The sequence below is a fragment of the Gopherus flavomarginatus genome, chromosome 11 (genome assembly GCF_025201925.1).
Source record: "Gopherus flavomarginatus isolate rGopFla2 chromosome 11, rGopFla2.mat.asm, whole genome shotgun sequence".
Lineage (NCBI taxonomy): Eukaryota > Metazoa > Chordata > Testudines > Testudinidae > Gopherus > Gopherus flavomarginatus.
This window is the reverse complement of record NC_066627.1, coordinates 36,171,597-36,227,618: the sequence shown is the minus strand read 5'-3', so window position 1 is coordinate 36,227,618 and position 56,022 is coordinate 36,171,597. Positions and strand designations below refer to the sequence as shown.

Sequence of the window (56,022 nt, the reverse complement as noted above, 5' to 3'; positions counted from 1 at the left end):
AAAACATTAAAGTGTATTACCGGCCTGCAAAGCCTTAAATTAGAGTGTATAAATGAAGACTCGGCACACCACTTCTGAAAGATTGTCGACCCCTGAACTAAGCCCTCACCTGACCCACCTCATTTTCTATAGTTTTTCACAACAACACTTATTCTAAACTTGATGTACACTTCCAGGACTTAACTAATACAACAAGACTGGATTTCAAGACATTTTAAAGTAAACAAGGAAGAAAGGGAGAATTGCACAATACCTGATATTGACCGCCCACCCATATCAACCCTAGGTAAAACTAGACCTAACATTTGAGCTCAGAACTAGCAGGGTCATACACCATAGCAGCCCTAATCCAATACACCACATATTTCACATCTGCATGGGGGAGATGGGCAGCACGTGAGGTGAGGGCCACCATGTACATCTGGAATGTATTGACAGAACAATCAGGCCTGGCACAGAGGTGGACTATTTGGTCTTTTCTATTTGTGATTTCTACCAGCATGGCACAAACTGCAGCTATGCCGCACTACTTCAGTTGTATTTAACACTCAAACACTAGCAGAGTGAACCCCACAAAAACAGCAGTAAATCAAAATAAATCATGAATAGTATGAAGCAGAATTACATCACATATCCTGCAGCACTGGAAGAAGACACATTACTGCAGTTTTCTGGTTATAACTTTTATTTCAAAATAAATAAATGTCCTATTCAATTTACAACTCCATGAAGTTTATATTGCTCAGGCAAATATGTCTGTTTGGATTCTGTACACCCCTTATAAATACCACACATTTACTAAAAAATTCATTGCAATAAGAACCATTTCTCAAAGGCAGGAATCTGATAAAGACTGAAACAGAGACCCCAGTTACAATCATAAGGCAATGTTCAAAAGATATTGGTCCCCAGATTCTCAGAATTGTGGGTTTTATTTGCACATAAGTAGTCCATGATTCTGCATGCAAATAAAGTAATTTAAAACATCTATACAGTGTTAACAAGTGCTTATAAGCTTTCTTCACCATTCCTGCATTTCTTCACTATCAACTTGAGCACACATTTGAGTAAAAAGCTGGGAATACAATTGTCACAGCTGGATTTTAAAGTGTGTTTTAGATATGAAACATATTTACTGTGACATTCACTGATATTCAGGATTTGGAGAAAATGACCATCAATATAACTTTTGTTTGGATGCAACACCGATTACTTAAAGCTGTACTAAAAAGTGCTGGAGAAACTTGTTTGCACTGCCCAGATTCCATTTGTCCTTCAGAGTATATACAACATTGGAGGTGTTCATATTACACTGCAAAGCTGGCGGGAGGGAGAAGGGGGGAAGCAAGGTTGACAGAAAAGCCTGTGAAATTTTACAGAGTGTTGCTCAACAGCTGAAAGATCAATTTTTACCTGTCGCACAGCACAAGTGGCTATTGTTGCAAAAATACGATCAAAAGCAAAACTTCTGGGTCATGCAATAAAATTATATGAAGGGAAGCGGTAGGTATTTCCCCTGTTCCATTAGTGTCAGAGTTTAAATACAATAATTATGGTGTGAACCTTGCCCCATCCCAACTCCTCTGGATCTCTCAGGAGCGTTATAGAGCCAAATAATTAAAAACTGTGTATTTAATTTGTGTAGATCCTCAACCAGATGAACAAGACTTTAGATACGAGTTTCCATTTATTCTAAAGGGCTTCAAAACTTCCTATCAGGGTAGTTAAACACTGGAATAAATTACCTAGGGAGGTTGTGGAATCTCCGTCATACGAGATTTGTAAGAGCAGTTTAGTTAAACACTTGTCAGGGATAATTGGTCCTGCCTTGAGTACAGGGGACTGGATTAGAAGACCTCTTGAGGTCTCTTCTAGTCCTATGATTCTATGCGTACTCCAATAGAAGAATGTCTCAATTTCCATTAAACTAGAAAGTAAATTCTTAAATGTGATAAGCTACTCATTTCAAAGCCAGGGCTGTACAGTTATAGCCTCATTCATGTGGCTACACAGTGCAGCACGAACCCTGATACAGCAGTGCTATTCCACATATACTATCTTAAATCATTGCAGCCTTTCAAGATCCATTTTTAAAAAAAACACAGTCCAGATACATTTTGTGGGCTATTTAATACCCAGATGTGCACAAGTGCATGGAAAGACGGTATAGTGGAACCCCTAAAATTTGTACAAGATTCTCTAGAAATAGATACATAACAGAACGGAACCAAATGCCACCTTGCATTTATTGGTAATATATTACACAATAGGTGAAGAGGGTGTAGGATCATGCTTCAGTTTTGAGCATCTCTTGGTGAGCATAACTGTACATTTTTCATAAACACTAGCTGCTGAGCACAGATAAAACAGGCAGCCTGTGATTCCAATCCAGTAAAAGTTATTTATCTGTAGGTTTCATTCAGCTCAATCTAGTATATTGCTTTACCAAGCACTACAGAGGCTAAGGTTGGCAGGGATTGCGAAAGTATTTGTATGCCCAGGTTTCCTTCTGTGTTTATGCTTTACAGAAAAGCTCCAACTACAAAATCTCAGAGTAGTGCAAATAACCTTCCTTTGCCATCTTCCTCCCCACTCCCATTTGAGTTTCAAGACTAACCGTTTCCTCACTTTCCTCAGTTGTCCGCCCTGTCCATCACTGATCTCTGTGAGCTTAACTTCTACTAAAAACTGTTAAACAGAAGCAACAAGGGCAGCCTCACCTCCAAGAAAGCTTACTAGCAGTGTGCTTTGCTCATCTTCAAAGAAACACTACAGCTAAAATAGTGCAACTCATGCTAGCCATTTCCTTTAGCAGTTCGAGTGGAAGCTCTGAGCAATGGGAAATGTTTGACACTGAAATACAGCCAAGCCAAAATGTTCATCCTGCCTCTTTAAATAAAATGCATGACAGTGATACAAAGTAAATTGTTGTTCATTCGAGTTGGAACTCTGACAATCCCTTCATCTCCAAGGTAATGGAGACACCAAATCTACCCAGAAATTTTATATTATTTTACAGGCTTTTGCCTGTGCAGTATTTCCCAATACTGCACAGCCACCTAGTCCCTTCCAACTATAATTCAAGATGTTGCTATTGATCTTCCCAGCCCGATTGGTCCTGTCTACTTCAGACAATGACCTACTATGATGACAGGAGCTGTAGAACTGCTGGGAGAGATTATAAAAGTTGATACTTTCTGCTGGTCTCTTGCTAATGCTGCCTGGATCAGAATGTCTAGCGCCTGGTGGCAGGGTGCTGTTAGTGGACAGCTGTTTTGCTCTGGAATCTGCTTTCTATAGTGATCACATTCAATGGAGTTATGCCACTGTAACTGACAGGAAAATCTGGCCATAGGTTGACATGGGATTGACAGGGGGCTGGACAGGGGATATCACTGTCAACAGTTTAGGATTTTTCGTAAAAGCTGTATGTTTTTGTGTCTTTGGTATGGTGAAGAGGGGGCTTTTTACAGCAGTGGCAGTCTCAATGTCTTCATGTTGCTAGAACAAAATTTCTGGAGGTACATGGAGGAGAAGCAAATCCTAGCTTTTGGCTCAAACTCTTCTGCTGGTGCTACAGAATCCTTTATCTATGGGCCACGAAACAGGCTGTTCAGAGAGACACGCCCAATTGTAAAGAAGAGCTGTTAGCTGAGAATTGTCAGCCTGCTTGTGTCAACTTGGCAAGAATGATACTCCCTACATTCAGACACCTGCCCTCATGTACCACCCTTTTAGCAAACACGTTTATAACCCTGACATTATTCCAAGACCTATTGTGATAGGAGGACTCAGACTAAATTGGATTGAGCACTAGAAGCAGTCAGGAGTAAAGTCAGCAAGTGGCACAAGAACTGACTGGACAAACTCACATGTGGATGCTTGGAGAAAGCGAGCAAACACTGGATTTGAGGCAGATCTTAACAGTGCTCTCAAAAGGTGAGAGGACGTTCTCTTAATCATTGTACCTTGACAGTCTCCATTTAAACGTGATTTCTCCTCCCTTTTCAAATGAAAGCTACTCAGAGTTGAGATTCCAGCCGAAGGATGGGGTTGCAGTTGTGGTATCAGACTGGGAATTGGATTCAATTCACTACTCTGCCACAGCCACTGCGTGGCACCCTGTGCAAGCCACTGATTGCTCTATAATTTGGTTCAACTCCGTGAAAAGGGAGTAATAATATAGGCCTTCCTCACACAAGTGTTGTAAAGTTAAATCCATTCTTGTTTGAGCTGCCCACAGTAGAGCGATCAATGCCACAGAAAAGCCAACACATTTATAAATGAACCTACAAATCAGTCATCACCATAAAGTGTCAGAACTGAATGGTTCTTCCCTGCCTTGTCTTGTATCCAGGGAAAAACTCAGTTGCTGCAAGTAGCAAGACTAAAATGTGATGTTCAGAATGGTTCACACAAAGCCAGCCTCAGTGTCTCTGAAGCTCTCAAATATTACCTGAAGTGGCACCTCAGTTCCATAGTCCTGCAAATGTACAAAGAGCTGGGCAGTGGTAGGTCATGGCTCACAAACAGGTCTCAGAAACGATTACAATCCTAAAGGCACAAATTAAGTAAAAACAGAATAAGCTAATGAAACTGAGGCACACAAAGGCTAACTGGCTTGCCTGAGAGTTACACAGTGATTCTGCAGCAAAGCTAGACTAGAACCCAGGAGTCCTGACTCCCCAGTGATTTGCCTTAGCCACAAACCCATCTTTTCCTCTCATATGTAAGTCTTTGACAGATCCATTAAATAGGATCTCTTTGTTAAAGCTTTTGCACAGATGCTTTTTACATTTAAATAAAGTAAATATGCCTTGAAATTAGGAGTTTCAGGCTGCTTCGTTAATTTAGAAACTATCACTTCATTGCATCCATTTAATGTGTCTTAAATTATTTGCAGCAAATGTTTCCTCACCTAGGGCTTGTCTACATCAGAAAGTTGCAGCGCTGGTGAGGGAGTTACAGCGCTGCAACTTTGAAGGTGTACACATCTGCAGGGCACCACCAGCGCTGCAACTCCCTGTTTGCAGCGCTGGCCGTACTCCCGTTTTGTCTCGGGTGTAGAGGATCCAGCGCTGGTGATCCAGCGCTGGTAATCCAATGTAGACACTTACCAGCGCTTTTCTTGACCTCCGTGGAAGGAGGAAGCCTCTGGTAATCAAGCTGGTCTCCTTTCCCGGTTTGCTCTCTCGTTCCCGGAGCCCCGAGCAAGCAGGTCTCCTTCCCTGCGGTTTGCTGGGTGGCTCCGGGAACGAGAGAGCAAACCGCGGCGAAGCGGGTCTCCTTTCCCGGTTTGCTCTCTCGTTCCCAGAGCCCAGAGCAAGCAGGTCTCCTTCCCTGCGGTTTGCTGGGTGGCTCCGGGAACGAGAGAGCAAACCGCGGCGAAGCGGGTCTCCTTTCCCGGTTTGCTCTCTCGTTCCCGGAGCCCAGAGCAAGCAGGTCTCCTTCCCTGCGGTTTGCTGGGTGGCTCCGGGAACGAGAGAGCAAACCGCGGCGAAGCGGGTCTCCTTTCCCGGTTTGCTCTCTCGTTCCCGGAGCCCAGAGCAAGCAGGTCTCCTTCCCTGCGGTTTGCTGGGTGGCTCCGGGAACGAGAGAGCAAACCGCGGCGAAGCGGGTCTCCTTTCCCGGTTTGCTCTCTCGTTCCCGGAGCCCAGAGCAAGCAGGTCTCCTTCCCTGCGGTTTGCTGGGTGGCTCCGGGAACGCGAGAGCAAACCGCGGCGAAGCGGGTCTCCTTTCCCGGTTTGCTCTCTCGTTCCCGGAGCCCAGAGCAAGCAGATCTCCTTCCCTGCGGTTTGCTGGGTGGCTCCGGGAACGAGAGAGCAAACCGCGGCGAAGCGGGTCTCCTTTCCCGGTTTGCTCTCTCGTTCCCAGAGCCCAGAGCAAGCAGGTCTCCTTCCCTGCGGTTTGCTGGGTGGCTCCGGGAACGCGAGAGCAAACCGCGGCGAAGCGGGTCTCCTTTCCCGGTTTGCTCTCGCGTTCCCGGAACCCCCCTTGAAGCCGCCCAACAGCGCTGCAGTGTGGCCACATCTAACACCACTTGCAGCGCTGGTTGCTGTAAGTGTGGCCACTCTGCAGCGCTGGCCCTATACAGCTGTACTAATACAGCTGTAACAACCAGCGCTGCAAAACTTTAGATGTAGACATGGCCTTAGATCTAACTGTATTTTCAAAAATTACCAGCAGAGGGCAGGAAATGACCAATTTATCATGATGAAATCTAACTTCCGCAGAAGACTGATACCTTGGCATAGAATTTCATTCATTTGATAGATTGCCTCGTCTTTCAGTGAAGTAACTAGCTAACTGAGAACAGTGGCTCTGATCTTTGGCTGTTTAATGTTGCAGCATCATTACAAAGTGGCTCTAAACCCAACCTAAGAACCATAGGGCAATCAGGGGACTCTCCAGTAGTGCAAGAAGCAACACAGCACCTCATGCGCCACCCCTTCTCTCCATAGCTAACCTGTGGAATGTCTACAGAACAAGAGGTATGGCCAAGACTTCCCTGCACCTTGGCAGTCCCTTGGGGCTCTTGGCAGCCAGCGTATCTTAAAGCTGCCTTCAGGGTGCTCTAAGTTATGTCTGGCACAAAGGGAGCACAGAGTGACTTAAAACTACCTTTGCAGCTCTCCTGCTCCATCTGGAGGTGCATGGTGCACTACACAGCCATAGCTAAGAATTGGTACCATTGTGTTCTACACCAAACAATTCTTAGGAATAGGTAAATCAGGACAACAGCTGCTATTTGTTATTAGAAAGCTGAAATCATTGACATTTCAATGATACAAAAATATCTTCAAGAACTGACAATTAACCTCAATTATTTAGTTACCATAGTGCACCAAAAACAACAGGAACTGCTGCCTAACACTCAACCCATTGTTTGAACGGGGAAAGCTGGGTCTCACCAGTCTTTTTTTTTTTTAAAAAACACAATTTCTACCATTCTCCTGTAAGCCAAAAGCATATGAATCTGGCAAACAGATCCTCATATATTCAGCAACCTCAAAAGGTTCCTAGCCTCTACGGCTTAAACTATTCTTTGTGAGCAAGTGTGACATCCCATAAAAAACCATACAAATGGGCGCTTACTCTGGATGGGCACCTGAGGAAATAGCTGTATTATAAAGTGGAATTTACATTTTTCTCACTCTCTCTCACACATACCTATCTTATAGTACTGCAGCTAGGGTTTTCACATCCTAAAAAATGTTTTCAAGCATATACCCCTAACTCTGGACTAGTTAGAAAGATCTAATGTTAGAGTTTCCTTCAGTCTGGTTAGCATGATTCGTTACAGATCTGTTCTCCTCCCAAACACCAAGCAAGATGCGATTCTTCAGTACTCAACACTGGAAACAATCTGAGTTCATTCCCCTTCATGCTCACATTACACAGCACGTTCAAGTTCTATAAAGCATGAAGCCAAATTCTGTTCACGTACAAGGGTAAGAAATAAAGTGCATTTCATGGCTGATAACCACAGAGAGGTTACTTGATTTGTTACCCCGCAAAAAGTGTTCTTTCCTAGTGAGATTAATTAGTTTTCAAGTGAAAATGCACAAGCGAGTCTGAAATTAAAGTGAGGAGGGCTGGACTATACGATCAACCTTTTAATGGCAGCATCACGCAAATCACACATTGTGCTCTCACGAATGGGGGAGACATTCTCTAATAGTTCTGCTTCTGCATGGGGCATAGCGTGAGGAGGCCCACATATTCAGTAATGCTCTGCTTCAAAGCTAAATCAATCAGATATCAATGTCCAACTTTAGCATGTTAAATTTACAGCTGTTGGAAAGCTGCCAGCATCAAGTGCGGCCACTAGACTTGTTTCAAAGTGGGTACGTAGAAAAGGGAACCAAAAAACTCTAATCCACTTCCCTATTCACCTTAATCTGTATTGATTTAGGGGATGCAGTAACTGCTAACGGTGGCTCGAAAGTACAGATGCTCACCAGAGAGATTAGCTAGAAACTGCTGCGCTTTTTTTTTCTTAAACATCAGGACTAGCTTCCAAACACACATACACACACACAAAAAACTAGTAAGTCAATCCATATTTAGGATTTTGAGCAGTTGTGCTTTTGGAATACATTCCTGAAGTGTCCTTTATTTGTCCAAAAAAAAACACAACAGATCCATGATTGAAAACGCTCAGTAAAGTGGTTTTTTTTTTTTTTTTTAAAGCATGTGCAAATGACCAACTAGGCAAAAAAAATTTGTATTTACTATAGCTGAAACACAGTAAGTGTGCACCATGAAAACCTATGTGGAAAAGCCTGCTACTAGTGCCTCTAGAATTTAAAAACCTCCCTACACTCCTCATGGGTGTTAGGGACATTTCATGAATTTAGGCAAAGCAAAAACATTTGCTTCCTGAGATTCAAAGCTTATAGTGCCAGCTAGGAGCACCCTTTTTATTATAATTTTTGTTAAAAAAGTGTAACCATTTATAAGTTTCAGGAGTGAGTGTGGTGGGGGGATAAGTAAAAAAAAAAAAATCTATGGATTTCAAATCCAGTTCTATGCTTTTTCCTTAAAACACACTTTAAGCAGTGGCAAGTACTGTGGATTAAGTCATTTCAACATTAAAAAACCAACAGCAATGGCAGACACACTGAGTATTTAAAAGGATCTGGTGCTTTATGTCCATGCACAATATCTGCTTCCTGTCTGGGGGCTCACTATGCATTCTGGATCCATAATATGCAAATTACAGTTTTGTTCCAGACAAAGATTCAATTATTTTATTGGCAAAAATTCACAGTATAAACCATCATGACTCCCCAAGACATGAATGAGTATTAAAGTATACAATAAAGTGCAACTCATTCTGTTTTGTGGAGCCGTATTACGGAACCTGAACTGTAACATGAATTTACAGCTTACATCAGAGTGGAAGACACTCTTCTTCAAGGTTATTTCAATGCAGTTTTGCATGGGCTGAGTGAAACTTACAAGTGCTGAGATATTCAGAATTAAAAGGTACGGCTCTATCCTCAGCCCAAATACTGCTTTTGTGTTATTGTAAGGGGGTCCTGCAGCGACTGGTCTTATGAAGTACAGTGTATCTGGTTCTGTGAAACCTAAGTACAACAGCACATGGTGGGACCTGCAGTGGGAAGTCTTCATTCTTAATACCCTGGGCTTTTGTACAGTCAGAATCTTTTGTTACTTAAATCTAGTTATTGGTGCTCTATGATAAACCCGTTACAGTCCTCCTCCTCTAGCCTGCTATAGCAGCTCTTGTTCATCATCTTCAGACCCTGAGGGTCCTTGTCGCACCTCTTCATACCATTTGTTGGTGAGGCTTTTCATCTGTATGCGTCCATGATGTAGGTCCTAAGGCAAAAGGAAATCAAAATTGCTGTTTAGATACAGCACTGTGTGAGTGAGAGTGACAATTTACTGTATCTTCATTATATACCCTTCATTCCCATCGCTTCGGTCCCTAAGCATAGACACAATTATGCTCACAGTGGAAAATAAACATCAATGTACAATCTGTCAGGGGTTATTTTCAGCAACGATTATTTCTGATGACAGATTTTTTTCCCCTGCGTTCTCCCGAGGCCCACAGAGCTGAGCTGTCAGCAGTAATGTTTTCTGGGTGGCCTGGCTCCAAATCGCCTTTCTTTGTATGTGCGTCAGGTTGAAGCAGGATGCTTGTAGTCAGTTTTAGTGGCTCATCCTATCTTCCGAGGCCTTGGACGCTGCTCTGTTCTCCAAGCAGCCCATATTCTGGCTCCCTGGCACATGTGGACTCTAGCTCTGGTTTCCCAATCCACCTGCCTGGTTCCATGGAACAGTGCAGGGAGCATGCACTGGAATCTAATTAATCTAATTAATTTTCTCTTGCAGGGAAAGGCGCCAGAGCAAGAAGTAGCTTGAAAGCAGGTTTTATCTGGGCCCAGAGACAAAACAAAACATGCCTGGTGCAGCAAAATGGTGAATTCCACAACAAAAAATGCTGATTTTCACAGCATGTTGGGAAAATGCCCAATCTGTGGCTGCAGAATCCCAGAGTCTATGGGGCTCTGAGTGAGAAGAGTAGAGCAGTTCACACCTCTCAGTCATAATTTGTAGAGAGCCTGAAGCAGAGGCATCAGATTGCTTTCAAGTCACAGTTTCTCTTTACAAGGAGAAGGAGTAGAAACATTTTAAGTGAGAGCTGCAATTCCAGTGCACAACTCTGTGACAAGGGGTGAATTCTACAGCAAATTCCACAGCTGCAATATACACAGGGCCCTGGGTATAACCAGTACTGCAACTGCTTGTGCCATAGGGTTTTTAAAAAGCATGCATGTGTGGGGGCAACATTTTACACTAACATTCTAGCTTTGCCAGGTCTGATGCTTCCATTTTTAGGCACAAACGTCTACTAAGCCTAGGTTTAGTAACCAAACTGTTGATATCGGGATCTTAGTCTGTAACATTAAAGAAAAGTTTAATAAAAGCTCACACTTCTGTACATTTATTACAAACGTTGGAAGCCGTGAAAAGTGTTAACTTAAATCAAATTAGCATTTTACAAGCCAGTCAACTCTCTATAAACAAGTAAGACTGGTCACCTCACTATGCCCAGCTCGAAAGTTGCAAGTCTGTATCACAAACCCTTGGTTGCCTTTGAATGGAATTCCACAAAATGCTATGCCAACACTCACAACAGAATAACAAAACAAGTAGAACCCACCTCCTGTGTGAGCCGTCTTGTGAAGAATGGATTCAAATACCTGGCATCAAGCCACATAAAGCCTTTGAGATCCTGGCGCTTTATGTAGTGGGCTTCATACTCTTCTTCTGTGAGTTCTGATAAATGTTCAGATTCAATGGTATTACCCTACAAAGATCAGACATATTGGAACAACCGTATAAATCTGATCACTGCACCTTTTGCTTTTGTTTTGAACTTGCTCTTTTAAACAACTTTCACCTGATAGAGGTGCCAGTGGCTTCCCTCAGCAACATGGGACTCACGATGTACTAGCTATTGTCAATTTGTATAGGACTTCGTCCATCCTGAACCTTGCCTGTGTTTCCATGGGGGTTACTTTATTTTGTGCTGATCTATTTGTAATTAGATTGGGTTATAGTCATTATTTAGATCCCTAAATTTTGAATAGAGTTACTCACGTAAATGTTGGTCTAGTAAAGTGACAAGGTTTTACCCTTTAGCGTATTTTCATAAGAATGGCCACACTGGGTCAGACCAATGGTCCATCTAACGCAGTATTCTGTCTTCTGACAGTGGCAAGTGCTAGATACTTCACAGGGAATGACCAGAACAGGGCAACTGTAGAGTGATTCATCTCCTGTTGTCCAGTTTCAGCTTCTGGCAGTCAGAGGTTTAAGAACACAGAGTATGGGGCTGCAACTCTTGCCATCTTGGCTAATATCCATTGATGAACCAATCCTCCATGAACTTATCTAATTCTTTTTTATATTATATTTTGGCCTTCACAACATAACTTGGTAACAAGTTCCACAGGTTGACTGTGCATTGTGTGAAGTTCATCCTTAAGTTTTTTTGTTTTTAAAACAGCTGCCTATTAATGTAATTGGCTCCTGTGTTATGTGAAGGGGTAAATAATACTTCCTTATTCACTTTCTTCACACCACTCATGATCTTACAGACCTTTATTGTATTTCCCTTTAGTCGTCTCTTTTCCAAGTTGAACAGTCCCAGACTTTTTAATCTCTCTTCAGATAGAAGCAGTTTCATATCCCTAAGCATTTTTGCTGCCCCTCTGTGTACCTTTTCCAGTTCTAATATATCTTTTTTGAGATGGCTGACCAGAACTGCATATAGTATTCAAGATGTGGACATACCATGGACTTATATAGTGACATTATGATATTTTCTATCTTATCTATTCCTATAATAGTGACCTAAAGAGCTCTGTGTGGCTCGAAAGCTTCTCTCTCTCGCCCACAGAAGTTGGTCCAATAAAAGATATTACCTCACCCACCTTCTCTCTAATATTTTGGGACTGACATGGCTAGAATTACTAGAACCCTTTGTCGTTTTTTGCAGTCAGCTTTGGACTTAACTATCTTGACCACAAGTTGAAAACCAACGATAAAGAGAATCCCCAAAACCAGGGGGTTCCCAAACTTGGTTCATGACTTGTTCAGGGAAAGCCCCCGGCGGGCCACGAGACGCTTTGTTTACCTGAGCGTCTGCAGGTATGGCTGCTCGCAGCTCTCAGTGGCTGTGGTTCGCTGTTCCCGAGCAATGGGAGCTGCGGGAAGTGGCGTGGGCCAAGCCACCACTTCCCACAGCTCCCATTGGTCAGGAATGGCAAACCGCGGCCACTGGGAGCTGCAGACGACCATACCTGCGGATGCTCAGGTAAACAAAGCATCTTGCGGCCCACCAGGGGCTTAACCTAAACAAGCCACGAACTAAGTTTGGGAACCCCTGCCCTAAACAAATCCTCCCTTAAAGGATGTCTCTGTCTGAACTGTGTGCCCCTCCACACTGTCTTAGCTCTTAATTTAAAAACTCCTTTCTTTGCTTTCATCTCTTTTTCCAACAGAAAGTACCATTGTATATTTATTATACATTGATCTTTTTTGAAAATTAAAGAAAAGTATCAATGATCACTCTTAAAAAAAATCAGAATAAAAGGAACAAACCATCTTTTCAGTCTTGCTGAGGTTAATATCCTTCTTGCTCCTTCTTCGCGCTTTAGAATCCTCAATATCAATCAGTCTGATAAGGGGCATGGTTCCTCCACCCAACAATAAAATTGTGAACAACACAATAATGATAGTTGTGGTCCCAATGAGCTGCCGCTTTTCTATTGGCTCCAAGCCCAAATGGAGGCTCAGGGCATATGGAATTGCCCCACGTAAACCTGATCAGAGAGGATTATAAACCAAGAATAAAAACTACATCAACAGCAAGATTTGCCCTCTGCATCCTTATAAATGAACAAGGTGTTCAACCTACTGGAATTCTCTTCTTCTAAACCTATTTCATGTTTTAAGGCTTCTAGGTTCTTATGCTGTGCCCATCACCTCGCATTTGATTGCCTATCTGAATTTCTAAACAAATCAGATCTCTCTACAGCTTTTGAATGCAAATCTGTCAAGCTATTAGCTCCCTAAGATCAGGCTGTTTTAAAGGCAGTCTTTGTACACTGGACTCTTTACTGCCTAGCTCACCTGCATAGGGAAAACACAGCATTGCGGCTGCATGTGGATTTGAGGACACGAATGCCCATTTAGCGTTTGCTCCATAGACAGAGGCACAATATTATGCAGAGCAGCACCTACTATAATACACTACTTTGTAAACTCCAAGCTTAGACTTACCACTAAACCACATGATGAACATCATTTTGGGGGTGATTTTATGATCACGAAAGAAGTTGAGCAGGTAAGATAGAGGAAAAATATTCACTGCTCTGCCAAACAGAACAAGCACCTGTTAACAGCAACAAATTAAATAATAAGTTAAAGGCTATTTAATGCATTACATCCATTCCCTATAGAGCAGTATAAATTGTGACCAGTTTGTGAATAGTCACGGGAATGTATTACTCTCCTCATAACTAGCTATACTGGTAATCCAACTTGAAGCAATTGCTCTGCATAGGTCAATGTGGAGTTTACATTTTCAAACACCGAGTCACTGGAACTAAATCTTGTTATAGAGAGACTATAGGAATAATTGAAAAAGTTACCAGATGCTGTTTTACAAATGACAAGGTGACAAGTGAATTGAAAGCCAAGAGGGCATTCCAAAAAACCCAAAGATTCATTTGAGTGCAGGCTGAGTGCCTCTGATAGCCCCCTAAAAGCAGTCCAGCTCCTTTAATCATCTGTGGAGCAGCTGAAAGACAAGCAGAAATTTCTCCTGCCTCCCCATAGGCCAGTGCCTCAGAGAAATGAGCAGAAAGCCAAACAGCTGGTTATAATTCAGTCCCTCAGCACTTCCCAGGTATCATTGTAAAAGAACATACCCAATATATGCAATAGAATTATGAGAACTGAGGCTCATTTTCTTCTACAGAATGAATGTCAACAAATATAAAGGAAAATTCCACTTAGTAAGGTGGAGTTCTTGGTAATGCTGCTCATGAAAGACCACCGCAACAAACAGGTCTTGACAAGATAAATATCCTTGAGCTAGAACGTGTGGGAGTTCCTAGGGCTGTGCCATTTTTCTGCATGGCAACCAGCCATAACTACTGCCTTTGCCTTTAGGCTGTGAAGGCAGTCTTCAACAAGAATGAAATGCCACTCTGCTTGTGAGAAGAGGTAGTTAAATGTAATACATTGAGAGCAGCCTCTCAGCTTCCACAGATGAGACCAACACCTAAACGTCTCTCATGGCAGAACAAGGGCACTTCTGAAGTATACACTCAAATGTGGCAGCGTCTGGTGCTACTCTCTGGGCCAGCCCCACCATGGATTAATATTTTGTTCTTTTCCCTCTGTGAAAGGGGGGCATGTTATGGATTTGTAAACTGGTATTATGATAATAGTAACAGGCACTGATAACATGACAACAGTGTGAGGCATAATCTAAAGTATCATTTATACCAAACTCATCTTTTACTTTGTAATTCAAATCTGTAAAAAATTCAGGAACTTAAAATGTTACATAGAGAAGTAGTGCTTCCCTCACAATCTTTACATCCTTTGGGACTTCTGAAAAGATGCTATTTTAATAAATCTGACTGAAAGTCAAACTCAAGCAGAGATTCTTCAGGTCTTTTCAAATAATCTCATACACACAAGCTGCACTAGCTACACCAGAATTCCTTAAAATATGCTCTGAGATATCCACGCCAAAGTCATGTGGACAATCAGAAGAAATAGTTCATTTCAATTCACTGCTGGGGATTTCGGATGCATGATGTAAAATACATAAATAGCCTGAGAATATTTTATGAAAAGATAAATATAGGAGGTTTTGTAAAAACAATTCTTGAGCCCTATAGACCATGAAAAATACTGCAATGTATTTTTTTTTAAAACAAATACTGTAAAAGGTTTTAAAAACTCTCAGATGAAAGTAAATACTTACTATGCACCAGATGACAAAGGACATTTCAAACTTGTGAGGAAAACTAAAAATGGACAGACCAAGAAATGCAAAAACACAGGTTTCTGAAAAAGAGAGATCAAACTTAGTTATTCAAATAAAACTATGCTGGTCAATAAAAGCTGGTATCTAAAACCTTTCCTACTCCTTTAATAGGCTATTACATACATTATATATATGCACACACACACACTCCCTGCTTCTTTGACTCAGGCCAGATTTAAAATAGACATATCTACCATAATGCGAGGACCAGATTCTGCCACCCTTATTCTCACTGAGCAGCACCTTACTCCATGAGTAGTCTGATTTCAGGAGTAAATACTAATCAGTGTGAAGAAGGCTAGCAGAATTTTACCCTAAATTACTGAAAAATGTCTTCACTGGTATGCTTGCCTGCTTGAAGATTTTGGGCCTGTTTCAAAGCCCATCAAAGTCAATGAGAAGATGCCCATTGATCCTAGTGAACTTTTTTAGATCAGGCCCTATATAAAAATGAGTATCTCACGGAACTTTCAAACATTCTGAGTCAAACATTTTATTATAAAGTTACATGCATAAATATTTAAATCTTACTAAATTACAGCACTTCTTAATGCTTTGTATGATAAATTAAAATACTGCATTGTACAAGCAAATATATTATTCTAACAACACCTGAAAGTTATTTTTACAAATGTCTCCAATAGTGGCATTAACAATTACTAAGGCATTTTCATAATGTTACTTTAATTTCTGAAGCACAAAGCCAATATGCTATTTAGAACATTCAATGTGTTTTAAAATTATTAGACTTTGCATTATATGATTACTGCATTTTCAGCTGATCTAGTCCTAGCAAAGCAGGCTCTTTCTTAGGAAGAGAGACAGAGACATTAAGTGCTATTCCTCTTGCACAAGGTATGGTATCATGCAGGTGCCCTGAAACATAAGTTTATATTGTGATGCACAATCTTCTCCCTTTCTTCCTTACAAGTTTAGCCAACAGGAAGAAAAGGAAAGGCTACCAATTGCATTGCTCCGGGCAGTTTGAATGGAGATACCTATTAATCTTTGCCAATGTCTGAAACACTATTATTTTTTCAAATAGCTTCTTTATATCCAAAACCATTTAAAAAATAGGGACCTGTTCAAGTCTCCTTCAACTGAAACTAGGCCAGAGGGGGAAAGGATGCAAGAAAATCTATTTGGTTCTCAATTGTGTGTCAAGTCTTAGCTAGAGCTTGGACTGAAGGATGTGGGAGGGAGAAGATTTACTGTATAGCTTACCCAAAATGTCAGTAAAGGTGACTTTAGACTACGTGGCAGCCTTCATAGTAGTAAGTGTGTTGGTAGAGACATGTAGTCCTGATATACGACTGGCTAGAGGATCACTCAACCTTCCCTCCTGGCCCTAACAGAATCTTCCTTTCATACAAAACAAATACTAATCTAATGGATATTAGGCTTAAGCTAAAGGCAGTACCTACCACACATGAAAGCAACGGCTCTCAGTGTCTGTTGCATCAGGATCTGTGTAACTGGGGAAAGGTTATGGTGTGTGTAGTGAGACATCACAATGCCAGAGAACAGGATTGCCATGATACCTGTGGATACAGTGCAACTGTCAAACAGCAGAATAATATTTAGCATTTGTATGGAACTTTACAAACAATTAATCCTCACAACACCATCACAAGGTAGGATTATCCAATTTTAAAGTTCGGAAAGCTGAGGAAGGGGGTGTCTACTCTAGGGGAAATTTTCCCATCATTGCTCACACTGGTTCAGCTCCATAGTCATGGGAACATTGGGAGCTCCAATGTAGATGGATTGTTGGCTGCTGTTGAAATGTAATTCACCAAAATAAGCTTGCACAGGTGTATTCAAGGGCAGGATCTGGAACTCCATGTCTAGTTTAAAGAATAAACACTTGTTCTTTCAGGTTCTCTTATCAGGATGTCCGTGAGGTGTGTAATACGCTGAACCCAAACCATGTTTTTCTGCTTTTAATTTCCCTGGCAAACAGCAAAGATAGGCAAGACCAAAAGGGAAAAATTCAAATCTATGGGGCAAGGAAATTGTATCATTTAATTATCCAAGAAAAGTTTGTCTCCCTGCTCTACACACTGCTCACTCTCAATCTGAGACTGGGGGGAATTTTATCATTGGTAGAGAGAGATGGCACAATCCTTAAGGCCCATGATGGAGCCAGGGCAAAGCTGCTGTGCAAGGTGGGCCCAGGCAGTCCCAGAACAATGCAGAGGGGGCCTCTAACCCAGACATTTTAGCACGGAAGGTAGCAGTGGCAGAGAGCTAAGAGAGGACATTGGGTTTACAGTTATAAAGATCCAGTGGCCCTAACACCATATGCAAGTGGCAGGGTGAGCCAGCCGTTGATATTCCACCCCATGAGCTGGATCAGCAGCTTAGAAAGTGGGGTAGTATGGTGCAGTCCTGCACCCTAGCTTTAAGCTGGGAGAGGATTACTTTACTCCATTTCCCATCCAGTCCTTGGGCTATATGTTTTACTTTCTCTGAGCACTCAAGAAGCAATAAGAAAGCATTATGTGCAGGGTTCAGTTGTTCATGAAGAGCTGAACATTTTAAAAAAGGCTTTAAAAGTTTCAAAAGCAACCCGAGGGTTTTGTTCCTGCGAAAGAGTGAATCCAAGATGGTGGCTGTGATTTTTGCAGTTCTGTGGAAACACATTACATTACTCACTTGTGAAGTTACTATGCTGTCACCTGTAAGGAATCTGTGGATTAAGTAAGCACAAGGCACAGCATGTTCCTCAAGAGGAAATCAACTGCAGTGAAGATTACGGAAAGGACTAAATGACATTTGGGAATAATGATAAACTTACCTGAGGGTTATAACACAATGCCCTGTTTAGTCAAAAACAAAGAAAGTTTGAAAAGCTAACAGTATTTGACTACAGCTACATGCCCAAACAGGAGTGGCCCTGATGAACTGGAATGGAAGGAAAAGAACAAGTATCTGAAGTGTACTCAAAAGAATCCTCTGTTTGGAATGCAGAGATGACTTTTGTAGTTACAGAACATGACCAAGGCTATTCAGAGTTTCTACTCTTCTGACAAATCATTTCTGGAAGTAGTCTGAACAAATAAGGGAGTTTGTTGTTACAATGTATTACGTACTTAAAAAAGAAGTGAAGAACTTTCTAATGTCAGCAATTAAGAAGTCATATTTGTAAACATTCTCTGCCATATACAATAATTAATGACTAATTTACAGTATTTTACTATGATTTTTATATTACTATGCAATACGTACCAGAAATAAAAAGGTTTCATGTTTTGAAATGTTTATGTAACATGCTCAGTATTTTAGCACAGCTTGTTTACAGGGCAAAGCCTATTTTCACAGCAACACCAAATACTTTAACACATTAAACCACTAGGTCAGGTTTCAAAACAGTTTACATTTCCATTTGTATGCCTTAGTAACATGACTGTATGCACAGAGTAATTGTGCATGCAAATATGCAGAATGAGTCATTTGAAACTACAGTATTAATATTAGTGTCAGTGGGTCTCTCTCACACATTGGAATACTGGGGGAAGAGAACAGAATACAAGAAACTGAAAAACCTATACATCCAGATTGCAAACTTTTTACAATTCAATAACTAATTTTTCACATATTCATTTTGCTGCTTACCTGAGAGTGAGATACCTTCTGCAAGTCCATAAGGAAGATAAGCAAAGATAATCATCATTCCAAACTCCAGGGAGGGTGTTTTCCTTAAATCAATGTGCTTTAGTACGTACATATCAGATCATTAAGGAAAAAGTAAGAAAAGAAATCCACAGAAAAATTCTAATCTATTCCATACAGGTTCACCATTCACCACGTTTCATACCTTTGTTTCATGAATAGTTAATATTAAGCCTGTAAAACGTCCTGTGGATTGATTAATCATTTCTGGGATGGGAGGGTTTGAAGTGAAATTAAAGTTGGTGAAAGCTGTTAGACAGACAGCCCTAGAGACTGAAGGCCAATGTTCTTTGAAAGAGTACATAAAATATGGACAGTACCATGCCAACATGTTTAAACCTGGATCTGGAAGCACCACTTTTGTATGCACATTCACTTGTTGACCCCTCCACTCAGACTAGCAGAAATTTCCAATCCTGATGTGTATTCCTGTTCCTTTAGAACTGAACTGAGACCACCACATTTATTGCAGAGAAGTCACAGAACAGTCTTCAAACAATGTCTTTCTATCAATATGGGATGGGTTAGAAGCTGGGACTCAGAACTAAAATGACCCACACATTTTCTCTCATTTCTACTTTTGACAGAAATAAAATCCTCCTTTGTCCTTGCTTAGACATTTATGAAAATGTGAGCTGACCTCTGATTGCACCTGAATTTGTTCTAGAAAGATTTACTAGGAGTGAAATCCTTGCTCTATTCAAATCAATGACACAGCTTCCACTGGTTTCAGTGTAGCAGCCGTGTTAGTTTGTACCTGCAAAAAGAACAGGAGTACTTGTGGCACCTTAGAGACTAACAAATTTATTTGAGCATAAGCTTTCGTGGGCTACAGCCCACTTCCTCAGATGCATAGAATGGAACATATAGTAAGAAGATATATATACATACAGAGAACATGAAAAGGTGGAAGTAGCCATACTAACTGTAAGAGGCTAATTAATTAAGATGAGCTATTATCAGCAGGAGAAAAAAAACTTTTGTAGTGATAATCAAGATGGCCCATTTTAGACAGCTGACGAGAAGGTGTGAGGACTGACTTCAATGAAGCCAGGATTCCACCCTGGCCTAGACTGCTTTTGAACCAGCTGTAATGCAGTTATTTCTCACTTAACATCAAAGATTGGAAAAAATTAAAAGCAAAATGATTCTTTACTGTGAAAAGTGCAAAGTTTAATTAAGTTAGAACCAAACCTGGACCCCACTCTCACTCCCACATCTCAGCTGTCCAGGCTGTGAGCTGGGCTTCTCTTGGGAAGAAGAAAGCAGAGGAGAATCAGAGCTGTTCCATAGTTGGTGTTGTAGCCTCAGGGCTACAGCAGAACCCAAAGCAAGTGAATTCCCAACTCAGGAGGAGATTTAATCAGTGGCTCAGCATACACTACCTGTGAACCAGTGTAATCTATGAGTTCAGATTCACTGTAGCAGACCTCTACTACCTGTATGAGTCCTTCCCCACTCCATTTCATGCAGTGGAAATGCAACATGGTTGAAGAGGAGGGGAGCAAGATTTCACCTTATATGTTTAGTAGGGCAAACATGCTCTATATGTCATCAGTTGTATATTCAGCTAGACTTTGAGTTAGTTCCAAATGGACATGATTTATCAGCAATAATATCTCCATCAACATGTTCATGCACTTGATGAATCATGCTCTTGTCTCACTTTCAAAATAGTCCACATTCATCTTTGTTTGAATTCAGAAGACATCTGTGACACGGAAGTTCAGGTTCCTCCAGGCTAATGAACAGGCAAGTTTCAATCATATCTATCTGCCGGCAACTATTATAAATTTTCTTTGCTTCACAGAAATATTTTGCTCTAGCTAATATTTTCAGGCTCAAATAATAAAATATCAGAGCAGTTAAACTGCTTTTCTGTTTGGCCTTTTTCAGTTAGATACTGAATGAAAAATAGCTGCATCAGGAAAATGTCAGTCTCTCTCTTTTGCTGAGATGTTTTGAATTAATCAAAAGTGCATGGAACAGTTCTAATGAACAAAGATAGCAAATGTGCCCATGTTTAAACAAACACTCTGGTCCTCTCATTTACAAAACAAAGTACTTGACAATATGGCAGGTTAAACAAATAACTGTAGCATAAGGCTAGCACAAAAAATATGAAACAGGTTTCTATTTTAAACATTGAAGCAAGCTTTCAAAAGCAACAAAGGTGTCTAGTTTAAACAAACATCCTTCCTTATCTTAGGGGAGAAGCTCTCGGGTTGTTTAGCAACCAATTCAAGCTGGTGTAGAAAGCCACAGATAAAATTCAGCATATAAACCCAAACTGAGCTGTATCCGTATTCAGTTAGCTGAATATGACATGTAAGGCTGGAAGATTTCATGGTCTGACTTTAAAATTTCTTTGGGATAAATATTTTTCTTATTTTTTAAAAATTAATTTACCATTTTTACATGTGAAAACCAGGACATATGCTATTAAAATGGATCAATGTTGAAAACAGAATATTGTGAATTTAGAAAACTAGCAAATTTATAACACTCTATTTACATATAATCTAAAATAGTATGCAATAATTTAGACATTAATTATATTCATCTAAGCATACAAAGCTTTTATGTAAGGTTTTAAAATAGGCCCATTAGCACTAATATTATAAACAAAATAAGAGAGGGAAAATATGCCCACAAAAAGACCTTATATAAAAATCATCCCTCTAAGGAACATTACAGAATGACTGGATGAAAATCATTGTTAGAACAGTAGACTTCACCAATTTATGCATGTGCATCACATTACCCCCAAAAAAGGATATTAATGCAGAAATAAGGCCAGTAAGAGTGCCAAGTGCTGCAGAGCCAAAGAACATCTTCAGAAAGTAATCCAGTGCCTGGAGAAAGGTTTGCCATCCACTTACATTTGACATATTTTCTCTTGTCAAACCTTCTGCTGTGCTGGGAACAATTTAAAAAAAGAAAAAAACATTAGCAACAAACAGTTATGAAGACTTGATCTGAAAAAGCCAAATGTCTTTAGAAAAAAATTCAAGCAACCTACAGTTCCATACTTTTAGTAGGGAAAAGAAAATGCATTTTTCAATGGTAAAAACTCAAGGAATAAAAAGACAAAAATCCTATGATCCTTATGTGGGAGAGTAAACAAACAAACAGAAAGTCCCATCCCCATGTGGATGAAAGAGGCTGCAGGTTCACTGAAGAAGGGCAAAAGAAGTGATTTAGGGGAGAGGCTGGGAGGAAAGGGGAAAGCTCTTTGGATCCCATGGAATATGAAACTGCTACAGCTTGAGGCAATATGGAAAGAAAGAGCCCAATTGTGTTAGAGCTCGCAGACCCCACGACCTTACTGAAAAATACCTATGATAGATAGTGGTTAAAGTACATTTCTTCCCTGAAAATGGCTATGTAAATATAACACCTTTCTACTCAGGAGATCTGCTGTTCCTATGTATTCTTAGTGATATCTACTGACTTCAATAAAAACAATTAAATTGGGGAACATTTTACTCCTGTCAGCCCTGCAGAACCAACATAGCTAAGAGTGAACTGGATTCTCTTCTGGCTAATGTACTGTCAATAGAATTCTTAACTTAATTCCCTTTGCAGGGCCATCAGTGCAACCCCACTGGCTTGCAGTCAGGATTCCATAAGCCAATGCCCAGGAGTCAAAGAGAAGCAATGACAGAAGAATTTGACTAGCAAAATCTTTCTAAATAAGACAGAAAGAACAACGCTTGCTTTTCAGATCCCAAGACTGGAGTGAAGAAGAAAAAAAATTAACATGTAAACTGAGCAAATCTGATCTGGAATCAATGAAATACAACTGAAATAGAGCTCAACAAAGTCACCTTATAGGGTAATTTTTCAGAGTAGAGCTGCACTTTAAGGATATGAGATCGACAAGCTAATGTGATTACTATTATAATATTAGAATAGAAGCAGAATGACAATACTTAGTTCCCCTGTTATAACATCTGGATACATAGGCAAGCAACACAACAATATGAGATGAAAAATATGTATTTTCTGCCAATACAGTTTTTTTGTTAAGAATGAGGAGTTTTGTAAGTCTAAAAGGGAATCTGTAACAAAATTAATTATGTCCATCTACAAGGGAGTGTTACAGTATAGTACAAATTCAAATGCACTTACTTTGTCAGGACAATAGAGACTGCATCATTGAGAATACTTTCTCCAAAAACCAACATGTTAAGCACAGGATCTACGTTAAGGGCATTGAAGATGGCAATAGTAGCCACTGGGTCCACAGCAGATATTAATGAGCCAAATGCAAAACTGCAAGAATAAATAAAATCCAAAAAAGAAAACATGCCAGTATAAATGTACAGCATATCTGATAATACTGACCAGCAAAAAAGCATGGAAAATACCAGTGGATTTTCTAGGGAACAGTATAGGTATATTTTGCAGAAAGTTGTATCTTCCCATTAAGGAGCACTTGACTAGCAATATTTAAAACAAAAAGTAAGAGAATTTTTTTTGTCTCTTTTTGGAAGAAAGGATCATTTGTTGAATAAAGCAAAACTTGTTAATAGACCATGAATTCATGGGGATCTTGTGTACTCAGTTTTCCACCAACCCTGATAACTCAGGCTGACTTATGGAGGTCCACGTTGCGAAGAAGTAGGAGCAAATTGCCTCCCCAGACTTTCGGAAATAAGTAAAAATGTCCCACTAAAAGCAAGCAAGGGAAACTGTATACCTTTGCAAAAACAGATTTTCAATGTGTATCAATCCAAACTACCAAATCAGATATGTACAATGATACAGAGTGATGAGACTGTACAGAATCCCATTAACAATGTAAAACCTGCCCTAGACAGTTATTTGAAAAATTGACTGTGGTCACACTTGTATCTACTGTCATGCCATTGAAGTTACTGACATTGAAAGAGGCTTTATCAACTAGGTGATACCTAGTTTTCTTTCACAGTTAGAATATTTTACATTTCAGATTTTACATACACTGTCAGACTTTTTATTTTATTTTTTTAATGTAGGCTTCCTTACATCAGTTTGTTGGGTTTTAGTTGTGCAAACATAGTGGGGAACTTAATTATTTTGTCAGAAAAAACCCTGACATAGGAACTGTCTTTTACATACTTACTCGTAGACTAGGGGACTAATAGAAAAGACTGAGTGAGACCAAAACAAGGAGCTGGTTTAGCCATGCTGTCAGTTGCTACTGACAATACTCCTGCTATGTAGCACAAAAGGGCAACATTTAAAAAAAGATGCTAAAGCTTCCTTAGATCTTATACTAAAAGGTAGAGATCACAAAATCAAGAGCTGTCAGCTGTGCAAAGCCAGATGCTGGAGCCAGTAAGGAAGACATTTGCAGTTCATGCATACTTTTTCTTGTCATGTTTCCTGGTTCTGACTAAGCCAACAGAGTTGTGGACTTCAATATAAATCTTCTGTGCTTGTGTACATGGTAAAAGACAAACCAAAACAAAAACCCAAAAGAGTAAATGCAAGTTCTCCATCCAGTTACACTGGATTTATACTAGTGTAACCAACAGCAGAAATCTGACCTCCTGTGCAGTTTGGTGGGGTTTCTAGAAAACTATGTTGAGCCTTTGCCACCCAAGTGCTCTGAAAAGTCTATGGTATTAATTCTCACAAGTTCATTCCTTGTTTAAGGAGAAGCTCTGAGTAAGGAAGCCAGACTGCTTTATATTAAATAATATAATATATTTAATATATAATAAAATAATATATTTTAATTATGTCAGGTTATCAAACAAACATCACAATTTACACATTTTAATTTTGAAGTCTGGGGAAAAAGAATTTGCAAGGAAAAAAATACTGTGAAAATATTTTTGTGCCCAGCTGTTCATTATTGCGTTTCCACTGCTCCACTTACTCTGATCAGATAAAGCTATTGATTAGTAAGTCTTAATATACTTCATTAGAAAAAAGGCATTACAAGAATTTAAAATGTTAAATCTGATTAATGATTTTACAAGTGATATTAAATCTAAGCGATCCAGAACACAATCAGAACACCTGGGCAAGTACTGTTCATCACATCTATTGCAGTATTTTGGAGAATGCCTCTTGGAAGATACTAGGCAATTTTACCAAGAACTTACCTGTCTGTCATGTTCAGTTTATAAATTACCTCAGCCTAAAAGGACAGGTCAAAAAAAATGACAATTAGCTGTGTAAAGATTTTTCATTTTATTATTTTTACAACATATACATAATTTCATAAGAAGCTCTGCTTCAAACTTCACTTTAATCCTGACGTACAGGTGTGCATCATACAGCAAAATTATGATAAAAATGTCATCATAAATTAATTATTAACACCTAAGAAGTGCTTTATAGACTGTAAATTCTAACTAGAACTCACAGGACATCAGTGAGGTAGGGAATTATTGTTAGCCCCACTGTAGAGTTAAGGAAATAAGAGATAGGAGAAAGATTAAATGAATTTGCCCAAGCTATACTACGAGTCAGCGTCAGAACTAAGATTAGAACTCATAGAGGTGCCTTACTCTCGGTCCTATGAGCACTTCTTTAGTTTAGCGCATGGTGCATTTCTGAAAAAGCAATTAATTCTGATTCTCCTGTTTAATGCACTTTTCCATCTTGATCCACCTTTTGTGCACCTCAGTTGCATGACTTCAGGAGCTAACTAGGAAATTACACAAGTCGATAGACCTTCCCCCGCTTTTTGTAATGTAATGTGTGAGATACATGCTAATGTAAAGCTTATCATCAGTTCCTGTTTTATATAATCTTTACCACTGACTATTGACCCTTCTTTGAAAGAATGGGCTTTTGAAGGACCATCCTACTACATGCAGGAGTTTCAAAGACATTTTTCTTACCTGACCCAGAAAATAAATTCCTCCACCTACAATGAAAGCTGAAATTGCTGTGCCAAACACAGAAAACAGAGTGATGGAACCTATGTTCTGAAAGAAGTTACCCTGAAACACAAAAGCAAGACAGAGTGAGGTAGTGAAAATGAACTGTAAAACTAAAAATCCTCAAAACAATCTAAGAAGTTAAAAGCAGATTTCTACACATTTGTCTTGCAATTGCTGGGTTATCTGTGCTTAGCATTTGGTTGGACTGGGTTCAATGTACCCATATTCCCATATCTATAGGAAGCAGGCAGGGGAAAGACATTTACAAAAGACTTGCTTTGACAGTGTGCACACACGTATCAAAGCACAGCTGGGAGGTCTTTGTTTATTTCTATCAGTCTTGACCTTTACAAACAGTGTTTCACCCTTAACTCAGAATCTCCTTGCTTGTTTTGTTATTTTGTTCTGCATCCTTCAAATTAAATACATATTCTCCTACTATAAATCTGGAAATCCTTTATGTGCAATACTTTTTTAAAAATGAATACATTTTGATGTTTGTACTTTACAAGTATGATTAAAGTGAAATGTTATTTCATTGCAAATACTTACTTTACTCCCAGTAATTAAAATAGATTACACTAATCTCTCTCCTGGTCTTCTTTATGCAGGATCCAATTCTCATTTAGCTCAGTATGGTTATTAAGATTCTCCACACAGTGATACTAGAAGCCTTGGCTGATATTAATCATGGAATTAAAAGTTCGCTCAGATTTAAGCTGTTATTAAAGAGCTCAGCAGCTAAAAGTACCTCTCAATATGTTGTAACAAGAAAACCCATCTGTTTTTCTAATAACATGAAGAATATATTGTAATACATTTACTTCCTATTTAGGGCCAGTCGTTTTGATTTTAAACTCTTTGGGGCAAGGAATGTGTCTTCCAGTTTGTCACTAAAATACAACAGGGCCTTCTTGACTTCAGCCAAGCCCAAAGCAAAGGCTTAAAGCGTGGACACTACAGCCAAGTTCTAACAAAGAGAAAACTCTCTAGAGCTATGTCTGTCTACACTACACAGCTTTAGCAACATGGCTGTGTGGCTACAGCTGTGCCGCTAAAAGTCGCACAGTGTAGCTGCTGTTTGTCGGCTCTCCTGCTGACAAAAAACTTCCACCTCCAACAAGTGGCATTTGTGTTGTTGACAGGAAAGCGCTGTTCACACTGGCACTTGTCACAGCAAAACTTTTGTCTTTCGGAGAGTGCAGGGGTTAACACCTCTGAAAGACAAAAGTTTTGTCATTCAATTGCCAGTGTAGACATAGTCTAGGTTTCTTTTTAGATCCTTCTTCCTTGATTTGTCTGCTTCAGATTAGAAACTTCTTGGAGAATGGAACATGAGTCATGCTTTTGTAGTACTTAGTACATTGCCAATGCTCAGTTAATATTAGCAGAAACTACTTGCCCTGCATTCTGGGTCCAAGAGGCCAAGTTCCACTCTCAATTCCATGAGTGTAAGTATGGTGGAATTCAATGCAATTATTCCAGAGTTGCGTCACAGTAACTGAGCCAGAATTTGGTCCAAAGGCGAGATCAAGTTGTAAAATGATTATCTAGCAGTATCTCACCTTGTGTAATGAATATCCAGATTCAAATATAATAGGTGGAAGCAAGAGAAGAAAAAACATATTTGGACGAAACATTTCTTCCTCCTGCAAAACAAAAAATGCAAAGGGATTTCAAAGACTGCACAATAACTGACATAATACTAAATCTAGTCCCTTCAAGTTTCTACCTAAATGGAAACATTTTTAAGAAGCAAAAATACTTGGAAATACAAATTATATTTAACCTGTCTCATTTCCCACCACTAAATAAAAGAGGATTACAGGATGGTAAACAACTTTAGGATTGCCTTTTAAATAAACTTTTTTACCTGATGATTGAGACAGGACGTGTTATTTATCATGAACCACTGTTCCTAAATGTACTGTATGGAAAACAGACTGCTTGCAAAAAAGAAAAAATGTTTCTATATTATGGAAGCATTACCATTTTTATTGCAGGCTTTCAAAGCCTGAAAAGAAATTGGGGGAAAATTCTAAAAGAACACACCTTTCACCTTCAGGTCCCTGATCTGAATCTTGTCCAGGACAGTAATTGCCAAATACTGTTGCCATTAGACAGCTGATCAGGGGACCATGTGAAAACAGCTCATAGTCTCAGTACAGTTCCTGGTGGGCAGATGTGTATTTAAATACTTTGCATTTCTAAAGTGAAGCCCTCATAGTGCTTTACAAAAGGTGAGTAAACTTTATTATCCCTTTCTTTACAGATAGAGAAAACAATGAAGAAAGAGGTCAAGGTCATATAGGGCCTGATCCGAAGTCCACAGCAGTCAATGAAAAAACTCATTTATTTCCATGAGCTTTAAATGAGGCTCACAGGATGCCAATGAAAAAAAATTAAAGGGCTGGAGTCTCATTTGCAAATATCAGAGGGGTAGCCGTGTTAGTCTGGATCTGTAAAAGCAGCAAAGAATCCTGTGGCACCTTATAGACTAACAGATGTTTTGGAGCATGAACTTTTGTGGGTGAATACCCACTTCCTCAGATGCATGTAATGGAAATTTCCAGGGGCAGGTATATATATGCTAGCAAGCAAGCTAGAGATAACGAGGTCAGTTCAATCAGGGAGGATGAGGCCCTGTTCTAGCAGTTGAGGTGTGAAAACCAAGAGAGGAGAAACTGGTTCTGTAATTGGCAAGCCATTCACAGTCTTCGTTCAATCCTGAGCTGATGGTGTCAAATTTGCAGATGAACTGAAGCTCAGCAGTTTCTCTTTGAAGTCTGGTCCTGAAGTTTTTTTGCTGCAGGATGGCCACCTTAAGGTCTGCTATAGTGTGGCCAGGGAGGTTGAAGTGCTCTCCTACAGATTTTTGTATATTGCCATTCCTAATGTCTGATTTGTGTCCATTTATCCTTTTCCGTAGAGACTGTCCAGTTTGGCCGATGTACATAGCAGAGGGGCATTGCTGGCATATGATGGCGTATATTACATTGGTGGATGTGCAGGTGAATGAACCGGTGATGGTGTGGCTGATCTGGTTAGGTCCTGTGATGGTGTCGCTGGTGTAGATATGTGGGCAGAGTTGGCATCGAGGTTTGTTGCATGGATTGGTTCCTGAGCTAGAGTTATTATGGTGCGGTGTGCAGTTACTGGTGAGAATATGTTTCAGGTTGGCAGGTTGTCTGTGGGCAAGGACTGGCCTGCCACCCAAGGCCTGTGAAAGTGTGGGATCATTGTCCAGGATGGGTTGTAGATCCTTGATGATGCGTTGGAGGGGTTTTAGCTGGGGGCTGTATGTGATGGCCAGTGGAGTCCTGTTGGTTTCTTTCTTGGGTTTGTCTTGCAGTAGGAGGCTTCTGGGTACACGTCTGGCTCTGTTGATCTGTAGGTTTTGGCTGCTGAGCTCTGTGCCTTTATACTTACACATAACTATTTCAAATTTGATGACAATATATATCTCCAGATCAGTGGCACTGCTATAGGCACCCGCATGGCCCCACGATATGCCAATATCTTTATGGCCAACCTGGAACAACGCTTCCTCAGCTCTCGTCCACTCACGCCCCTTCTCTGCCTACGCTACATTGATGACATCTTCATCATCTGGACCCATGGGAAGGAGACTCTGGAAAAATTCCACCACGATTTCAACAGCTTCCACCCCACCATCAACCTCAGCCTGGACCAATCTACACGGGAGGTCCACTTTCTTGACACCACGGTGCAAATAAGTGATGGTCACATTAACACCACCCTATATCGAAATCCTACCGACCGCTATGCCTACCTTCATGCCTCCAGCTTCCATCCCGGGCACATCACACGATCCATTGTCTACAGCCAAGCACTGAGGTACAACCACATCTGCTCTAACCCCTCAGACAGAGACCAACACCTACAAAATCTCCACCAAGCATTCTCAAAACTACAATACCCGTACGAGAAAATAAGGAAACAGATCAACAGAGCCAGACGTGTACCCAGAAGCCTCCTACTGCAAGACAAACCCAAGAAAGAAACCAACAGGACTCCACTGGCCATCACATACAGCCCCCAGCTAAAACCCCTCCAACGCATCATCAAGGATCTACAACCCATCCTGGACAATGATCCCACACTTTCACAGGCCTTGGGTGGCAGGCCAGTCCTTGCCCAAAGACAACCTGCCAACCTGAAACATATTCTCACCAGTAACTGCACACCGCACCATAATAACTCTAGCTCAGGAACCAATCCATGCAACAAACCTCGATGCCAACTCTGCCCACATATCTACACCAGCGACACCATCACAGGACCTAACCAGATCAGCCACACCATCACCGGTTCATTCACCTGCACATCCACCAATGTAATATACGCCATCATATGCCAGCAATGCCCCTCTGCTATGTACATCGGCCAAACTGGACAGTCTCTACGGAAAAGGATAAATGGACACAAATCAGACATTAGGAATGGCAATATACAAAAATCTGTAGGAGAGCACTTTAACCTCCCTGGCCACACTATAGCAGACCTTAAGGTGGCCATCCTGCAGCAAAAAAACTTCAGGACCAGACTTCAAAGAGAAACTGCTGAGCTTCAGTTCATCTGCAAATTTGACACCATCAGCTCAGGATTGAACAAAGACTGTGAATGGCTTGCCAATTACAGAACCAGTTTCTCCTTTCTTGGTTTTCACACCTCAACTGCTAGAACAGGGCCTCACTCTCCCTGATTGAACTGACCTCGTTATCGCTAGCTTGCTTGCTAGCATATATATACCTGCCCCTGGAAATTTCCATTACATGCATCTGAGGAAGTGGGTATTCACCCATGAAAGCTCATGCTCCAAAACGTCTGTTAGTCTATAAGGTGCCACAGGATTCTTTGCTTCATTTGCAAATGTAATTTATGTCCAGGTTAATGCCCTTTTACACTGTCACAGTGATGTAAATGAGCCTTAGGCTATTTCTATACTGCAAGCTAGGGGTGTGATTCCCCTGCCCACGTGCACAAAGTATCATTGCGCTAGGCATGGCTATAAATAGCAGCGTATCCACAGTAGAACTGGTAACAGTAGCACAGGCATGGCTGAGCACGCCACGTTCATACTCATCACAAGTAAGTACTCAGCACAGGTCATCAATGCCTCCACTGCCGTTACCAGTGCTACAGCAGCTCCACAGGTATTTATACTCACACTAGCTTGATGAGAACTAACACGAGGGTGTGTACACAAGCAAAACAATCAGATCCCTAGCTTGCTATGTTGACATAGCTTTAATGTAAATGAGAATCAGGCTCTTAAGTCTCCTGACTCCTTGTCCTCTACTCTAAGCACTAGGGCCGCACTGCCTTACAAAAAGCCACCCTCAAAAATGGCTCTCTTTTTTTGCTGGCACTCTGAGCAAAGAAGCTGAATCACTCATGCACAGTCTTTGGCCCAGCGTGGTTCTCTTTACATCCCTGGTTCCCTCAAGATTCCAAGGGCACTGACTAAGAAGCCTGCTGCTTTTATAAAAAGCAACAAGGATTCTTTAAATCCAGGTTGAACAATATTAAGTCCTGACACTATAACTCCATGAAAGGAGAAACCGCAACTTTGTTCCTAGTATCACTCTGCAAAGCAGAAACACTTATCTATTTAAAACCTCATTCACATTTGCACATGTAATGAATTTACCTTCTTAACACAGGATTTATGTGGACTCATCAGCACATGAAACTCTTCTCTTACACTGAAGTTTATTTCATGGAAATATAATTTATTAGATTTTTCCTTTATGTGAAATTCAGTTTAGTAACATGTCTAGTAATACCAGGTTTCCATTCTGATTCAATAACTGTACACTAGGCTACCCACTAAACACATTCTTTCTTTAGTATTACAATTTTTAAAATCTAGGTAAAAGTGAGAGCATAGGAAAAAAAGAGGAAGAATTTAAGCACAGGACAAGCAAGTGATTATGGTGTCTGTTTTAGCCACCAAGAATCATATGAAAGTAAGTATAAGCTTTGCTGATCTCTAACTCAGACTTGGCTGCAAGAAATCTAGGTTGTAAAATTCTTAGGGCAAGGATGTGTCTCCTTATGTTTGTACTGAATGCAGTGCAAGTTCAATAAATAATAAAAAGTTGCCAGATTCACTGATATCCAAGACCATGTTTGCTTCCTAGCCAGTGTCACCTTGACCTGCACCTCAACATGCTGCTGTTCCACACCGGAAATACTACTTTTAATGGATTGTTACACCCTTTGAAACAAATTAAGATCATAAGAATGGCTACAGTGGGTCTGAAGTTCATCTAGCACAGTGTCCTGTCTTCCAACTGTGGCCAATGCCAGATGCTTCAGAGAGCAATCATCGAGTGAGTCATCTTGACCTGACCATCTTGGCTAATAACCATTAACTTTCTTATCCTCCACGAACTTATCTAATTGTTTTTTGTGTCCATTATATTTTTGGCCTTCACATCCCCTGGCAATAAGTTCCACAAGTTGACTGTGCTTTGTGTGTAGAAGTACTTCCCTTTATTTTAAACATGGTGCCTATTAATTACCCTCCGCTCCAGTTTGATGTTCTCCTTCCCAACACTTGCATCCTCCTCCACAGCACAGAGGCTGTGGAGGAGGACAAACACTTAAAGATTCATAGATTCATAGACTCTAGGACTGGAAGGGACCTCGAGAGGTCATCGAGTCCAGTCCCCTGCCCTCATGGCAGGACCAAATATTGTCTAGACCATCCCTAATAGACATTTATCTAACCTACTCTTAAATATCTCCAGAGATGGAGATTCCACAACTTCCCTAGGCAATCTATTCCAGTGTTTAACTACCCTGACAGTTAGGAACTTTTTCCTAATGTCCAACCTAAATCTCCCTTGCTGCAGTTTAAGCCCATTGCTTCTTGTTCTATCATTGGAGGCTAAGGTGAACAAGTTTTCTCCCTCCTCCTGATGACACCCTTTTAGATACCTGAAAACTGCTATCATGTCCCCTCTCAGTCTTCTCTTTTCCAAACTAAACAAACCCAATTCCTTCAGCCTTCCTTCATAGGTCATGTTCTCAAGACCTTTAATCATTCTTGTTGCTCTTCTCTGGACCCTCTCCAATTTCTCCACATCTTTCTTGAAATGCGGTGCCCAGAACTGGACACAATACTCCAGCTGAGGCCTGACCAGCGCAGAGTAAAGCGGAAGAATGACTTCTCGTGTCTTGTTTACAACACACCTGTTAATGAATCCCAGAATCACGTTTGCTTTTTTTGCAACAGTATCACACTGTTGACTCATATTAAGCTTGTGGTCTACTATGACCCCTAGATCTCTTTCTGCCATACTCCTTCCTAGACAGTCTCTTCCCATTCTGTATGTGTGAAACCGATTGTTCCTTCCTAAGTGGAGCACTTTGCATTTATCTTTATTGAACTTCATCCTGTTTACCTCAGACCATTTCTCCAATTTGTCCAGATCATTTTGAATTTTGACCCTGTCCTCCAAAGCAGTTGCAATCCCTCCCAGTTTGGTATCGTCCGCAAACTTAATAAGCGTACTTTCTATGCCAACATCTAAATCGTTGATGAAGATATTGAACAGAACCGGTCCCAAAACAGACCCCTGCGGAACCCCGCTTGTTATACCTTTCCAGCAGGATTGGGAGCCATTAACAACTACTCTCTGAGTATGGTTATCCAGCCAGTTATGCACCCACCTTATAGTAGCCCCATCTAAATTGTACTTTCCTAGTTTATCTATAAGAATATCATGCGAGACCGTATCAAATGCCTTACTAAAGTCTAGGTATATCACATCCACTGCTTCTCCCTTATCCACAAGGCTCGTTATCCTATCAAAGAACGCTATCAGATTAGTTTGACACGATTTGCTCTTTACAAATCCATGCTGGCTATTCCCTATCACCGTACCACCTTCCAAGTGTTTGCAGACGATTTCTTTAATTACCTGCTCCATTATCTTCCCTGGCACAGAAGTTAAACTAACTGGTCTGTAGTTTCCTGGGTTGTTTTTATTTCCCTTTTTATAGATGGGCATTATATTTGCCCCCTTCCAGTCTTCTGGAATATCCCCCGTCTCCCATGATTTCCCAAAGATAATAGCTAGAGGCTCAGATACCTCTTCTATTAACTCCTTGAGTATTCTAGGATGCATTTCATCAGGCCCTGGTGACTTGCAGGCATCTAACTTTTCTAAGTGATTTTTTACTTGCTCTTTTTTTATTTTATCTTCTAAACCTACTCTCTTCCTGTAAGCATTCACTATATTAGACATTCCTTCAGACTTCTCAGTGAAGACCGAAACAAAGAAGTCATTAAGCATCTCTGCCATTTCCAAGTCTCCCGTTACTGTTTCCCACTCCTCACTGAGCAGTGGGCCTACCCTGTCCTTGGTCTTCCTCTTGCTTCTAATGTATTGATAAAAAGTCTTCTTGTTTCCCTTTATTCCCATAGCTAGTTTGAGTTCATTTTGTGCCTTTGCCTTTCTAATCTTGCCTCTGCATTCCTGTGTTATTTGCCTATATTCATCCTTTGTAATCTGACCTAGTTTCCATTTTTTATATGACGTCTTTTTATTTTGTAGGTCATGCAAGATCTCGTGGTTAAGCCAAGGTGGTCTTTTGCCACATTTTCTATCTTTCCTAACCATCGGAATAGCTTGCTTTTGGGCCCTTAATAGTTTTCCTTTGAAAAACTGCCAACTCTCCTCAGTTGTTTTTCCCCTCAGTCTTGATTCCCATGGGACCTTACCTATCAGCTCTCTGAGCTTACCAAAATCTGCCTTCCTGAAATCCATTGTCTCTATTCTGCTGTACTCCCTTCTACCCTTCCTTAGAATTGCAAACTCTATGATTTCATGATCACTTTCACCCAAGCTTCCTTCTACTTTCAAATTCTCAACAAGTTCCTCCCTATTTGTTAAAATCAAGTCTAGAACAGCTTCCCCTCTAGTAGCTTTTTCAACTTTCTGAAATAAAAAGTTGTCTGCAATGCAGTCCAGGAACTTATTGGAGAGTCTGTGCCCCGCAGTGTTATTTTCCCAACATATATCTGGATAGTTGAAGTCCTCCATCACCACCAAATCTTGGGCTTTGGATGATTTTGTTAGTTGTTTGAAAAAAGCCTCATCCACCTCTTCCACCTGATTAGGTGGCCTGTAGTAGACTCCCAGCACGACATCACCCGTGTTTTTTACCCCTTTTAGCCTAACCCAGAGACTCTCAACACTTCCATCTCCTATGTCCATCTCCACCTCAGTCCAAGTGTGTACATTTTTAATATATAAGGCAACACCTCCTCCCTTTTTCCCCTGTCTATCCTTCCTGAGCAAACTATACCCATCCACACCAACATTCCAGTCTTAAAATAAATCAGCAGTAAAACATCAAATAATCAAGAGCGAAATGCTTTCCTGATGCAGGTTAGCCTGCAGGGGATAAAATCCTCCTATAACTGTAGGATTCACCTCATGAAGCCACTGCTGTAGCATTCTCCCCTCATAGGCAGGGCTTTACAGTTATGCAGAGGCACAGACTAGACACCTTATGGAGAGTGTGGGGCCTGGGACATCTGCACAGAGCCAGCCCCTCTGCACAGCTACTTCACTTCTGTTAAATCCTGGAAACAAGACGCATGTGCATGCCCTGCTTTGCTCTGTGACTTTTCCAACATGGCTCCCAGAGTATGGAAAATGCTGCTGCTCCAAGCACCTCTGGCTTCTGTAGCATTATCAGCAAACAATTCCAGGGGTTCCCAAGAAATATGCAGTGCAAAATGCGAGTGTTTTAAGGAAGGGTTTGATTTATTACTCATTGGTGCTAAATACAGTCAACTGCTAAATTTTCAAAACATAAAGCCCATTTTAAAAATATAAAAATCAGCAAATGCAGCTTCTTTTGATTTTTAGCAAAATAGTTTTGATGAAGGGTTTCTGCTCTTCTCTGCCAAGACTGGCTCGACAGTCACAGGCAAAAATTTTGCATTTGTAAGAGTATAAGAACAATATTTTATAAGAAGAGCCCCTACACTACTGACCAACCACAGTGACAGTACCAAGCATGTTGATTCAACCAGGAGGGGAGTTATTAAGAAAAAATAATGGAACTTTGTTCCTTACTTAAATTGTTCCAATCCTGCAAGATACTGAGCACCCTCTATTGCCATTTAATTCAATGGGAACAGAAGAGGCAAGACACCTTGGAGAAGGTACCTACTATTCAGCAGAATCAGGCGCTTAACAGGGAAACACAAGTATCTGGTTGAGGTTATTCAGAAAAAACCATACTATGCAGCAAAAAAAACCCCTAACCTCCCCTACCCCCAGAAAAAAAAACAACCAAACCAAACCAAAACACCCACTCTTCGGAACTAAGCCTAAAATAGTTAATATTGCAAACAATAATCAACATTTAAAAAAATCCCAGAGAACATGACTACATTAAAAAATGAATTGCTTCAAATATACCTTCCAGTTGGCCAGTTTTTGAGACTCTATAATTTTTATAAATGCTCCCATGAGGATACCTGGAGGGAGAGAGAGACAGACAGACACAACGTTCTTAATTCACTAATCATGAAACACATAACTCTTCAGGTTACTGTCACTGACTCTCTGTCAAGAGGATCTTAAATTGTTATTTGAAACTCCACTGACCTATTTTCTGCATACTAAACAACATTATTAAAAGCAAAAGACAAGGCAAGATATAAATAAAACAAAACATTTTCCCATTCCTAGAACAGCACATCAGAGGACTGTTTCTATCTTACTAAAGTTTCTGTAGTACATTTCAAAATAAAACATGCTTATACTGCACCAAAGATGACCAGATAGGATATTTAAATGCTGTACACTGGTTTTGAGGGGGTTTTGTTAACAACTAATAAGGAAAATAGATTTTAGAGAACACTTTTATAACTTTGCAATTTGTTTGTTTTTCATTTCTTTCATCATTAAGTGTGAACAGCAGGTTTACTTACTTAAAAAGGTTCTTCACCTGTATGCAAATGAGAAACCCTACTTCTCTTCCTATTGAGTCAATTATTCAAATAGGGACTGATGGGTGAAATCCAACCCTGTGTCAGCACTAAGTCTGCACAACACTTAAGGCCAGGACTTTGGAGCGGAGCCCGGAGCTGGAGCGCAGACCAGTAGGTTTTTGTGCGGAGCCGGAGCAGAGCAATTCAAAAATTTGATTGCTCCAAATCTCTGCTTAAAGCCATTTAAACCATCAGAACAGGGCAGGAGTGGAAAATGAGAGTGCACAGACCCTCCACACAGAGATAAATTTTATCCTGATGTTAGCAAGCAGCAGCAAACTAGGAACCCACTTCTGATCAGTGTGGGGAAGCTGACAGAACCACTCCTCAAATGGGTGGACATACTGTAAAAGTCACCAGCAGGTATTAAATATATTGCCCACTTCACACACAGTCGTTTTATAGAATAATTATTAACCAAACCAAATATGTTAAAGGCAGAATTGCTAAAGCTCACGATGCTCTCCCACCTAATGCATTTCCAGAGAGATCTGAATGAAGACTTCAAACTAGGAGGATAACTTTTAGTGCGAGTCAGGGGCATAATTTGCAGCCTGCCCCAAACGGACTACAGAAAGGGATGAGGCTTCATCTCATTACTCAGACTCCATTTTTGTGTTTCTCTGTTTGTTTATAGAGTGTGGGCATAATAATCAAATCATAGCACTTGGGAAACATGAAATACACTGCATGAAAAGTACAAGATGATTAAGTAACTAAGAAGTTTTAAAGTATGTTTTCAAGGAAACTGATGTAATTTTTACTCTGTCACACTGTAGTTATCAAAAGAATTTCAAAATAGCATCACATGGACCACTCCTGATGGATGCATCATACACATGATGTCCCACGAGGACTAAGCCTTCTTTCATACAAAAATATTTTAAGGGGCTTGTCCAAGCGGATACAAATAATTGCTCAGTGAGATGGTTTGAAAGGAGACCAAGAACAAAATGTTAATACAGGAACATCAAAGTTCTGCTGTTCTTTGATGCAGGATGGAATCAACCATGGTAATTCTTAAGTCCCATCACCAATTTGTAGCCCTTCCACTCTGGGATGGGAGCTACGCTGGAAGCCAATGACTGGGAAATTGATTATTATTTGCTGAGCACCCACAGTAGGCTTGACTCTGTTAGAAACAGTACTGATGACAGAATATACTCTAGGGAATTTATAATCCAAATGAGAAAAACATATAGGAAGCAAAAATCAGGAGCTGAGACTTCAAGAAGTGTATTTTTCAAATGTACTTTCTAAGTTTGATAGATTTTCATTGAGAATCTCCCCGCTGGAATAAGTGTTTTAACAGACGTACTTCAGTGACACGAAGGACGTGACTTAGTGAACAATCACATGCATCTGACGAAGTGGGTATTCACCCACGAAAGCTCATGCTCCAATATGTCTGTTAGTCTATAAGGTGCCACAGGACTCTCTGTTGCAATTATTGAGAGGGAATTACAGGCGTGGAGGAGAAGCAATCACAAAGGCACGAAGAGACAAGTGAAAGGTGAATACAAATGGGACATTCAGGAGGGAGAAGCAGTGGAAACTGGCAGAGGAAGAGGAAATGATTGTATAGATATGGCCCGGGGAAGGATTCTCTCTCCCTCTGCTGCTCTGTAATTACTTTAGATCAGCAGTTCCCAAACTTGTTCCGCCGCTTGTGCAGGGAAAGCCCCTGGTGGGCTGGGCCAGTTTGTTTACCTGCTGCATCCGCAGGTTCGGCTGATCAAGGCTCCCAGTGGCCGCAGTTCGCTGCTACAGGCCAATGGGAGCTGCTGGAAGTGGCGGCCAGTACGTCCCTTGGCCTGTGTTGCTTCCAGCAGCTCCCATTGGCCCAGAGCAGCGAACCGCGGCCACTGGGAGCCGCGATTGGCTGAACCTGCAAATGCGGCAGGTACACAAACTGGCCCAGCCCACCAGGGGCTTTCCCTGCACATGCGGCGGAACAAGTTTGGGAACCACTGCTTTAGATATTGCAACATATAATTTTGTAGTAACATTATTAATACTGAGAAGTGGATATGAAAGATGTTATCTTTCATTTATCATCAAACACTGAAGGCAAATATATGTCTGGAGCAATTTGAAAGTCAGGAGAGTTGAGCTATAGCCTGGGTTTAAACACTAATCTGTCATTGACTGAGGTGTGGCTAACAGTCTAGGTCAATTCAATCTGCTCTCCACCGTACCACCACTACACAGTTAGGTACGCATGAGTAATGGAGCAAAGGAGCACTGAAGAAGGGGCACAGGCAACCTGGCATGTGTCCAAACCTTCAAGGTGCTTGCTGGGCACCCTTTACTCTTACTGATGTCAAGAGGACTGGAGGGTGCTCAGCAGCCAAGGGATGTTGTTCAGAACCTAATAGGAATTGACGCCCTCTATTGATTTTCGCTTTCTACTTCCACAGGTATCTAGTTGTGTGTTCAGGATGCATGAATAGGTTTGCCCCATCTGGGAGAACTTCTTTTTCTGGGAAGGTGGAAGAGCTAAATCACAAGTTGCACCACACAATAGTTGCATGGGCATTAGAAACCTTTCACCAAGCCTTTTGTTCCCTCTTAAAAAAATATTATGTTCCCTGTTCTGATCAGGGCACCAGAAAAATCACTGTCTGTTGTACCGGTTCCAGAAATTTATTCAGAGAACTTTCCACTTTAGCTTTGTTTGACTCGGAAATGGTAGCAACTTGGATTATTACTTGAAACGTTTGCAGTCAACATTTCCCCTGCATCTATTTTAATTATTATCTTCATTCCCTGTTTATTTCTTACTCCTGACACCTCTGGGTAGCGATTTGTCAAAGAATGCAATCTGTTAGATTCTAATCTAACACTTCAACTACCTCTCAAAATTGTAGTCACACTAGTAATCATGATGTAAATAAACTTTTTATTATAAACTTTTTATAATACTTGCGTAGATTTCTTTGGTGGCTTATTCTCAAAGAATAGATATATAATTTCCAGCTTCAGAATGTAAGGATGGTCATACTGGGTCAGACCAAAGGTCCAACTAGCCCAGTATCCTGTCTTCTGAAAGTGGCCAATGCCAGGTGCTTCAGAAGGAATGAACAGAACAGGTAATCGTCAAATGATCCATCTCCCATTGCCCATTCCCATCTTCTGGCAAACAGAGGCTAGGGACACCATTCCTGCCTATTCTGGCTAATTGCCATTAATGGACCTTATCCTCTATGAATTTACTGAGCACTTTTTTGAACCCTGTTATAGTCTTGGCCTTCACAACATCCTCTGGTAAACAGTTCCACAGGTTGACTGTGCATTGTGTGAAGAAATACTTCCTTTTATTTGTTTTATATGCAACTGCATTAAAATGGTGGATTCTTTATCAACATAATAAATATAACCTATAATCTTTAGTCTTCTGCAGCTTTGCAAAGTTCATTTATTACAAATTGCTTCTAGGAATTCATCAAGTAGTTAAGACAATGTGACAAAAACAGTTGTATAAGTGTACACTGAATGGAGAATGCACTATCTGCATTTTGATCAGAAGTACGTGCCTCTAAATCAGTTTTGCAAAACTGTCATGAAAATGTACCAGTTTAGGCACAAATTATGTATTATTAATCACGTTTACTATAGTAATGCCTAAAGATGAAGGTACTGAGGCCCCATTGTGCCATGCACTGCACAAACAGAGTAGCAGACAGTCCCTACTTGGAGAGCTACAATCTAAATAAATCAAAATTTACCCATATATCTTTTCCATGATGATAAAAATATATATATATTTTACCTTGCCTGGAAAAAAATAATCTTTTGCTCTGGGAAAGCAGAAGTTTGCAACTCTGCTCTAAATCTAACACTGAAGTTTGCATTTCTTTTTTTAATAGATATTGCAAGTAACAGATATGATCAAATGGACTTGAATTACAATAGACATCAGGATTTCAAGATGTAATTATTTCGAGGGGACATTGTAACAGACATGGCAATTTCCTGCAATATCATTGGGAGATCTTACTGTATTAAGTTTATGTATCACTATATATCATTCCATAGGGGAGCATGACCACACCTCCTCCAAGATTTAAGAACAGTGCTGGAGCCAATCAAGGGGCCGGTGACCTTCGAGGAGGTGGCTGTGTATTTCACCAAGGAAGAGTGGGCTCTGCTGGACCCCACTCAGAGAGCCCTCTACACAGATGTCATGCAGGGTAACTATGAGAATGTGACCTTGCTGGGTAAGGTTCCTGTGCCCTTGGTTATCAGAAGGGGAAGTGAGAGTTATGTTTCACAACATCCCACAGTGCAACCTCAACTCTGTCCTGTTTCAGCAACACCCCAACAGACAAATGACACATACAGTAGCACTCTACCCTCCCGACCACGGAGCAGTTTGGGAACAGAGCACAGGAGCTGTACAGCACGAAGTCTAACACCTTCTCTTTGCTAAGGCAAAACGTGGGGTTAGGTCCCATGTAGGGAATAGAAGGTACCTACACCTGGCCTGCACTTAGACACTGAGCCTACTACACACAATCTATCTCAGACTTTTATAATGTTACCACCTCTTTACTCTTGCACTGAGGATTCCTTCTGAGTCATTGACTTCACTTACCCTCCCTGAGCATTGGAGACCACTAGCATGTATGCCACCAGACTGCTGACAAACCTTGTGACAAGAACACGCTCTTAAATACTTCTGTGGTGGGCTTCTTTGGTATTTTACCCCTCACAGGCAATTACATTATGGTCTGTATTACAAAGTGGTTCAGCTGTATTCACCTCCTGCACCAGATCCTGGGCGCCGTTTACGGGTAAATCCAGACATGCCTCTTCTCTTCTGGAATCCAGAACTAGCTGCTCCAATAAGATGCCATGAATGGGGAATGGATCTAGACTGTTCTCAGTGGTGGCAGATGACAGAACAAGGAGCAATGGTCTCAAGTTGCAGTGGGGGAGGTTTAGGTTGGATATTAGGAAAAGCTTTTTCACTAGGAGGGTGGTGAGGCACTGCGATGGGTTCCCTAGGGAGGTGGTGGAATTGCCTTCCTTAGAGGTTTTTAAGGTCAGGCTTGACAAAGCCCTGGCTGGGATGATTTAGTTGGTGTTGGTCCTGCTTTGAGCAGGGGGTTGGACTAGATGACCTCCTGAGGTCCCTTCCAATCCTGATATTCTATGATTCTATGATTAGGCAAATGCACTCAGGCTGTAATGTCTCCAAAGATGTACCATCATCTGGAGAGGCTCACAAATACTAGCTCAAACTGGGTTCTCCAGAGACCAACAGGCAGAGAAAGGACTTTTGGATAAATGGCCTGAGTTTAAACTGACTCAGGGACTGCTGTCTGACCAAGCAAACATACAGGTCAGTCTGCCCAAGGAGGGACCCAATCCTTTCTAGGAAGGGTTGGAATGACTTTGGCTTACTGAGGACACATAAGACTGATGGGTGACCTCTGGTAAGCTTTTAGCATGTGAATAGGAATTTTTTATTAGTTCTTATATGTTTTCTTGGTAATGCTTTCACCTTAAGAATAAATATGTTTGCTTATAAGGAGCTGTGTGGTAACTTGTAAGTATGGGCAACTACAATTATTCATAGACTCTGAGGAGAAAACAAATTGTAGATGCTGATCTATCTAGGCAATCTGGCTTGTGCAAATAACAGTGTAGGCAGGGACCTGTGCAGCCTGTAAAAACCCAGTCAGGAGGGAGAGAGATGCAGGTCTCTGACAAAGAGAAGGGATGGCTGAGGAGCCTAGATTGCGTGCCCTTGCTGGACCACAGACAGGCAGACACAGGGTGCAATTGCCCTGAACTGTGAGAGAGGAGAGAATCAGCAGTTGGTCTCAGCTATTACAGGAGATAGCCAAACCGTGTGCAGTGTATCTTGTATCCTGGTGAAACTTGCTTCAAGCAGAAGAGCAGCACAGGGCTTATGAAGAACTTACAGCCTATTTATACACAAAAATTAATGAAAGGCAATGAGGAAATAAGGACGAACAGGAGGGGTGACAATCTCTAATGTCCCAATATCCCTCAGAGGTAGATGGGAGTTTCCCCTAATGCCATAAGCCTACTGAACAATAAGAAGTTCATAAGGCAGCAGCAGTGTGAGTGGAAAAGAGGAGTAAAGGGAAGAAGCACTGGCAGCGGGTAATGGAGGCCGGGGGAGGCTGACTCCTCAAATCTCAGCTAATGCCTCCCGCTGCAGACCCAGGGCTGGGCCATGGCAGGGCTCAGAGCTTCTCTGGGTGGCCCAGGCTCAGGGCTCCTTTGGACTGCTCCAGGCACTGGCTGGCAGGCTGGCCGGGTACAGGGCGGCATTGGTGGGCCAGCTGGTGAAATCAAGTGGGGGGGGGAATGGAAGGAGCAGGGCAGAGAGCTAGCCTTCCCAAACAGGGGGTGCACACACCGTCCATGGGAGGAAGCACAAGCTATACCAAGTTTATGACTTTTTAATGGGTACAACCTAGTTCTAGCTACATAACATGCAAGACACCACTATGATTACCATAAAAAAGGAAATCCAGCTGTCCACATAGAATTCATCAGTATATTAGTTTGGAGGGATGCAGAATGAAAAAACACTCCTGTGTTGGTTTTGGATAATGGAGGAAACCCACCTTGTTTTGTAGCAGACACTAAAACTGCTCTTCCTTAGAGGTTAGTTTGATGGCTGCACTTTTACCAGAGCAGATTTCTTACTATGTTATTGCTCAACGCTTTCATCAAAGTGCAAGCTGGAAAGTTAATGGTGTCAAAGGCCAAAAGTCATTCCTTTGATAACTTAATACCCATCTCCTTGTTGAAAATAATCCTTACTGTCTCGAGAAATGAGTTACTGTCCAATGATAACAAAGGGCCTGACTCTGATCTCCCATCACTGTTGCACCAGTGTAACTCCATTAACTTCAATGGAGTTACTTGGGACTTACATCTGAGTAAGGGAGATCAGAATGTGGTCCAGTGAATGCATTCATCCCCTGCCCTCCATAAGAAAAGCGTGGCTAGAAATTGCCAAGAGCAAAAGGAACTAACAATTAAGAAGATGATCATTGGCAGAAAAGCGATTATAAAAATAACTGTTCTGCCATGCTATTACTTCTCCCTCAGTGACTGCCACAGCACATTTGCTTATATTTAACCTCTGGCACACAGGCAGAACTGGATACTTGAAAACGTAGCTGTGCTCTTTCAGCTGCATATCTCATCACTAGTAATAAGGATTCTTTATTATGGCTATTAGCTGGCAATTTTGTTAATGAATCGGAAGCTGTATTTCCTCTACAGAGCTGACAAGAGCAAAAATGTGATTCTGTTGGTAAACTAAACAGATAAGTCTCAAAAGATCAAGACCAAACACAGCCCTGATGTAAGTAGCCACAGCCCCCATTTACTTCAGTGCAACTGAACCAGCTTACACCAGGTCTAGATTTGGAAAGACAGTAGCTATGTAATAGTTTACATTCAGAACAGCATTGAACGTATTATCCTTGTGACAAAGTGGGAACTATTCTTAATGGTTTGCATAAATACTGTATGCGTCTCTGTTTCCCCTACGTGCTGCATGTTTAACAAGGTGATGGGAGAGGGTGTTTTTTGTTGCAGAGCATCACGTGTGACCTTGCCTAGTAGTTGGGACCCCAGACAACGGCCTGGAGATTGGGCACCCTAGCAACTGGTGACTGAGAGACTCACCCCATCTTGGAAGTCAGACAGTTCTGGCTAGTGTGAGGACAAAGGGCTGAGGAGAGTAGACCCCAGTGACCTGATTTCAGTCAGTGGGGGGACAAAGGATGGAAGGAAGAGGCCCAGGTAACCTGTTTGCCTGGAACCACAAAGGATGGAGAAGGGGCTGTTGGGGAAGGCAACACAGGATGATCAGCTTGAAGGACTGGGGACAGAGCAGCCTGAGCCCATTGGAACTGAGACAGAGTCAGCTGGACTATGCTGAGACGTGCGAGGCTCAAGGGCCCTGAGAACTTCCAGTGCTGGGTTCAGACATTCAATAAGCCCTTCTGTTTTACGCTGGCTGAGAGTCACTGCAGTCTGGAGATCGGGGTTGCATTGTGCCCTCTGGGTGTGGAGGCCCCAGGGGTCCAGAGAGCGAGTGGACTTCCTGAGGAGGCCCACAGTGAGAGACAGGGATGCTGAAGGCTCAGAGTAGTGCAGTTCTGGAAGGTGGTGGAGCGCAGAGCTTAACCGCAAGAGTGAGTGTAACCCATAAGAAAGGCTGTCGCATTCATGGGGGTTCCTCCCAGGGATCACAGGGAGCTGAGAGAGCATGGGGCCTGTGAGCCCATGACAATCATAGAATCAGAGACTATCAGGGTTGGAAGGAACCTCAGGAGGTCATCTAGTTCAACCCCTGGCTCAAAGCAGGACCCATCCCCAGATAGATTTTTGCACCAGATCTCTCAATGGCCCCCTCAAAGACTGAACTCGCAATCCTGGCATTTAGCAGGCCAATAGTCAAACCACTGAGCTATCCCTCCCCCACAATCTTATACTCCATCCAATTTGGAAACATCTTCAGATGCCTTTGCTGTGATCACCACTACCTATTACAAACCCTGAGCTGCAGTAGCAGCCTTACTTAGTTAGAGATCTTAGAAAGTTTCACTGCAGTCTCTATTGGGGTTGAGTGATTAGCAGGAGTACAGGCCACAGTGGCCCAGCCACAATCCTCCACTGCTGCTGTGAATGCTCTGCAGAAGGGAGAGAGAGAGAGCCTCTGCTGTTCCTGGACAGTGTTCCCCAGAAGGACTAGTAAAGTAACACTGATTAGTTTCTCATATCAGTAAAACTCTGTTGTTTGCAAAGCCCTTGGGGCGGAATCTTCAAATGAGCCAAGAGTAAGAGGCCAAAACCAAAGCGGAAGGAGCAATCAGTGAATAGCTACATCTCAGCATGGAGATTGTATCTGAGTTTACCTAAATCACAGTGATAGTTAACTGGATTAGGAGCCAAAAGAAATGGAAGTTGTGCATGCGGTGCAGGAAAGAGGGATGGTGATATCCTCTTCTGTCCCTCCAAACAGACTTACACTACACTGAAGCCCTGATATGGAAACCACAAAGTAGATATTTTGGCAGTCTCCCTTTCTAACAATGACTTCTATTAATATATTTGCCTTAATGATAAAGTCACTCAATTTCTGAGGGAACACTGCACATGCTGGGCCAAATTCTAAGGTCTGTAACTCCAACTGACTTGAGTAAAGGAACTGAAAGCAGAATTTGGCCCAGAATGTATGTGCCTCTTCAAGTAGCACAGATACTGTAAAACATTCAGGAAATAGTTATTAGGCAAATTTACTTATTAACAAGCACTGAATAATCACAATTTAATCTCATTCCATAATTTCACAATGAAGCATTATTAAATCTCATGTTGATCCTTGATGAAAAAGCAAAATTGCCCTAAGGGGTCATAGTCAATGTTTGATGTATCCCTGTTTCCTGTCAGCTGCTTTTCTAACCCCATCATATCATATTTTCTTTGGGTTTTACTGCAGTTGAAGCAAAATACCACATTCACACTAATGTGTGTGAACATCATTGCTCTAAACCACCTCACCAAGTAATGGAAAAAGAAACAGATTTTCTGAAATATGTAAAGCGTTTTACAGAACATGAAAAGATACTACCCTACCCTAAAGATCTTACAGTCTAATTAGATAAACACAGATAAGCTGCCTCTTGCTGGAATAAATCTAGATACAGCAGGAAATGCTTGGTCTTCTAGAACAGTGTCTTTCGATCATTTTGATACTAGAGACTGGCTTGCTGCTTCCCTAAACTGTGTCAGGGAGATCTCAGAAACCAGCACCAGCCATTGAGAAACCCTGCCCTAGGGCAGAGGTTCTCAACCTTTTTCTTTCTGAAGCCCCACCAAACATGCTATAAAAATTTCACGGCCCACCTGTGCCACAAAAACTTTTTCTGAATACCCAGTAAATTAAAAGCCAGGGCCAGCATTAAGGGTTAGCAAGCAGGGCAATTCCCCAGAGCCCAGCACCACAGGGGGCCCTGTAAAGCTAAATTGCTCGGGCTTCAGCTTCTAGCCCTGGGTGGCAGGACTTGGGCTTTCGCTTTCTGCCGTGGGCGCCAGCGAGTCTAATGCCAGCCCTGCTCTTGGGTTTATTTTGGTGGACCCCCTGAAACCTGCTTGCACAACCTCAAGGGGCCGCGGATCCCTCTTTGAGAACCGCTGTTCTAGAAATCTAGCTAGGTCAGAATTGGTGATCACAGTGATCCCTTCTGGCCTTGGAATCTATGAACTGTTTGCTTCTCAATTTGAGACCAGTCTGTGCCCAAATATGATTTTTCAGATGAGTGTCCCTTTAAGCTAAAGGATTTCCTAATATAGATCTTGCTGTGGGCAATGTAATGTGCCATAAATCAAGTACTGTGAACTAAAAAGCAACTGCAATAAGTCTTATGCTTGGGGAGGAGAGAATCTGATTTCCTTTCCACTTAGAAAGGACTCTGAATTCAGGATCCTTGTGGCACAACACCCAGAAGGTTGCAACATTCTTATTTCTGTGAAAGCCCTAAGATTCTGCAAGCACCGAAGGGCTTTGTTTCCTCCAGCACAGTAATCTGATGGGGACAGCTTTGAGAATTTGTATGAAAACACAGTTAACCAACCAGAAAATGCAGCAGGCAGAAGTCCAGGAGAAAGATGAGAACTACTTGCTCAGTAGGTATGACACTACTACACTCCTAGACCTGGTCTACACGGGGGTGTGGGGGTAGATCGATCTAAGTTACGCAACTTCAGCTACGTGAATAACGTAGCTGAAGTCAATGTACTTAGATCGACTTACCGTGGTGAAGACACCACAGTGAGTTGACTGCTGCCTCTCCCCCGTTGACTCTGCCGGCACCTTTCGCCAAGCTGGAGCACAGGAGTCGACGGGAGAGTGCTTGGGGGTAGACGTGATAAATCGATCCTCACTGGATCGATCGCTGCCCGCCGATCCGGCTAGTAGCAAAGACATACCCTTAGTTTAGTATTATAGCTAAGCATCTTTTCCTTTGTGGTATATTTTTAGGCTGACAGTGTCAGTGCCACTAGTGACTAAAGTAAAAATACCACCACTGCACAAAGATTATGGTAAGCAGTTACACAGACAGCTGAAAAGCTGCTGCCTGAGGTTACTTACGTCAGTAAAATAATCTATTTCAGTGATAGGGACCTCTAGACAATATAGTATCTACTTGAGTCCTGAGTCTCTTCTCATTTACAGATTTGTAAGTCAGGAGTAACTGCACAGAAATCAGAAGTTATACCAATGTACAACCACTGTGAGAGCAGAATCAGGCTCATGGACTTTTCAGACTTACTGAGAAGTGGCGAAGAGCTTGATCTGAATTAAGGGTGGTGTTCTCTTGCCTCAAGTCATAGAAAGAGTCCATGTGTACAATAGGGACAGTTCAGCATCTAGTAATCTAGACAAGTTTTCAGGCTATTAGTAAAATTTATATTCTCGGAGTAGGTTAAATCACATGTACCACACAAAGTTCTTCTGCAATTAAAATAAACTGACCTCATAAATGGAGATAAGATTCATGGTAGCAGGTGCCACCATTGTATCTTACCCCAGGCTAATGAGGATGCATGAGTGAGAGGAAGTTGGGAAAGTATTCCCCTCCTCCTAGATGCATCCCAGTTTTGCAGAGAATTACACCTCACTCAGGCCCACCTTTGAAGTCAATGAGACTTAAGCACATATTTAAGTGCTCTCCTGAATCAGGGTCTCAAAAGCTAGACAGAAAGACAAAGCACTCTGTAAGGAAATATGGCATACTAGCAACATCCTGCCATTTGACCTTACTGGCTAGTTTATCTTTTTAATCTTGGCTTGTTCACTGAGCCTTGAGATTTCCTCCTCTCTTCCAATTTTAACTTCTGAAAGGCCGAGTAGCAATCTTCATGTTTCCAATCAACTGACTGTGATAAGTCAGGTAGGAATAATAAAAAAGGAAAATGGAACCATCACCCAGCAGTAGTGTTAAAATTACAGAAACCCAGAGCCACATTTTCAGAAGCGCTCAGTGTCCAGCAATTCCATTTGAGCTCTGAAGGCAGCGCTCAGCCCTTTTGAAAATCTGACCTGAAGATTCTATAATGTTAGCACTAGCACTGGGTGACGATTCCTTTTTCTTTTTGATTACTGGCTGATTTATCACACTCATCAGCCGATGAAGAACAATGGGAGCGGTTGGGTGCTGAGCACTTTTGAAAATTTAGTCACTTCAATTTAGATGCCTAAATTGGAACAGGGTTCTTTTGAAAATCTGGCCCTTAGATGTTAGAAATGACAAATGACAAGGTGGGTAAGCTAATATCTTTTATCGGACCAACTTCTGTTGGTGAAAGAGAAGTTTCGAGCTACACAGAGCTCCTCTTCAGGATGAGCTCACCCATCTTGTATCTCGAATATTCTGGGTCCAACACAGCTACAACACTGCAAAGCACTGGTAGGTCATCTTGTCCATCCACCAACTGATGCAGTAACGCATTTCGCTTTGTCCAATCTAGTTTTCAAATCATTCCAAAGATAGGGCTTTCACTTCCTCCTACAGGAAACTATTCCAAAGTAATGGATCTCACTGTCGGAAAGAGTCTTATGATATTTACCATTCCAGTTTCCTTTTATTAGTTTAATGCCAGTTATACCCTCTTTACCATGTGAGATATTTCGTCTCCCAACGTAGTCCTTGCACCTTTCAGATATTTACAGCGTTATCTTGGTTCCCCATAAAACACATCAAGCCCCAGTCAGGCAAAGTGGTCCATGTAAATGTGCTCTCATGGAGTTAGATTGATTTCAATAGGATTCCACACAGTAATAAGGGTCTGCCCACATGTATCACTTTGAAAGGCCATAACACATGCTTAGCTCTTTAACTCTTTCATAAATTAGTCCTTCCATCCCTAGCATTCCTGTTGCTCTTCTCTGAACTATGTCCTGTGTGCCTACATCTTTCTAGTAATAGTCAGCCCAGAAGTGAACACAGTAGTTCAGGCATTGTCACACCAGTTAAAGAGGGCACCAAAGTATGTAAACCCTATTTTTATCTAAAAATATTGTAACATAAATCAAGTTTACTTCAAAAATATTTAAAGTGTGGTCACAGAAACACTCACCTAAAGAAACAACAGCCACACTCTCTGGCAAGAAATGTAGTCTGTACTTTATCAGTAAATGCACCAATATGATGCAGATAGCTGTGGGGAAGAAGTAAAACAGTATTAAAATATGTAACTGGTAGGACAGAAAAAGACATTCTTCTAAACAATGTTCCATGAATACAAACTGTGAAACTTTCCTAGTAATTTAAAATAAATCTGAAAGTAATCAGATTATAGACTGTTGTTCAAATATTTCAATGATTCCTAGAAATGGGTTAAAATAATTAAGAGATGAATTAGTCAGGGGGAAGGGGAATGTACACACACACACACATATATATATATAAAAATACACATCACATTATGGACCTGTCAATCCCAAGAGTGTGTCTTTAAACTCTGATATTTGATAAAGCTAATTGTGACAAAGCAGAAAAGTAATTACTAAGGCTATTTTCATTCCCTTACCTCACTGTGCCAAATAAGAATTTGGGGGTCTTTTACTAATTCAGTTTCCAGCCTCCACAAGGCTCCTGCAACTAGACTGCAACAAAACCTGTTTCTGATTCAAGAACTAAAAAGCTTCTCTGAACTGCTCTTACTAATGGTAAGCTTTAGCAACTCCCCCTAGCTACCACTGAACTGTCTTTGTTCAAGGGGGCAATCTGATATACTTCTGATCAAGAGTTGATGGTGGCTTTCAAACAGATAGTTTATTTTATATGCTATTCCTTTAGAATATGGCCTCACTGAAAATAATGATTTTCAAGTACCTACAGTATGAGTGGACTTGTCACTTATTGTCCTTTGTTCCACTGAAAAGGACTTTCCCTATATACTGTTCAGAAATTGAAGTCATGCCTCTGTGTTCAGAATTCTGCACATTGTTATACTCATATTGGTAGGCACCTTACACACAGCATGCTTTGCATTTAGTACATTTACAAGTGACAGGCCCCGTAGACTAGAGGACTGAGCAGAAACTCCTGATATATACAGTAATACTAGCTGTACTGCTTACAAGTGTTGGCCCTGAGCGAATCACTTACCTTCTGCATCTCAGTTTTCATATCTATAAAATGGGGATACTCACGAGGGAATCTGGGCAATTAATTAATGTTTATATAGCGCTTTGTAAATGTAAAGCTTTTACTACTGCCTTATTAGTAATACAATTTCTATTTAGTAGAGCCAAATGCCAGCATCTACTTCTATTCTGTTCCTTTAAACAAAAAAGAAATATCGTGGTGCAACTGAAAGCTCAGATAATGGACTCCTACCAGCAGATATTACAATGATGGCAGGTTGGTTGTCCATCTAATTCCATAGCTATTTGGTACCTATTCTCCTGGCAAGTTTGCCCAGTTGGTAACTGATACTATTTAATCTGCTCTGCCCGCACCCTCTTCTATGGGCATGACATGAAGCACTCAAGAGATTGACAAGAAAATGCTTCAAATGTTTTTGTGAAGGGTTCAAGTGTCACACAAGGAAGGCAAGGAAGATTAAGGGCGCATAACACAGGCCAGGGGAGCTTGCGGGCCACATTTATCTACTTGGATGCTGTATAAAATGGACAGTAGTGTTACGAAGAAAGGCCCTTTTGGCCAAACAAGGTCCTGAAGTTAAACTCGGGTTTGTCTTAATAGATAAGCAGACTGCAGAAACCTGGGGCCAGAGACTAAGCAGTGTCACTTCTGGCCCGCTGAATTTTGGGCTTAAATGGGGACCTATCCAGCCCAGAAGTAAAGCAGTTCCTTGGGATACTCTAATTTAGGGCAGCTTCTCATGGCTGTCTAGGGGCCACTTTACAATCCAAAACAGTCAAAGCCCAGAGCATTCTGGCCACACCCTCTTTCATCCCCACCACACTCTTTGTCAGATGCTATGAATGGGGCAGCACAGAGCTCTTATATTGGCTATCCACTGCTCTGGAAACTCTCCTTTGCTGGGGGGAGGGGGAAAAAGAGGGAGGAAAGGGAAATTCATCTGTTTCCAAAATCTATTATGCTGCTGGAGTGGTGTAACGGGGCTGGAATGCAGCCAAGAATTGTGACCCTACTCTTTAGCCCTAGGAAAAGATGCAGAAACTTTACCATGAATAAGCCTTTTAAATTCCATTTGACACACACACACACACACACACTCAGAATTTTTCTTTTAAACTTCATGTTTTTTCTGATCTATTGCATTTTGTTTTGATTTTTCTTTAATACCTACTCAAATATCACTCTGGCATTGGTCAGAGAGAATATCAGAGGGAAATGTGCATATATCTAAAGGACTGGATTTTCTCTTTGTTGCATTTAATACAAAATACTTCAAAGAGGGTGACACACATAGGATTTTATCCAAGAGGACTTATAAAATCTGCTGTTATGACAAACACACACATACTTTCCTACTCAGTTTGCCAGATTGTAACACAAGCCACATATCAACACCGCAAAAAGTGATAATCTAGAATATATTGAAGAACCAAGCAAGTAATATTACATACTTCTTCAGAAAGGATCTCTTATTGCGGTTTGTTTATAGGTCCCCCACTTTGCTTGTATTTCATACAGCCAGAGGTAGGACAAACCCCTTAAACACGCTACTGAAATTGTGTTGTTACAGCTTTGACTACCGTATAGTTTACACTAGATCCGGGCAGCCAAACTTTTTGGCCTCAGAAATGCATCAGGTTTCATAAATTGTATGGAGGGCCGGTTAGAGGAGGGGGTTGTGGCCCAGCCATCATCTCCTACCTGCCACCCCCTCCCCCCCGGACTCCTGCCCCATCCAATCCCCGTTCCCTGACAGCCCCTCTGGAACCCCTACCCCATCCACATATTGCCACTCCCTGTCCCATGACTGTCCCAGGACCCTCGCCACCCCATCCAACCCCTCCTCTCATTCCTGATGCCGTCCCCTCCCCAGGACCCCTGCCCCATCCAACCACCTCTTCTCCCTGTCCCCTGATTGTACCCAGAATCCTTGCCCGACTGCCCCATCCAACTTCTCCCTCCTTCCTGACTGCCTCCTGGGATCCCAGCCCCCATTCAAGCCTGTTTCCCCCCCAGACCACCATACACACCCCTGCCCCCTGACCACCACCCCAAACTCCCCTGCCCTCTATCCAAACCCTCCCCTGCTCCCTATCCCCTTTCCACATTGCCTGGAGCACCAGTGGCTGGCAGCACTACAGCCGCGCCGCCCAGCTAGAGCCGGGTCACGTTGCCACCACCGCCACGCAGCACAGAGTATCAGGTCAGTCCGGGCTTTGTAGCTGCACTGCCCCAGGAGCTCTCAGCCCCGCCGCCCAGAGTACTGCGCTGGTGATAGAGCAAGCTAGCTGAGGCTGTGGGCGAGTGGGGACCACAGGGAATGGGCCAGGGGCTAGTCTTCCAGGCCAGGTGCTTGGGGGCCGAATAAGACTGTCCCGCAGGCCAGATGTGGCCCATGGGCAGTTTGCCCACCCCCTTCACTAGAAAGATATCAATTAACATTGTTTTTCAAAAAGTTGTATAATGTAAACAGACTTACTGATGACCCAGATTTTCAGACAAATGGAGTGTGCAACTGTATGTGCAAAATATCTGTGCAATTATCACAAATTAGTGTTCAAGTTGGCTAAGTGTACATGCCTATAGTGAAAATTGCCACAATTATCCATAGTTACCTAATTTGTGTATCATTACGGTAACCGTGCATGCAATTTCTATACAGGTTCTTACACTGCACTCTTCACCAAAGCCGAGCGCATTCCAGCAGTGCTTTAAGCGACATGACTAATGTCTCTCATATGTCCTCTCATTCTCTTCTCAAGGGAAAAACTGTGCATAGTACAGTATTTTGTTTTGGTAGGGGACACACATTGCTATGTGTTTATATTAAAGATAAGGTCAAAGAAACATGCCTTGCACTTGGAGCAGAAGGCGGTGAGGTCTGTGAGGGTTCTTACTTCCTTTAGGAGTTTATTCCAGAGTCACTCAGATCCACAAGCTTACCTTTTTGGTCATGTAATTGCATAGCCAACTTTTCTAAAAATCTGGGTCTATATGACAAACTTTCGTGGCTAGGGGTTTGCAGGAGAAATACAGCACCAACCTAAAAAAGTATCCCCAGGACTCATGCATCTTACAAATGTTTCAGACATAACACAGACTCAACAGTGAACAATAAGAGATTTTCCAGTTCAGTATTCACCTAATACAAGGAGACTAAAGAATATAGTCATGCCACTGGATTGCTCCTCTTGCTGAGCTTGGACTCCAGTCTGCACTGGAAGGATAGGTTTGGCAGGTGTAGGAACCACCAGTTTAGTAGTAACGGACAGCGTGGTGTGGAGGGTGACATTGAGGACTTCATGGGTAGCATTTGAGAACCTGTCAGGGCAATACAGAACATGATTAGACTTCGCAAAAGCTGGACATTGTGGGGGAGGTTGGTCAGGGGGAAGCACAAAACTACTGAAAGATTAAAAACAAAACTCATCACCAACAAGTTATCTTGGCAACAGAATTAATGATAATCATGTGCAGCTGCCTTAAAAGAAGTGGTCCCTAATAATGGGACCATGCGCAAGTACTAGGATTTCAGGCTCATGGAATAATTTATTGCTGAATTCTTTCACTCACATGTGCCAAGAATACTTTGTATTGGAGCTAGGATTTAGCACACAGATGAATGGAAGGTGTGCAGTGTGGACAGGGGCTTATTTTGTATAGTTTGTCCAGTGGAACACATCTACGGTAATACAAATAAGACACCTCTACGGAGATGCCATGGTATTGCATTTGCATGCTACTGAACCTGGCACAGTGGCAATATTTCGATGGACCCTCCCTCATACACTAAATACTGCATCAGGACATTTGATGACTATTCTTTGCCTTGTTACCATGTTAAAACTGGGATGTGCCTATGATTCCTTTAATGGCACTTAAGCCTTCCCACCTTTAAAGATAAACCCCTCGGCTACACCCCAGTGCACCAGTACTGCCTGGCCATCATTTGACTGTACATGTCCTAGCCATGGGGCTTGCATCGTGCCAAACCTCAACCGTAAGACAAACACACCTGCGGGGGCAGGCTGGCTCACTCACAAACCAAGGGAAGGGGCAGGCCCCATGCCGCTCAGATGAGCCTCGCAGAGTTGCCTCTTGGTTAATTTGTGCATCAGTGCATGTGTGCTAGGCAGGGGCTCGTTATGCCTGTACAAATGTGGCAGCAGGAGCAGGGGCACAGGGGGGCTCGCAGTGGCTGCGGACAGACCCATTTCAAAGGGGAGAGGGCCTTGCGCTTCCTGCACCAGTGGCAGCGCCGGGTGGCCCCATTTCACAAGGGGCCAGTAGCGATGTCAGGGCCCGGGGGGGGGCGGTAGGCACATGGAGCTGGAGGGTGGTTACCAGTGCCCCTCCCCCACAGCGAGAGCCCCAGGCCTGGGGCTGGGCCTCAAATGAGGGGCTCGGCCTCCCGCCCCCGTATTCCCGCCCCGTCCAGGGGGTGACCCCGCTGGGGAGAGGACCTGGTCCCCCCACGCCCTGCAAACACTCCCCTCATCCCGCAGCGCCCTACACAGAATCAACTCACTCCACTTCCGCCATCGTGCCGCTCGCTCCGCCCCGGCCCCGCCCCTTCGTCCTGAGTCCTCCACAGGGCTCAGGGTCGGGAGCGGCTGCGCAGTGCGCCTCCTGCTTCCGGGTTCTGCCGGCGGCGGCGGCGGCGCCGCTCCAGGCAACTCTATGGTGAGAGAAAGGGCGGGGCGAGGGAACAGGCGCAGGCGGGGAGGGTGAAGTTTAACAGGGACGGAAAAGGTGCAGGAACAGCTTACGTGACCCGGGGGTGGTGTCACGTGACGAGTGGGAACTGTCCGTCCCGTAATATGGGAGCCAACCCCCACCCCCCTGGGAGCGTTCGGGGGGAGGAAGGTAGAGAGCAGCCGCAGCGTCATGCCAGTGTGCTGTGTGCTCACGCGGTTGCCATGGCATCGTGCTGTGTCATGGCATCGCTGGTGTCACCAGCCCCCAAATCGTAAATTGCCCCCCCCCGGGAATCCCGAGCTTGCATAACAGCCCCTGCGGTTACTGTCACCGCCATCCAGGGCGTGACACGTTGGTGCAGCCACGCCACGGCTTCAAGCGATGCTTCACAGCCGCCAACTGGGGAGCGGGCGGGGGGTCGGACTTAAC

General features: G+C 42.0%; 1 protein-coding gene across 2 annotated transcripts; it reads right to left on the bottom strand.

Annotated features, from left to right (window-relative positions):
* Positions 1 to 667: 667 nt before the first annotated feature.
* Positions 668 to 55,535, bottom strand: SLC9A8 (solute carrier family 9 member A8). Of its 2 annotated transcripts, XM_050918132.1 has the most exons (17): positions 55,424 to 55,535; positions 54,038 to 54,216; positions 49,862 to 49,942; positions 36,144 to 36,202; positions 27,237 to 27,320; positions 25,630 to 25,731; positions 24,886 to 24,920; positions 22,919 to 23,062; positions 21,565 to 21,703; positions 18,728 to 18,833; positions 16,534 to 16,650; positions 15,047 to 15,129; positions 13,327 to 13,438; positions 12,646 to 12,866; positions 10,700 to 10,846; positions 6,163 to 9,348; positions 668 to 4,929 (listed from the first exon to the last, which is right to left on the bottom strand). In XM_050918132.1, exons 1-16 carry the CDS (start codon positions 55,435 to 55,437, stop codon positions 9,241 to 9,243), a joined length of 1,731 nt encoding a protein of 576 aa, XP_050774089.1. In that variant the 5' UTR covers positions 55,438 to 55,535; the 3' UTR covers positions 668 to 4,929; positions 6,163 to 9,240. The 2 variants fall into 2 exon arrangements, with proteins under 2 accessions (XP_050774089.1, XP_050774090.1); XM_050918133.1 differs by lacking the exons at positions 36,144 to 36,202; positions 54,038 to 54,216; positions 55,424 to 55,535 and having other exon boundaries at positions 49,862 to 49,944.
* Between the last annotated feature and the right edge of the window lie 487 nt (positions 55,536 to 56,022).

Bases quoted from the DNA above. Each gene is read 5' to 3' on its own strand.
- SLC9A8 (XM_050918132.1), bottom strand. The intron at 36,203-49,861 runs GTGAGTGTTTCT...CTCTCCCTCCAG, and splicing joins TGTGGCTGTTGTTTCTTTAG to GTATCCTCATGGGAGCATTT. The intron at 27,321-36,143 runs GTATATTTGAAG...TTTGTTTTGCAG, and splicing joins AAAAACTGGCCAACTGGAAG to GAGGAAGAAATGTTTCGTCC.